Here is a 60,948-nt window from a genome sequence, read left to right as displayed (position 1 = left end):
TAGGACAGTAACTTGCATTAAAAGTAAAAATGTTTCTGCCTTCATTTGTTTGTTTGACAGTGACAACATGCAGCTTTGTTTTCATCATAAACGTTTAAAAAAAATGTTTCCTGATCGGAGCTCTCTGGGGGTTAGGAAATATTATTACTAATGACATTCAAATTACAGTTTTCCCCGGAAGTGCACTACATGACACTTAATTCTTTTAAAAAAATATTGCCTTGTTTAAATGTTCAAGCACATTTACTACCATTAACGAAAGATCCACTTAGTCAGGAAGACTGAAATCTACTGTTCTGTTGACTATTTTGTAGACGCTGGCTTGTTATATGGACATTAGGTCTATTAAACCATTTCTTTGAGATGCCAGAAGAGAGGACGTTGCATTCATTTGTTTACAGTGATCGTGGCAGGGTGATCGCTTATGTTGTTCTAAAACCACTGTATGAAAAACTGTAGTTTTTTTTTCCTTTTTAAAGTGATGAATGTGAAACGAAGTGAATTGGACTCTAGACGAGTGTGCTGTTCATCGTAGCCACAAAAAAGTGGATCAGGCTGGTGAAAATCAGTGGTTACTCCCACAGACCAAGACACAGAACGTGACCTATACAATATTGCTGTATGCATATATCTTTGAAAGACAAACACGGATCTAAAGGCCATTGAGTTCTATTGGACACATCTCTAGTCCCTTGTCCATTACTACTAGGACGATGTAAAGGAAGTGACAAAGTTGGATACCAGACACACTAAACTGCTCCGACAACAAATACCACAGAAAGTTGCTAGATTCAGGTGCAAGGAAAGAAAAAAACATCAATAACAACAACAAAAGGAAGCACACTGATGGTCCTTACAAGTTAAATTACTGTACAAAGGAAAGATAAAAATGTTACAAAACTACTAGAGCAGGCTGATTTGTTAGTTAACTCCTAATTGCCATTAATACATCTTGACATACATTAGTGTGTTAGCAAGGCCACAAGAAAGAAACCAATAAACTGGTGTAATAAAGCTCTCTACTTTTGGTGTACAAGAGGCCATGACTGCCAACACACATACACAAACAAAAACAACTATGTATCACAATATCTTTGGGTATGTTCATGTGAGAGAAAATCATTTCCATCATTTAAAGTCTGACAACATACAGAAGTTAAGGGTGTCAAGTCAATGTAAAACTGCTCTGTTGTACAAAAAAAACTGGAAAAAATTCAAAACGAACAATACAAGGCTGAGCTTAAGAGCTCATAGTTCACAGGCCACGTTCTTAAGGCGTGAACTGCACTCTAACTATGTTGTTACAGTAAGGCCACGTCTAATGAAGGATATGACTTAATCCAGTATAATAATCCAGTCAGTTTCATAACAAAACACTGGATGTATTGATAACAAAAACCAAAGTGTAGGAAGACAAAAAGGAATTTAAGTGTTTGTTTTTTTTTAAATGCCGCAATTTTGATTATGAAAGCACAAAAAAGGTTTAGACATGACTTATGACACTTCCATGGTAACAAATCCAGTAACACTTTACTGTAAGGGAGTGTTCATAAGGCTACATAGGCTACTCCTATGTAAGCCCTTCATGACTACTGACAAACATTTATGCAGGCTTACTTCAACAGGCATCTGCCATAACCTACTGATGTTAGCTGATGTTGATGTTTTGTAAACTTGGCAACAAATCAACAAATGACACCTACTGGAAAACACTGGACTATGTCAGTTATCATAAAGGGCTTAAGTAGGTATAATGCAGCTTTAGGAACATTTCACTACAGTGAAATGTTACCAAAAATCCAAATGCAGCAACGCTGCTTCAGATCGCAGATATGTGACAGACATACACTCTTTGTGCGCTAGAACTGTACACTACTCTATGGCTACTGTTTTGAGTCAACAAGTGGATACAATGATGTAAAACCGACTTTAGGCCTCTGTATTGCGAATGGTGCTTTCTGGATTCTTTCTGGATCACTGAATTTAAACAGGAAGAGGAGAAGAGAGATTACACTTCCTCCTGTATGACCAAGACACACACATGATACAAAATCCTTAAAGGAAGCATATTCACATCATATTGCAGGCAAGGCAGAGGCGTCGCTTAAAGCTTTTTTGTTCTTTCCAAAGACTTTGTAAAAAACAACAATAAAAAATAGACCCTCTGAGTTTCTTCCCAAAGAAAAATTCAAATTAAAAACAAGAAACAAAGAAAGGAAAAAAGTCCCATTTTAAAAATCGAGAAGTATCAAAAACGAAGTCTGAGCAAACAGGTGAAAAGCAACTGTTTGCTAAAGAGATGAAAGAAGCTTTATACAGAAGCCAGGCAACAACACCCTGCTACACCCTCATCCTAAAAAAATCATCAAAAAACTCAGAAAGTAACAACAAAATGTAAAAAGTGTAAAAGCTCAGAATAGGAACAGAATCTATTTGGTAACAAAAGCATACTATATGTTTTGATAAAAAAAAAAAAAGTATGGAGAAAAATGTACCATTACTAAAGCTTATACAATAACCTTGGTCCATAAAACTATATGTAACTCTTACAATTTGAATGTGACCCTCCTCTAACGAGTCCAGATCCACCCACAAGCAATGACACATCGTGCTCCTTCACAAAAACACACAAACTAGGGAAGAGGGAGAGAAAGGAAGAAGTTAAAATAAAAGGGGGAGGAGAATAGAACTTCTATCTCAACATATATTTTTGTACACGGCAGATGTCTCATTGCTGGGGCTCCTTCTTCTCGTTTTCTGTGTCCTGCCGATCGGTGCGGGCGTGTTCTGCCTTTCTGGCTTTTGTGTCCGTCACACACAGCACCACACAGACACTTGTGTTCCTTACAGAAGAGTGCAGAGAGTTGAACATCCCAAGACTGCATCTTCTTCTTCTTTTTTTTTTTCCAACTTTGAATCTCCACTCTAAGAATTCCTCAATTCTGTCTTCTGGATTTGAAATCAATATGCAGCAATTTTTAAGAAGTCTTGTCTTTTTTTGTTTGTTGTTAATTTTCTTTTTTTCCACGCAAAGAGTTCAAGTATTCCTGTGTACGTTATGACACCACGGCGGCTGTGGCGTTGGAGGACGATGCTGTGACTGAGTTTGGTGTGCTGTTGGTGCCGTAGGCTGCTGTGTCTGCGTTTCCCCCTGTGCTGCTCCCACTGGTGGTCAGCAGGCCGCTGCTGCCAGACCGCAGGATGGCACCAGCTGCACTGCAGTGAGGCCTGGGCCCAGGCTCTGGTGTATATGTAAAGGTCAGTGTGGTGGAGTAAATGATGCCATCGTTCCGCACCAGCGTCACCGGAACCTGCACGGGTTGCCTTACCCACCGCCACCCCTCGCGAAACGCTGAAATGTCCGGAACTACACACAGCATGCTCTCTCCACACCTGCAGCACAAACAGGTATATAGTTAAAAGAAATAATTCAGTGAAAAATCTCACATGTAACTTTTTTCTATTTGGTCAGCTGATCTGAAATCTGTTTCTTTAGTTTTGCTTTGGAGCTATGAGGCTAACAGAACTAGGAAAAGAGCAAAGACAACTGAGGCATGCATTTATACAGTACTAACTGATGGGATATAAGCTTCCAATCCTTGCTAGCTACATTAGCCTGGTAGATACAGTGTGAAAAGTACAGGCACAAAACATGTCTTGATGTAATTAAGAAGAAAACTTTTATTTAAAATTTCAGTTAACAGTAATGGCAATGAGCTAAACTAAAGATGTAAATTTGATAATAGACTGGGCTGATGATCATCAAGTTTTTAAATAGAAAAATTAATTGAGGCAATGAATATTATGTTCCAGACACATGGTTTTAGTGCCATATATCTAAGATACCTAAAGGCAACATAGAAGAGGGCTTTGGTATTTAATACAGTGATACAGTGTTCCTGTACTGTAGTGCTATCACACATTAAAAACCTATTTTTTTCAGTCACAGATACACTTTCATTCAGTTTTTAAACCCATCTCCCATTTGAGCACTGTAATAAAGTAGGTGAAACACCAGGGTGGCCCCACTACACTGTCTTTGCCAGTCATTGTCACTAGCTCTTAAGTGAGCCCAAAGGAAGCCATTATCCTAACATTTCACTAACACCAGTACCAAACAGGTTTTAAAGGCTTCATCTGTAAACAGTTCAGGAGTTGGTATACTGGGAATTGGAGTTCTAGCACATTAATAGCACGCAAGAAGCCATTTGGAAGCATGTGTGTTGTATGTGATTCCTCGAAATATTCAAAAAAAAACAAAACCCTACCTGTACATGGTTTCTGCTTCCACATCTCCAAACCACACACGCAGGTTTGGAGCAAAGTTCTGTCCTGTTAGCTCCAACATCGCTACGTCCCCTCCACCGTTCAGCTGCATACACACATGTACAGACACAGAGAAAATGTTGTAATTTCTGAATGTCTCACTCCTTTCACATACTTTAAGTCTGACACAAAAAATGGCTATTTCTACCATGTTATCTAACCCTTTCCCTCTCCATGAGGTGAGGTGGGAGATGAGTATATAGGGCTCATGGCCTAGTATGACTTTCTGTGTGTACCTGTAAGCTCTCGACCACAGGCACAGGTGTGACAGATGACTGGACAGGACCCATTCCCTCATAAAAGGTGTATTCTGCTTTATCCGTGCTAATGATTGTCCAAGAGGCGCCATCATTGATCATTTCTTTATTTGGTTCCTTCGGGCATGGAGTGGCCTGAGGAGCAAAACACACGCAAACAGAGCTGACCATTCCTAAGGATTTAATAAAAATGTACACCGAGTTGCAGTTTAGTACACCAGCTTTGTAGTTTCAATCATTGTCAATTTTATCCAGTACATCTACCATACAGATGTACTCTGTATACAGGTGTATAAGGCCCAGTAGTATTGCTGGATTTTTTAAATTATTGATTCAGCTTTAGAATCATTACAAAACAGTAACTGTGACAAGGAAAATAGACTAACACTGAAAATTAGTGCTGGAATGTTATCTTGACCCACATGTTGTGCTCCTGTGAACAGCTGAGACAGATATCCTGGTCATCATGCATTGTTACATGACCATTTACCTACTGATATAAATATGTTCTCCCTGGCTGCCCTGTATTTTGCCTCATTGAAAAAACTGAAAGACACGTACAGGTGGCGCTAAACTGCTGTAGCCTTTAAGAGGTAGATATATGTTAGAGGTTTCCTATGACATGGACACTTTAAGAGATACAATCAAGGAGAGAATTGGTTGTATGAGCCCAAATTCTACTCAGTGTAATATCAGAGCACTCCCACATTGTTTGAGTACATCAGAGTACCAAGCTCTCCTCTGCATCCCCAACAGGTGGGCCTATTTAGTAAGCAGACTATGCGTAATGTTGGCAGAATCCAATACACTCAGTTTGTAATTTTGAATTGAACAAGCTGTGTTTTATGACCAAAGCCTCACAAAATATATGCCACTCTGTGTAAAAGAGGCTCAGAGGTCTGATGTCCAGGTTATCTTGCATTGCTGGAAGTTTTAAACACTGACTGGACACTTTACTAAATACACCTACCAAGTTAATACACCTTGCATGTACAGTTACAGATGATAGACAGTTTGTGTTTGCCATCATCTAGCTATTAATTAGTGGTTAGTTTTACACCACAGCACCACTCTTGGCTGGATATTTTTGGTTGCTGGACTATTCTGAACTCTGGTACACTCATACCAGTGCAGCACACACTACCTTGCCACTACCATGTTGGTGTCACTGCTGTGCTTAGAACAGTCCACCACCCAAAACAACATCCTGAGAATCAGCAGTGGTGCTCTTTTCTATTTTGGACAGGGTAGATATTGGCTGATAAATCATAGTCACAAATAGCTACAGTCAGTAACTGTAAAACCTACAAAGAGCTACATGCTAGGCCTAATAAAAATGAATGCAGGTACAAAGTATTTGACAAACTGTCAACTCAGTGTATATCAATTATATAGGTGCTTAGAGAAAATTATAACCATGGAGGATTGGAGAACTGACTCAGAAAACAATTAGTGAGCTATTATCTTCCATCAAAGTGCAGCATCATGCTGCCACTGCAAGCATGTATGTGTGTATGAGTGAGAAAGAGAGTGGGCTCTCACTTGAAATTGGATGATCCTTTCTTGGGAAAGGCACAGGTACATCCTCTCCGTGTCCTTTAGGTAGAAGGCACACTTATGCAGCTGAGACACGGGGTCATCTGCATCCAACAAGGCTGTCTGCTTATCCACCTTACGGATGATCTACAGGGAAATACATGCGTGAGTGCATCACTTGCAGAGGGAGGTTGGGAAAAACATACAGCAAGTTGATAAAGTACGGTTATAAAGAGATCATCAGAAGAGAGATCTAACAAGAGGTACTCACAGGGCTTTCTCATAAAACAAGATTTCTTACTCAGGCAGCTAACTTTAAACTTAGCTCAATCTATCCCTGGATTTCTACGTCATGACAGTGGATCAAGTTTTGCTGGGTTACATCATCATAACAACTTAAGATAAGTTCAGGATTTCAGATCACGAACAGATCAGGGTGAGCCTCTTACCAATCAGGGGCTGACAGAGGTTGACCCCTCCAACCCACTATTTTTTTTCTTCATAACATTTGCGGTGTCAAACGTGATGAATTTCTTCATTGGCAGAGAAAGCAAATCATATTCCACAGATGTTAGTATATAAATAATTATTACTCCAGTAAGCACTAATGCAGTAGCAGTGGCACCTGTATTGCCTTTTCATGGTGAAAAATGCTTAATTTTTTTTTTTTCCATTTCCTCTTCCTTCTTTAAAATAAAAATAATTTGTTCAGCTCCTCATATTTGTCGACTGGCTGTTGGTTGTAAACGTCACACTTTTAAGTGCAACATACAGGGATTAATCATAGCTTCAGTATCTAAACCAGAGTTGTTGGTTCTTTTGTTAGTTTTCTGGCATTTAGTCAAGACCTCTGCCTAAGCTGAGCTCTCCCTGGTAATTGAGCTGAATCAGGTATGAGGACGGCAATCACCATACTGTGACTACTACCTCTGATCTAAGAGCTAATAAAATAGACAGTAGGCCTGAGATTTTTGGGGAAAGCACCTAACTTTTCTGATGAATACTGTGAATGCAGACTAAACTGTATGTATCATTGTGTGTATTATTTGTTATTTTGTCCAAGAAGACCACCATGTCAATTTTTTGCGACTGCCAGTTAGGTGGGATTGTGATGTCATGTTCATGAGTAGTTTCTTCTGTTTGGTTGGACTCATTTACAGGCCGTTCACAAGCTCTGAGATAATAGGTTGAATTTCCATACTTATAACTTAAGACAAATACTACTGATAAAATAGACTATAATTAAAATTGTAATTTTGTGAAAATTGCACTCTTTCACACTGTAACAGAAATGCAATCAGCATGTACCAGTCGAGGCAGGGCCATTCCTGTGACAGAGCAGACGAGTTTGACGGTTTGGCCATAGTGAATATAACCATCACGCACAGTGAACTCTTCTCCCTCTGACTCCTCATCATCCACTGTACAACACAAAGAAACCACAAAATCAGAACATGCATATAAATGTCTTTTAAATGTTTTTGTAATGCCTTACTTGAACCCTGCTGCATAACACAGACATAACCATGTCATAAACATGTCATAGCAGGCATCATATATCAAGATTTTGTTCAACAATATAAGTGTCATGTTGCCATTACCATTAGTTTGTGTGAAAAGATTTGTGTGAAAAAATATTATGACAACTGTTATAACAATTGCAATTGTTCAGTTATATTACTGGACATAATCTCATGACACCATAAACATGTCATGGCAGATATTATGTCAATGTTACATAGCAGGTTCAAGTAAAGAGCTACCAATATTATTTTTGTTTACTTGCAGTCTGTATGATTAAAATGTTTACGTTCCTGTGCATTTGTTTGTCTGAGTGTGACTCAGTCTGATGCATTTGGTGTTGTAATAGGTAATCTAGCAGGCAAAGAAATCATACATGAAGGTGTTTCTAATGTGTCTTCGCGTGACTTTATACGTATGTACTTTTAAACCTGCATTTACTATTGGCAACCACTAACAGATTGATCTAAATGCTCGAGTGAGCAGCTACACTTAATATTAATGCACTAAGGCTGTGTGTTGGTGTGTGAAACTTACACAGGTGAATATAGAACGCTCCCCACTGTTGCGAGCTGGCATGAAAGTTCCCTCCCTCCACATGTAGGTAGCGTGTACTGACCGTCTGAGAGCGCAGTCTGTTAAACAGTGCCACTTTCGTTCCTGATGCTATACACACTACACATACCCAAACACAGACAGAGATAAGCAAGGGAGTCATAAAAGGTTAGTGTGGCGTTTTTGGACTCCAAAGTGGAGATATATTTGGAAGATAAAAAAGCACTACAACACTCGCTCCAAGTTTCAAGCTGAATTCACATGGAAGGGCCCATCACCTTCATTTTTTACCCATATTTCTTCTGTTTAAGTGGGATTATGCACCAGTCATAATGAATTTTTACCTGAGCATTTATCTCCTTTTAATATTCCTTTTAAAATAAATAAATAGGCTGTTTTTGTTACTGTGCCCTTAAAATGTCTATCAATGCTGTCCAAAGTAAAATCTCCAAAATAGTAACTTTACAGAAGAAAGCTAATTTTTTTAATGTACATTAATGTAAAGAGCTTTCTTTCCACGTGATTTTGGAGCCTTTCTATTGGTCCATTCATCACAAACTGTAAAGGACAGCTTAAAAAATTACAAATGTAGAAACTGGAAAATAAGTTTTTTTGGACAGCGATAATATGTAAATGGCCTCAGTTCTGATTAGTTGCACTGTGCTATGCTTCATTCTAAAAGCAGTCCAGGTGAAAACAATCCTTATAATTTCAGGGTGAATGAGTGGAGCTAATCTGTTGTATGTTAAATATGTGGTAAATGAATTGGTTTAGTCAATGTCTCCCCCCTGTGGTAGCTTGAAAGGTTGGCAAATGACCTAGTTACATACAGTTTAAAGCTGGGCGTACACTATACAACTTATAAACCCAAGAGATTGTGAAAACATCACATTCATGTCAGCCTTACAACTACAGAATGTATTATTTTTTGTTGTGAGTTTGTGCAAGTTAGATGATTAGGCAGAGGGTGTCACACACATACTAAGTTTCGGCTATGAATAAGTGCTCAAAATATATAATACATCACCTCTTTATCTTTTTCTCCACTGTCAAAAAAAAAAAGACATTTTTGCGCACCAAGGTACAATGAAAATGTAGCTCTCTCATTGGCTAATGCTGGAATGTTGTTCAGTGACTCATTCATTTCCACTCAGAACTGACCACCTCCCACTACAGGGTTTGTGTTGACTACAGGGTCAAGCAAGTTTCAAAAGGAAGACCACTGGACCCTCCGGATAAGAAGGCTAGAGACTGCCTCATTTCCATTCACCTTATCAGATCATCTTTGCCATCTGTTGTTTCTGATCAAAGTCCCGATCAAGGTCCCTGGAAAAGTGCTTCTTATTGTAAAAATTCATCAGAAGGGGCAAACCGGAGGCAAAAACGGGTTAAAAACTGTGGAGTGTATGCCCAGCTTAAGGCTTTAAAGCAACAGCTGCCTACGGTAAAAAGATGCTGGAAAGATTTTTCTCCCCTTGCTTTCAAATGTCGGTGTGCTGTTGAATTTCCTAATTGCTTTATATACTTCTCAACATTATAGCACGAAGACAACTCAAACTGAAAGTCTCGTACAAAACACCTGCACAATTCAAACCTGTAAACTAGCCCAAAAAAGCAGTGTCTGTTTGTGTGTATATTATTCTGAGAAGTGTCTCCACTCACAGTCAGCATTCTTGAGGGACTGCTTCTTTTTGGAAGGCTTGGAGATGACCTTGATGCGTTTGCTGAGGAAGACTCCAATGTTGGCGCTGTTACCATACAGCATCCGCACTGACAACATGAAATGTTTGCGCTTGTCCGAGTCAGATATGTACAATGTTTTGGCTGTGCAGTAGTTCTGTGGGAGATGATGCAGAGTTACATATTTATAATTATAAAAAATACAAGAACATACAGCACAATGTTAACTACACTGGCATGGTTCCAGCACAACCCTTTAGCAACAAACATGCCTTGGCCAATCTGGGCTAAACTGTGTACAAAACTACTGCTTTAGTCTGTTGTTCTACGTGACATTTCTTATTAAGAAGAATGTCCATGTGAGCATTAATCAGGATTTTGTCAGTCTGCTGGCCCAAAAACAAACACTACAAGACCAAATACTTTAACATGCTGCAACAGGAACAGTCCATGTGCAATCAGTGACACATAATCGCAGCCTCAGACCCTCCACCCATAGCTGATATACACAGATCAAGCGTAACATTATGAATATATATATACATACACACACACACACATACATACACACACACACACACACACACACACACACACACACATATATATATATATATATATATATATATATATATATATATATATATATATATATATATATATATACATACATACACACACACACACACTTGTTTCAATGCTCATTGTCTATTTGATCAGCTCCACTTACTGTATAGGTGCACTTTGTAGTTCTACAATTACAGACTGTAGTCCATCTGTTTCTCTGAATACTATGTTAGCCCCCTTTTACCCTGTTCTTCAGTGGTCAGGACCCCCATGGACCCTCACAAAGCAGGTACTATTTGGGTAGTGGGTCATTCTTAGCACTGCAGTAACACTGGCGTGGTGGTGGTGTGTTAGTGTGTGTTGTGCTGGTACGAGTGGATCAGACACAGCAGTGTTCCATGGGGGTCCTGACCACTGAAGAACAGGGTAAAAGGGGGCCAACAAAGTATATAGTACCTATATAGTAAGTGCAGCTGAGAAAATGGACAATGAGCATAGTAAAAAGGAGGTGGTCATAATGTCATGCCTGATTGGTGTATATTATACAAAAGTGATTAAAAACTGAAATTTTGACAGTTACAATCTGATTTGTTTTTTTGGTTAATTTTACTGATAGTTTTGTTTCTGAGTTTTTAAACTTTTTCATAAAGGGCATTACAAGAGGGCATTCAACTGCTCTACTGGTAAACTGATTTGGAATGACAGATTGCAGCATAGTGATCCAAATAGAGACTTCCAGATGTTTAGGGCCATACTGCCTGTTACTTACAAGTCTATTATTCAGTATGAAGGGCATTCTTATTTCTAAACAATAATTTGTTTTCTTTTTCCTTTACTAACTATTGTTAGGAGCACATACTGAAAATTATCTCCAATATGTGAGGTATGATATTCCCAAAGTAGTACATTTGCACAGATTTAACAAAAATAACACAAATGTAGTCCAGGAGTGTTAGTGACTTCAGCAGTACCTGACACTCTAGAATACTCACTTGTGTTTTAGTTATATGTAGTGTTTCTCCATCATCAGCTATTATGTGTATATATATATATATATATATATATATATATATATATATATATATATATATATATATATATATATGTGTGTGTGTGTGTGTGTGTGTGTGTGTGTGCGCGCATGTGTACATGCTCTACCTTCCCCTCCAGGTTGAGCTGCTGCATCTCCTGGTCACTGTTGCCAATTCCAATGAAGGCGCATGGCTGAGATTCCTGCTCTGAGCAGCCATCTCTCTCCATCTGTTCCCGCTTCTTCTTCCAGCCACAGCCCATCAGATACACGCACGGAGGAGGGCAGAAGAACCTACACAGACACACACATACACAGAACAGATTTACATATTTTCGTTTGTTTAAAAGGACTTAAAAAGGATTTAAAAAGAACATAAAAGGTCTGAGACATATAGCAACTCAACTTTTAGTACAGACAATATATAAATCACACAATTACATAGTACCAAAAAAGGTACTTTTTTTTCTTCTTAAACACATGTTTAAAGGTTTAAAATGAGGATGCATTGCAATGACATGGGAATCATATTTGTATTCACAAGTAATATGAAAATATCTATCATGACCTGCTGATATTTCAAACCGGTATTTCAAGAAGCATTTATTATAATCTGAAAGCAGAGCATTTATTCTATTCTAAAATCTTATTTCTCAGTGTATTGTTAATCCAGACAGATGTAATTCCAATTTCCTCATTTTATAAATGTGTATCAGAATAGCCAGATATAAATATATCAAACACCAGCACTGGCCCACAACTCTCATATCTGTGCAACCTTAATTTAAGAGGTTTGCATGCACCTATTTAAGATGCCTGCTTGTACGTACTGTGTAGTATGTATGTAGTAATGGCCTTATTAGGACCTATTTCACATTCCATTTACTTCACGTATCCAGTAGATGGCAGCACATACCATCATATGATTGCACCGTCAAAACGCACCACATCCTAGTCAAACTGAAGAGCTGAGTCCAAAATACACAAAGACAAATAGTCCACCATCAATCATTCTGCCTCGATTCTGTCAGCATCTCTAATCCAACAGCATCAAAGGCCAGTGAGGCACATGTAGTGGAGACAGTGATGAGATATTCCTAAAAAGTGGAAACTGCTATTCTGTGATTAAAATCAGATGCTAATACAGCCATCACATGACTGGAAATTGACTGTATTTCTGTACGTTGACTTGAGGAGGGGGAATCTAAACACACACACACACACACACACACAAAAAATCACCCTTGTTCATCAAAAAAAGGGGGAAAAAAACCCACACGCAGCTCAGTCAGTCTGAAACCCTCTTCATACACAGAAAAGGGAAAAAAGGTAAACAAATCATTAATGAGTCATAATGTCTGAGTCTATGACAGAGGAGCTTATTCAAACACATTTTAGACTTTTTTGGCGAAAAAGGAAACGACCCGTTCTGGAAGCTGCTGCGTAGTGTGCTGTTAAGTGTCTGGTTTCACATCCTACTAGTAGCGTAATGCACCAAAGCAAGGCTGTTGGGCTTGATACGGATGGAAGGCTTCATCTGGGATATAACTAAATAGACTGAAGAACAATTTTTAATCTTTTCAACAAACTCTGCCTGGCAGAAAAGGTCCAAGTTATACAACAAACCCAATTCCACTCAATTTAAGACAGTAGGTAAAATGCAAATAAAAGCATAATGCAGTGATTGTGAAATGTTCAAAAAACGTCTTAAGCAGGTGATGCAATCATGCTTGTATATAAAAGGAGCATCCAGGAAAGGTCAAGTCCTTTACACGCAAGGATGAGACTCACGCATCTGCAAAAAATCCAAGAGTTTAGGAATAAGGTTCCTTAGCAAGTAATAACAAGGATTTTAGGTATTCTATCCTCTACAGTACATAAAATAAACAAAATATTTAGGGAACTTGAAGGAAAAAAAAAAGTCTAAATACCACAACAGAATGCTAGTGACCTCTGCACTGCAATAAAAACAGGCATGCTTCTGTGATCACCACACGGGCTCAGGAGTACAAACCATTGTCAAATACTGCTCATCACTGCATCCACAAATGCAAGTTATGACTGTACTATGCACAATGGAAGTCATATGTCAACAGCTAAACACATTTTGGAGCAACATATGCTGCCGTTTAGGCACTTTCTTTGCCAGGGATAGCCTTGCTTATTTCAACATGACAACAGCGAGCCACATATTGCATGTGTTATAACAGCACAGCTCCACATTCAAAGAGTGCTGGTGCTAGAAGGGCCTGCCTGTAGTCCAGATCTGTCTCCCATTGAAAATGTGTGTCTTATTAAGCTCAAAATACAACAATTAAGACCTCATACGGTTGCACAGCAGAAGGCTTGTATAACAGAAGGGGGGGCCAAAAAAAACAACTGGTGTCTTCAGTCCCCAAATGATTATTTTACTGACCAGTAAAGGAAAATCATGAAGTTATTGGCAAATATCTTTTTTTTTGTATTCTAATATTTTATACTAATGCTGTTTCCTATCAGGTGTTGACCAGAGGAGGATGGGTTCCCCTTTTGAGTCTTGGTTCCTCTCAAGGTTTCTTCCTTTTGTTCTTAGGGAGTTTTCCTTTCCACTGTTGCCACTGGCGACGCTCATGGGGGCTTAGACCCAGATTTTTCTGTAAAGCTGCTTGGTGACAACGTCTGCTGTAAAAAGTGCTATATAAATAAACTTTGACCTGACAAATTTTTACAACTGTTTAATGAAATATTTATAAATGTTTTCTATTTTTATTCAAACAGAGCATTTTGCCATTACATTTTCTGTAGGACAATTTCCATATGTCTCCACAGGGGGCAACAAAGTCATAAAGCCTTTTCACACTAAAGAAAAAAAAATTAGGAACACTAAAGAAAAAAACTCAAAAAGAAATCAGAAATAAATTAACACTAATGCAGTCTTTCACATCAGACCTCATGGTTGCTTTTGTAGTATTTTAAATGTCAGCTTCTGTGATTCAGAGGAACCCCTCATGCTGTTACCCTAGGATTCACGCCAGCTAAGTAAATAAATAAATAAATAAATAGAAATGAAAAATAATAAAGAGGTATTACTACTCCATTCTTTCTCTCCGACTGAAAAAATCGCATTGGACCTGATGTGACGGTTTCAGTGTGTTAAATATGTAAACAATGGAAAGTGCTGTGGAAGGGCCATGATGACTAAATCCACTGTGTGCCAGCACACTAGAGTGACGCCAACTGCTGCACATGTAAAATAATTAAAAAGCAGAACCTGGTTAATGGACCAGCGAGCAGAACACTTATGCACTTTATATGAAAAGAGAAAAAAACATCAATCAACATGAAACCTCAATTTCATGGCCATTGTCAATAACAAGTAATAAACCGGTAATTAGTCCAAGCACTAAAAAGCACCATTTTCTGAACTGCAAATTAGGCTTAAGGCATTCAAATTGCTCTTCAAGTTGTCAAGATTCTACGCATAACCACACACGCACACACACACACACAAAAACACATACACGCATGAGCTGAGCACACACTGACCTAAACTTCCCTTACTATTCACATCACTAAGACGGTCAAAAGGTCAAGTAAAGGAGAGGAAGTCAAGTGAAACTGCACTCACTTTCAGTAGTTACTTTACTAACCATTCAGGCTCTACAAAACTCCCTGTGAGTTCAACTAATTTCATGGATCACATTTGAAGGAAGGTTTAATGGTTTGGTCTGTCTCCTTTCTGTTCTCTCTTTCATTCAGCTGTTTCTTGGGTCTGGCTGTGAAGTCTGGATTAACACTGAGACACTTCTGGTGTGATCACAAGGGAAACACATTTGCAGCCAAGAGAAGCCAGCCAAGAACGAACCACAACATGCGCTCCCCAGACACTAACTCCTCTCTGATCAATCTCTCCACACCTTCTCCTCCCCCTCCAAACATTTCCTTTCTTTCTCCTACGCTCCCTTGCTCCATTCTCCCTCCTCTCTTCTTACTCAGGCCTCTCCGTTTCTATTTCTCTGAATGTCCCCGCAGGCAAAGAAAACCTCATTTTCTCCGCTTCCTCATAGGACAGGCTGAGAGCACGAGAGGTCAAAAAAGCGAACCATCCTGACTGAAATTCACACTCACACCTCTTCCAGCTTGGATCTGTCACAGCTAGCTGCGGGTTTACCTTTTCTCATTGCCGTATGATTTCTGTGCAACTTTAGCGTGCAGGATCAGAACGGTTTGGTCTCCTCGCTCCTTCAGATAGTTCCGCATTGCTTCTCTGGAAGAAAAGACGCAGGGGAAAAAAAAGAAAGAGAAACACAGAATGTCAGTGGACCTTTCATGGAAGATCAAACTACAGCATAAAAAACACTGGCAAGTGAGTGGTCAGAGAGTGATAAACTGATGATAAAGGCAATACTTTCCATCCTTTGAAGTCATAATTATTGCTGGTGATAACAAAAGCATTGAGTATGTTCGATATTAATTCCAAATCATAACACATAACCAATGAAAAAACAAAACAACAGATTTTTTTTAAAAAAACAAAAAAAAAACAAAACAAACGTTCTAACCATACTAGTTTTATGTTTGTAAGCAGAAGATATTTTATTAACAAAACAAAGAAAACCTATGGAAATGCAGACTGGAACAGAATGGCTGAATTCACCGCTTGAAAATGAATCGACAAGCTTGTAACACTCAACATGGTCTCTGTTCACAAGGAAAGCCCCACCCTTCAGTGAAAAAGACTGAATTGGACAAGAATCATTAAAATCATAAAAAACCATCATTAGTAGGAGGGTAACAATACAACTGTCAATTTAATACGCACAGGTATTGAAGAACTAAGGCTCAACTATTTGGGTAAAATATCTAATTGTTTTATCTAATTATCTAATTTTCAGACCAATATAGCGACTGATTTAAATGCTGAACACAGAGGTGAATGTAGTTGCCCCAAACTGCCACTTAGTTGTTATGCTCTTATGCACACAGCTCACTTTCAAACTGCATTTTTAATATAAAACTATACGTTTCAGCATTATGAATAACACCTTCGACAGACTGGAGCAAATAAAGTACGCATTTTAATATTAATTATATTGCATGAAGTATAATAATCACTCAAGTAAGTCCACAATGAGGCCAGACCCCCATGCTCTATAAATATTGCTTCCTTTTTACCTCAGAATCAAAAGCAAGGAGGAAAAGCACCCTCCTCTCAAGTGTATATTAGTTCAGGGCAAACATATATTGTGAAGCACATGATTATAAAATAATATTGTGCTTCTATTATTTTGGACGCTCTAATAGACTGCAAAAGGAAACATTAACGTAAGCTGCCTTGCAGTATTGGAGAATGTATTGAATCAAGACACCACTGTATTATATGAATGCTGTGAATTTTGAGCTTTAGATCAGTTCATTTGTATGACAGCATGTAAGATGTATAGTCTTGTGCTGTCCAGTGTGTCTGTTTAAAGAGAAAGCCTGCAGAAAGGCTCGATGTGATAGCCCAAACCTCAAGAGCTTGACTCGAAACACAGGCCCAGTTTTGATTAGCCAATTCTCTGGTGAGCAAAAGTATGTGTTGCTTGCAGAGAGCATATGAACACCATGGCCAAGAACCTCAACCTCAACAGCTGGGGGTCTTTAAGAAAAAAGCAGAAAAAAAAGTGTGTGTGCGCGCTTGTGTGTGGGGTGGTGGGGGGGGGGGGGGTAATGAAGAGGGCAAAAGGACAGAAACAGCACTGCTGTGTATATGTGTGTGAGAGAGCAAATGAAGGGGGAGAGGAAGAGAAAGAGAGAGAATCCAAAACCTCTTAGCTCATAACCCAAGAATTCTGATTTCGTGTCAAATGTTACAAGATCAGTGTTCCAATTACTTCAGTTGACTAACTAAAAACAGCCCTGCATAAATACGCTTAATAATCTCTCTCAACGCAAAAGCTCGGCACAAACGTTATTACACAGTGTTTTTGTATAATAATACATTGTGTTTATGTATTTCCAGTGGTGGACAGTAATGAAGTAAATGTAATTCGTTACTGTACTTAAGTAGTTTTTTTTATGTATCTGTACTTTACTGAAGGTTTTCCATTTTTGGCTACTTTTTACTTTCACTCCACTACATTTCAAAGTCAAATATCTGACTTTTTACTCCACTACACTAAAAGGAATCTGTCGTTCCTTTTGGATCATGTGTGTATAAAAACGTAACATGTCAAAACGAAAGAAGCGTGAAGCACATCAATCAGGGCACAGTGTGAACTTTGTTTAGAGCTTGTTTTGACTTGTTGGACCTACTGACCCAGTGCAAGCACGCGGTTCATCAGTGAAGCTGTGTAAAATTATGGGAGTGTCTATTAAACATAAAATGATGGAACTAACTTCACTCTGTGTAAATACACAACAATATGTACACATATGCAGTCGTGACTGGAATGTGTCTTTCTTCTGAATTTCTTTTTATAGATTAATAATTTCTTTATATACATTTGTTTTGGCTAGTTTATGCACAGAGAACTACAGATGCAATATAGTCAAAGAAAACGTATTTGTGAACATGTGTTTAAAGCAAGTTTTTATTAAACTTAAACTTGTAACTAAGTTCCATTAAGTTAATTTTTTTGTACTTTTACTTTCGATACTTAAGTACATTTGAAGGCAAATAATATTTTACCTTGGGTATCTCTACTTTAACTCAAGTACATGATTTGTGTACTTCATCCACAGCTGTGTATATCAATATGTTTGTTTAACCCTTTCCTATCCTCTCCTCAAGGAAGTTTGGCATTATTTGTAGTCATCTAATACTTGGTCTGACAAATCAATCCTTCATTAAAGGGTCTGCATCTTACCCTTTTCTTGCTTTTTATTTTTCTATGGTCCACTTAGAACGTTTGCATGGTTTTATGAACCAAAAAGTCATAATTCATTTTTATATGACCATGTTCCAAATGATCCAACTGATGTCTCTTCTGATTGGGCTGAAATAAGCATTACTACAGCATGAAACCTGTTGTTAGTTGAAGAGGCAGATATATGCAGATTAGTTGATTTTTGCAATGTCATAATAACAATGAATTAAAAACGGGCTGTTTTCATAGAGGACTGTATGGACTGGGGAGCAGTACAATTGGAAACTAACACACGTCATCAAACTCTTTTATTGAAAGAAAAAAGTTTTCCATGCTATGGACTCTTTACAATAAATCAAGTCCATTGATGATGGAATTTAATAAAATCTATGCAATGGCTGGGGGCATCAAGGAGACATCTGGAACCAAATCTTGTTGTTTCGATTAGTTCACATTATCTCAACTACTTTTTTGAAAACAAGTTACGTTTTTACTGTTTTTATGTAAGCATTTGCCTTCATTCCAGTGATACAACGTGTTTCTTTCCATGCAAAAACAAACACTTTGTCTATATAATTGGTTTTAAACAATGTGCTTAGGTGTCTGAGACTTTTGAAAAGTACAGTACATGAAGCCTTTGACAAACAAAAGTAACTGCTGCAATACAACACTGAGCCACTGTCTGCACTCTGAATGGAAATTAAAAATGCTGAAACACTGCAGAATGATTGATGTTCTTCACAAGAAGAAGGAAAGACACAAGATGCACAGTCTGCTAAATATGCTCAAGTATGCACACACATAAAACGCTCCATTTGCACAGATGTCAGTGACACCTGACACGCCAGAGTGCTCGAAGGGACACAGAGACAGAGCAGTGGTGGGGGCAGGTCACACGCACACAGTCAGTCTGCTTCCCCTTGCCTCACAAACGCCCTCCGCACGCTCGAGTTAGACAGTCCTTTGTTATGGAAAGCATGGGGGCCCCCTGAGACATGGAAGCGAGCAGGAGGGAGGGAGAGAGGGATGGAGAGTGGGAGGGGGTGAGATAGAGAGGTGCAAGAGTCACAGCACAACAGTAACCCTTACTGGACTGGCCTAGAGCGACAATGCACAAAGCCAACAAAACTGAACTACTACACCACAACCCACACTAAAAACAGATCTATTAATAAACTAATCAGATTTTTAGAGCAGTGTTTGAAGCAGTAAACTACTCTATACAGGCACACTTATGACCACCTCACAACAATTGAATTCTGCGTTAATGCTTCAATTGTGCTTCAATTCTTCTAGTGGAAAGGTGTAATTGCATGTAACATGCAGATGAACAATCTGTATCATCCACAGTGCTTCAGACCCCCTCCTGAGTGGATCAATCTGATGCCTGCAAGCGTACTGAAAGATTGGCCTATTCAAAGAGAACTCAGTCAAAACTTGAAGAGCAACATGTCTTCTAAGGATGCAAGTGAGTTATCTACACAGTTCATCATATCTTCATCAGTTTAAAAGTAATTTCGCATTTGCGACCTCAACATTGAGCTGGACCTTCTTTTTGAGCCTGTGCATTAATACGTAAAGACATATGATGTGGTTCAAAAACCCTCTTTACAGGGTGACTCACAGCATTGCACAGACACCATATTTTAGAGAGTTTTTTCTATTGACTCAGGAATTCTACTTCAGTCAATTTTAACAAACAAAATCTTGCATAGTGTAGCTTTAAACTGAGGGGTTGACAACTTACAGTCTTAACAACTTGACAAAGATGGCAGGCTAAACGGGCTTATAGATAATCAGCCAATTTGAATAGTAAGGCTTTAGGCTTTTACTTGAATTATTTTGTTCATTATATGCAAATATTAATCAATTCATAATTGTGACAGGCCTACTATAAATGTATGTGTTTTTAATTAGATCTGCTTTAGGTAGCATTAAACCCACTGTGGGAAATAAATGCATGGCACATTTAGCTTGATGCCAACACAATACAGTAAATCACACTTAGTGCCTGCAGAAATTAGCATTGTGTTGGTAATCTGCTGAATAAAACTTAAGGTGAACGTTTCAGTATTAAACAATGAAAAAATGTATTTTATCATGTTATGTATAAATGCAATAAGCCACTTAAGGTCATCCGTTACAGCAATTTTACCGTGGGGTAAAGTGGTTTTAGGCACTCCGCTTCATGTTCAACCTGAGAACATCCCTTACTGTTAATAAACTCAAAGTAATGCAAATCCTCTCGTGACTTATTGTTTAAATCTTCACTTCAAGACAGACAACATTGGAATCAAGATGGTCTCTGACTTTTACAGGTCTGTGATTTTAACATGAGTAACATGTGTAGCAACGCACTGCATTTTAAAATATGTCCCATATTATAATTTGAATTACCCGTTTCCTCACTATCTTATGAGATAACAACCTCTGTAATAGGCCAAATAGTGAACTCTGAGGAACACCACCCAGCCTCATGAGAAAGATAGCTCTGATCAATTCCTGTAGAAAAATGATGTCATCCTCCTGCAGCTAATGTTATTGGATATCTCTGTTACACTGTATGACCTGTCCTGTGTGGACGAGTGGTGCGTGCATTTAAGAAAATATACTGCTGCGAGAGAAAACATCTTTGGGTGTCTGAGTGCCTTTCTTAATGCTTTGAATAGTTCATCTCCCAATGTTGGCAGCCCTCATTCCAATTTTAATCACCTCTCAAACATAGCTGTCCTAGCAAGCACAGAGAAGCCAGGCTTGCTTTTGGGCTTCATCAGGTTACAAGTGATTATTCATCACCTAGTCATTTATTACATTTGCACCAATTTACAATGTTAAAACTTCACTGCATGATTTCACAAGCAAAGTAAGGAGCAGTAAATCTCACCTCATATTTAATTTGCAGTCACTGATTTCACCATAACATAGCTAGATGCATTTCTAAAAAGCCTCCACGGTCCTCAAATTCAAGTTTAACGTTACTTTTAGTCCAAGCTATAGAGTTGCCTGGATTTTGAGGCTAGGAAAATAAAAGCTGGAAGACAAGTTGTACTGTGATAAGCTGTGCTGATTTTCCAAAATAGCACAAAATTTGAACATGGCCTTTATTAGCATTTATTGTACAGTTTATCCAGAGGAGAGATTGAGAACTTCTCAAAGAACTTCAAATCAAAATGTACTTGCAGAAATTTCTTGTAGACATATGTTGGATGCACCCTTTACAACTGTTTTTTGCAACAGTTAAAAAAAAAACATTTAAAAAGTGCAACAATTGTATTTATCATCTAAGCCTATGAGTGAAGCTTCACTGCTACTCCTTCAAAATTAACATCTCTAGAGCATGACGATGCCAACACTGACGAAATAAACTGCCCAAATTTGTTTTGGCTTTTTATGGTCGCACTTCATGCCATATACCAGAGCCGGAAGTGCTGGTAAGTTGCGCTAATGTGCATGACTGGATGCACCAGATCACGAACATGGCACCCAGCCAAGTACAGAAATTTGACTGGCTTCAAAACGCAACTTCCAAGCACCACTGAGAATGCATGGTAGTCACTTTCTGAAATCTTTTCATTAGTAAGTCTTTTGGCAAAACCATGTGATCCCATGCAAGTGGTCTATCGCTCCTAGGATCAGCTCTGTGGCTTTGCCCCTGCACACACACTGCTCGCATGCAAAGGGGAAGCCGCGGGAGCATGTGACTTCATATGCTGTAGACGAAAACCACACGCACTGGGCTCAGTTAACTGCTCCCTCACGGAAAAGACACAGAGGGCCAGAGCTGCCTGCCTACACACACACACACACACACACACACACACACATCTTATAAATTCCTTCTGTTCTTAGAACAAATCTTTCACTTCTGCTCAATTTGTGCAGCTAAATAAAAATGGTAAACAAGAAAATACAAGTAAACACACTTCAAAAAGTACATATGAAATTAAACATAGTGAAAGGATGAACCAGTAACCAGTAGGACAAATAAAAAAACCTCCATTCTCTCTGTAGCCAAATCACGATTACAAAAAAGTACATTTAAAAACAGTTGGGTAGGGGGGGACACTAAACTGTACACTGGTCAAATTTCTTGTTAATTCTCTAAATAGAAATAAGTACGCATTCATTCATTCACCTGTCTGAACATTTTAACCGTAATATTTGCTGGTTCTCTGTAGAGGAAGTGTTACCTTATTTTCACTCAGAAAACCAACAAAACACACAATTTGACCAGGTGTGTTTTGTTTACGACTATAAGCTGGGTATCATCAGTGATTAAAAACACTGACCAGCTGTGGGGTTCTTTAGAGTTTACATGAGGCTTTCAAGGATTCACACTACTGTTATGACATTTTGAGGCCAAGAAAACAATGTGTATGAGAAATAATGTACAAATCACTGTTTGCTTTTATAGCACTACGTCTATTTAAGATGATCAAACTTCAGAAATTTAAAACATTGTGATACATATAACAAAAACATTGTGATGTTGTAATTTTCCTCTATCACCCACTCCCTAACGGAGAGAACATCCACACAAGATTCATTCATATGCAGACACGTGCAAGCATGCACACAATGGAAGAAGTAGGGGATACTTCATGAGTCAAAATTTTCAACAGGACAGGGCAGATACAAGCATTTCAACAAGCAGAGATTGAAACTGTGCTCTGCCTCTGACTCATTACAAACATCTTTAGTTCTGGGCAAAAAACAACACTTCCAATAACATTATTACTTGACTCAAATACCTTTTTCAAATTTATATAAAACAAAAATGATTACATTTAATTCAGATTTTCAAATATTTAAAGATCAATAGATTAATATTACTTAACTTAATAACCAAGATATATAACCCTAACCCTCCTCAAAGTATCCAACTAGAGCTTTGATTACCAGTACACAGATACAAAGTCTACTAGATGTTTATATTTCACTACACAATTTTTTTTTTATAATGGCCTACAGGTCAGTTCACATTTGTGAACACATTTTTTAACAAACTTTTTAACAAATCATCTGAAAACTATGAGGTTACATAGTAACTTCACATTTGACACAAAGATTCTCCTATTAAAACAGTGGCACAATATGAATATGTTCCAACACTTGTAGCGTTAGTGCCGTCATTCTATTCATCAGCGGACAGCTTAATCTGTTTCAACAGTGAAAAGCCCTGGATATTATTGCTTATTCATGGCCAGTGATCAATTGGGAGTGAACAGAAGAGAGGCATGGAGGATGACTCAGACGGACACAGTAGGGGTTCAGAGGCACTAGCGAGGGAGGTTATTTGATGATTAGATTCTACAGATGCAGGATACATATGTATAAGTGGGGCATATGTTCTGGAGCATCTGGTGCCGCACGCCACAACACACACATAATCGCACCATTTTGTAAAGTCCATCCAGACACAAACATACACATGTTCACCCACTGAGAGCACACTGTGATCATCATCATCGTTATCACAGCTTTATCTTGTGTCCAGCATATTTGAATGAAACATGTGTAAGTTGTACACTATTGTTTCTCTGTCCTACAACTCTCTGTAAATACATAACTGCAAGGCTTTAAAGTGACAGTTTGAGCAAAAATCCTAATTTACACAACTAAAACTTTCCCTTAACTCAAATGTAGCCAAGCAAGACATATTTAGTGCCTTTTGGCCTGGAGCTATAACGATAATGTTAACAAATAATGGAAACTTTTACTCCACTAACGGGCTCTGCACAAACTGTATGCATAAATCACAACGTATATGTATATATGTACGTATGTATGCATACCGGACCCCCATCACTGCCAATTAATGAAGGAGGTACATTTTAATCAGTGACTTTTTTTAGTTCAATCAATCAATCTTTTTTTAGATTTCATATAAAACTACAACATCAGCATTAACAAGCCCACCTGTTGAGCTAGAAGCCACGGAGAGAGCCTATGAGGGAGTAATTATGAAGCGGCTTTCATGTATGCCCTCCACGCTCACGCTTTGAGTCAACCACCGGGTGGCCGCACTCTCTCAGCCATCAGCGCCAGATTCATCTCTCCTCCTTGTCCTCCTCCTCCTCTGTCATTTTCCATCTCTCTCTCTTCGCTCCTCTACTCCAGAGGCCCAAACATGAGCCAAACACTGGACACACTTCATAGAAAGCAGCCTCTGAAAATGGTTCTTGTTCTTTTTTTTCTTTTTTTTTTGAAAAATGCTCAACCTCTCATTTCCTCTCTGAGGAAGAAGAGAGAGAGAATAGAAAAGAAAGAAAAAAAGAGACAGAAAGAGAAAGGAGGAGACAGCAAAGAGAGCAAAAAATGAAAAAGCGAGAGAGAGAGAGAGAGAGAGAGAGAGAGAGAGAGAGAGAGAGAGAGAGAGAGAGAGAGAGGGGGGGGGCAGAGAGAGAGAGAGAGAGAGAGAGAGAGAGAGAGAGAGAGAGAGAGAGAGAGAGAGAGAGAGAGAGGCAGAGAGACAAAGAGAGAGAGAGGCAGAGAGACAAAGAGAGAGAGAGGCAGAGAGGCAGAGACAGACAGACAGACAGGCAGAGAGGCAGAGACAGACAGACAGACAGACAGACAGACACAGAGAGAGAGAGAGAGAGAGAGAGAGAGAGAGAGAGAGAGAGAGAGAGAGAGAGAGAGAGAGAGAGAGAGAGGCAGAGAGAGGCAGAGAGAGAGAGGCAGAGAGAGAGGCAGAGAGAGAGGCAGAGAGAGAGGCAGAGAGAGAGGCAGAGAGAGAGGCAGAGAGAGAGGCAGAGAGAGAGGCAGAGAGAGGCAGAGAGAGACTACTGCATTGATTTCGTGAGCCTACAACCAAACCTCAGCGGAGGCTTAAAGGCTTTGAACCAGAAGCACTTTTATTTTCAGACTGGTCATAAGGAAACTGCACACATGACCACAAACTCAGACATATTATTCACAAGTATCCATGATCAACTTGCAATTTATTTTAAGAATTACATACCACAGAGAAATGTCACAGAATACAACAGCACTACATGGAACACCTGTGTGCAGCCCATCTCCCACTGCTTCATAGGGTCAATGTATATGCGTTAGTGCTGCTGTTCGATTCGTTGTCTATACCAGTACACCAATACTGATGTCTCACAAAAATACTGATTTTAGGGGCATGGAGAAAAACTTTCAAAGTAACTTTGCATTACGTTTAACTTTGAACTTTGACATGTAAATTCATATCTTCAACTACCAGTGGTGCTGCTTTAGCTTTGTTGGCCCCTGAGGAGCCGGCTCCTGCACACAGCAGCACTGAGCACGGAGAAAACACTAATATATCCAGTGTCTAAACAGAAACCTTTTAATACTTCTGTCTGATCCGCAGTATGGCTGAAAGATTTGGAGAAAACATTAACTGCAATTTTTCTGTCTAATAATATGATATTCTTCTTCTTCTTCTATCGGCTGCTCCCCTTAGGGGTCGACACAGCGGATCATCTGCCTCCATCTTGCCCTAACCACTGCCTCCTCTACTTTTACACCAACCATCTCCATGGCCACCTTCACTACATCCATAAACCTTCTCTGAGGTCTACCTCTTCTCCTTCTACCCGGAAGCTCCATCTCCAACATTCTTTTCCCAATATATCCACTGTTCCTCCTCAACACATGTCCAAACCATCTCAACCTGGCCTCTCTGGCTTTATCTCCAAACTGCTCCACCTTCACTGTCCCTCTGATCTGCTGATTTCTAATCTTGTCCATCCTTGTCACTCCCAACGAAAATCTCAGCATCTTCATCTACGCCACCTCCAACTCAGCCTCCTGTCTTTTAGACAGAGCCACAGTCTCCAAACCATACATCATAGCAGGACGCACTACTGTCTTGTAAACCTTCCCTTTCACTCCTGCTGCTATCCTTCTGTCACACATCAGCCCTGACACCCGTCTCCACCCACTCCATCCTGCCTGCACCCTCTTCTTCACCTCTTTTCTACATTGTCCATTGCTCTGGATGGTTGATCCAAGATATTTGAAGTCATGTTTTCTATAAATCAAGGTCCAGTGCCTGTTTGCGTAAAACATCTTAAATATTTATTTTCCGTTAAATGCTCAAAGCATAAATTCAAAGCTTTAAAAAAATAATAATTTTCTAAATATCAAAAACTAAAAATGCTGAAACTTAAAACTTTTGGTCTGAATCTCAATTTACAAATTAATGTTTTTCCTCTGTCAATCTTCTGGACCGGCCTTGGTCACGTCCATTTTGCAATGTCAAGTGAAAGGCAAAAGACCACTGTGACTGCAGTTGCTCTTTAAAACCCCAGGTTTAAGATGCAGAGTTAAAAATCATATCCTCTGAAACTTCTGGGGAAAAAAGAAAAAAAAAAATCTCATCTTGATCATCATCATTGACACCCAGCATTATTCTTCAGTTGTTAGCATGAGTGCCAGAGTCTGAGGGCTTTTGTATTTGTTTGTTTACAAGATGAATATTGTCTGCTTACCTCGTCAGGCGCTGTGGTTGAGGGCGCTCCCCAAACTTCCTGTAATGAGAGGGCAGTGGAGAGAGACAGAGAGACAGAGAGAGACAGAGAGAGACAGAGAGAGAGACAGAGAGAGAGAGAGAGAGAGAGAGAGAGAGAGAGAGAGAGAGAGAGAGAGAGAGAGAGAGAGAGAGAGAGAGAGAGAGAGAAAAAAAAACACATGAGCATGAGAAAGACTCACAGACAACTAACCACACCACGAACACAAACATTGTGCAAGTGCATGCACACAAAACACCTGAAAACCACCCGAGCACTCTGAATTACAGTTACAGAGTGCATTCACACACACAAACATATATACACCCACACAACACAAATAAACCAAAACTGTTTATCTTCCATAATTCATGGTAACTGACAAACTCTTGCTCTCAAACATTCCTCACAGTGAACAGCAAACACACATACAGAGCGGCAGCTGCTATAGTGACCTTGGGACTGTTTAGTCACATGACTGTGTGTACAAACACTTAACAGGTGGCTCTGACCACTCTATCTTCCCATCACTCTTCAGTAGCACTGCAGACCTAACCACACTCACCACATTCGAGGACCCAATCACAACCTGGCAAACAAAGCTCAATTGGCCACCAACAGTCCACCACTTCGACGCTTCCAGTTGTTAGTCTGGTAAAAACCCCAAAGTGAGGTCAGACATCTGTATTTGGAGGGTATTTCTGAGAGACCAGGGATTTTCATGTTTACTGAAATCTTTGGGACTGGACTGTGTAGGAAAGGCAAATCCTAACGGACATGTCCCAGACACTGAAAGACCCTGGAGGATGAGTTCAGACCTTTGAGTTTACTTGTGATGGACATCTCATGCAAATTTCTGATCGACATAAAAATGTCCTTAAAAAATTTTAAATGAACGGTCTGTCTGCACTTGCACCTCATGCTAAGTGACTGTCAGTTTGCATGTAAGTCAGAAGACACTGTTAAAGCAGACGGTTGTTGTCTGTGTTAACTGACAAAACTTACCAAACCCTACATCAACAGAAAAGATATAGCCAAGTAACACTACTATAACAAAGATTCCGATTAAATATTTATTGGGAATTTTTCCCTATGTGGTCTGAGGCATATCAACTGCCAAATTTGGAGAAGCACTTATTAGCAGGTGGTTACATAACAAGTGCTCAGTTAGAATTATTTTAAATTCTCTGCTTACAGGACGACACACAAACGCTCATGAATAACATTTTCTATTCTTTGATCCTGTTAAAGCAAGTGGTTACTGAATTTTATGCCCTAAATATTATATTGGTTGAGAGTGTTATGGTGATCAAACGAGCAACGTTGTGAAGATCAGACATGGAAAACCCCGAGACACTGAGTCAACTTTCCCCCCACACAACCGCGATACTTCATGTCGGCCAACTTTGGCCCAGATAAAATTAAGGCTTCTTTCTTCTGAGCATGTGACTAAATCCTGGAACCACAGATCGCCAAAGTACAGTAATTTGTAGGAAACTGATGGGTTTTCTTTTAAGGCTACAACATCTTTTAGGTGATTAATTGCTGATGTAAGTTCACTCATATCATAACCAGACCACTCATGACATCATCTACTTGAATGCATCATGCAGAGAATTTGAAGGGTGCCCTTTGTTAACATGTATCAGGCTGAGGTGTTGCTTTTTGTACGGCTTGCGGTAAACTCACAGCGCTGGATTTAACTACTGCACAAAGCCCCAAAGAGTTCGTATTAGGCATTACAGCATCCTTTGATGTTTAAGCCATTGATTTTAGGGTGAATGTTACTGCAGCTGAACTGCACTGGCTGGATCAGACAGCTGAGGATGAGAGCATCACCATGGTGAGATCCTTGCTGACTGGATCTCAGCACAAGCGCGCCTTTTAGTCACTCATATTAAACTATATTTTGACAAAAAAAGTAATAGTACGCTTCTGTAAAATGTATAGTAAAATCGCTGCTGTAAAATCGTTACAGCAGCTTCAAGTAGTGTTGCTTGGTCTTAAAACAGGGAGAAACTTTCAATTATACAACATTTTCAAAATTTATCAGGGTATTGATTTTATCTTTTTCTTGCTACTATATGATAAACATGTCTTGCAAACCAGAAACAGTTAGTTTTCATTACACCGTTTTGCTGTTTTCTATCTAAAAAGTTATACTAACACACAGTGTTACACAGTACTGTAAATGACACACACAAGATCTCCAGAAAGGAAACATGCTAATTATTTTTTATGTCGTTCATAAAAGCTCTCGGTAAATGCCATGCAGGGCAATGAACTGTCACATCCTTGATATCATATCATATGTAAAGTGAACAAACCTGCATTTAAAAAAAAAAAACTAAACCCAAACTACACGGCTACAGGGATGCCACTATTTTATGGAATAGGATACAATCATGGAAATCACTATGTATCACTAAAACTGAAAACTGGCATATATCACTATGTTGTGTACCAATCCTGGTATACAGATACTCATAATACAAGCAACAATCATTACAGACGCAAAATAAAAATCATTATGTAAAATCAGGTTTGGTGTTATTGCTGCAGGTTAACCTCGTGATGCACCTCATACAGGAGCGCACTCTCCTGAAGCGCCTAGTGAATGCACAGCAACCATTCTGTTAGCCTATTAGACGGCAGGTCTGTAGACAGGAGGAGGCTGTGGAGGGTTTAAAATAGAAGAGGAGAGAAAAATCGATGGCTGGGTCTTCGAGCTGCAGCCCCGCTGGGCCGCAGGGAGTTAGGGCAGGATCTCCAAGGCAGAGTCACGCTGGCCCTGCCACGAGATCGGAGCAGCCTACAGCCGGCCGTGAGCACAGCCAGCAATGAATGTGAGAGTCAAGAGCCACCCTGTCATCTACAATAATGTAAATAACCTGTACACATAATTCACATACTATGAATATGTACCGTCTGTACATTCATAATGAAATAAATGTACAGTTTATAATGAAACTGCTCAGAAGCTGTTTGTATCTGAGGCAAATACACACATCTTGGACTGCTAAACACTAAGCAGAAGTTATGTGTATAGGGCAAGACAATATGGACATAAAAAGCAGTGTTAGATAAAGCTGTTGATTATTACGACAATATGAGAAGTATAAATTAGATAAATTTATATAAATTATTCTGAAATTCTTTAATAATATATAGATTACTTAATAATATTATTAAAAGATTATTAAAGCATGCCTCAGACTTGATGTGACAGAAGCACAGACTTCTTTTTGCTGTGTAAATGTAACTAACCTCTTTTAGCCAATGGCAAAAAAAGCAAAAGACAAAAGCCAGACAAAAGCCTTCACTACTGTGTAAAATAAAAATAATGAAAAACTAACAGCCAGTAGCTGCTACCAGGACTCCAAACACATGTTTCTTTACTGTAAGGCTGAAAAAGGACACGTCACTGATGTACATAGTTTATTTCAGAATTATGTTTAGGAGTTGTGCAAGCAGTTGACTGTAATCGGCTGTTTAGCCGAATGGTTAAGTAACTTGCTCTCCACATGGCACAGGAAAATATAAGCCCAATGCACAGAAGCACTTGTGAGGCTTCTAATGCCATGGTCCTGCCAATTTTGGCTATGTGCAGGTAATGTAAGCTGTTCTGCCATTGCAGCCCTTAATGTGTTTATTGTGGAAACCCATATGATGGAAATATGATTTATCATAAAGCCCTAGTTTTATACTACAGTGAGCTGCCCTTCATACTTTTCCAACATCTGAATGCATGTCCCTAAACATTATTTATCTATAGACTATTCAGATGACTGAACAATCATAATAAAATAAAATAAATAATAATAATTTAAAAAAACAACACATAAAAATTTACTTAACTGAACGTATAGCCCTGCAAATATTCTAAAACACCATACTGGAAAAAGATAAACTGGAAGTGTGTAAAAAGCATAATTGTCCCATCAGCCAATGTAGGCATTGACCATGTACATATGTGTTGATGCCAATATACACTCACTGAACACTTTCTAAGTAACACCTGTATACATACTCATTCATGCAACTGTCTACAGCAGCAGACAAATGGCAGCAGTGCAGTGCAAAAAATCATGTAGATACAGGCCTGCAGCTTCAGGTAATGTTCATGTCAATCATCATAATGGGGAATAAAAAGTGATCTCATTGACTTTGGCCATGTCATGTTTGTTGGCACCAGACAGGCTGATTTGTGTATTTCTATAACTACAGATTTTCAAACACAACAGTTTTAGAGAGTTTACTCAGTACAGTGCAATACAGATAAAACATCCAGTGAGGTCGTTCTGCAGATGGAAATGCCTTGTTGATTAGAAAGGTCAGAGGAGAATGGCCACACAAGCTGACAGAAAGCCTAAGGTAACTCAGATAGGTACTCTGTACAGTGGTGGTGAACAGAAAAAAAAAATCTCAGAATGCATGTCACGTTGAACGTTGAGGAGGATGAGCTACAACAGCAAAAGACCATGTCAGGTTCTTCTTCCGTCAGACAAGAACAGAAAGGTGATGGTCCAGTGGGCACAGGGTCACCAAATTGGACAGCTGAAGACTCGAAAAATGTAGCCTGGTTTCTGCTGAAGCACAAAAATGGTAAGATTAGAATTTGGTTCCAACAGCATAAATCCATGGACTCTGCCTTGTCAACAGTCCAGGCTGGTGGAGGTGGTGCAAAGGTTTGGGGAGTGTTTTCTTGGCATAGCTTGGGCCCATTAATACCAATTAATCATCACTTACATTTACATTTACAGCATTTAGCAGACGCTCTTATCCAGAGCGACTTACAAGAAGTGCTTTGTTAATCTAGATCTTTGCTAGTTACCAATATCTTAGAGAAAAAGAAAGTCCTGAGCTCAGATACTGCTAGAAACAAATATGTCACTGCAGACACCAAGAGAAAAAGAAACAGAGTTGAACGTGGAACTCTGTGCCATCACTTCAATGCCACAGCCTACTTGAATATTACTACTGCTGTGCACACCTTCATAGTCACAATTGACCATCTTTCCATGAATCCACTTGGTAGTCTAGTGAAAAGAATAGTTATTTTCAGAGAATTACAAATTCAGTAAAATGAAATAAATGTTGACATTTTTGCACATGTAGCCCGGCATCACCTAAAAAAAATTATTTAAATTACTGGGGAAACCTGACTGAAATTTAAGTGCCAGAAAGGGTTCTTTGAGCAATGCAACAGAAGAACCATTTTAGTTCCCTAAAGAACCATGTTTGTAGATGCAGTGTGTGAGTGTGAAGAACCTTTTAAATGTACAAAGAACCTTTACCAGTTTAAGGTAAAAAAAAAAAACTCTTTTAAAAAAACTTTTAAAAAAACTCAACTTTATATGTAGGTTGCTAAAACTTAAAGACGTTCTTCACACATACACTCCCTTTTCAACAATCGTTCTCCACAGGACTGTCCTCTGAAAGGCTCTTTAGGGAACTAACAATGGTTCTTCTATGGCATCGTACAAAAAATATGCACAAACAAATTTTTGAAGAGTGTAAGCACCAGCTTGATGCTGACATGATTCCAGTACCACTTTACATCCCTAAAGATCACCCTAATTCATGTTTTATTTATTTAGTAGTTCAATTCTCTGCTTCCACAAGTATTAATCCAACTAAGAAATTTCTCAGGCGTGTGAGCTTACCAATAATGTGAGTCGCTGATTCTGAGAAAAGTCCCTTAGTCAGAGTAAATTTCTTGAAAACCTAAAATGTGTGGAACTTGATAACAGTATAATTATGACAAACATCATAAATGTCCTGAACTGCCATTGTGCCCATAACCTGCAAAACTAAATAATTTTACATCTTCGTGTATGCAGTGCCAAATGTTGTATAATGACTACATTTCTTATCAATTATTTTTAATACTTAAATGTGTTTCGTCAAAAATAGACTTTTTGAGGGTCATGAAGAAGAGCTGCATATAAAAGGGACAAAGACTCAAGTAGAAGAGGATCAGGCACGTGTGGAGGAGAAAAGGGGAAAGATAAGAGGGACAAAGAGGCGATTAGAGGGAAAGAACAGGGAGAAAGGAGAATAAAGCAAGGCTGAGGGGGGAAAAGCTACAGACGAAATCAGAGAGAAGAAAGAGCGTGAGAGAGACTGAGAAAACGAGAGAGAGACAGAAAGAGAGCGAGAGGACGTGTGTGAGAGGGTGTGTAAGTAGAATAATTATAGAGCTAGAGATCAATAAGGTTCCCACAGTGAAACGCTGATGTTTGAGTGGATAATGGATTCCAGCCTGTTCCTGGCAGCTCTGGCACATGCTTCTGCTGTAAAGCCTTCATTCAGAGGTCTGTCTGGGGAGACACCACCCGCCAACAACCTCCCCCTACCCCAAAATCACTACATCATTATCAACACCAACCAACACTGCATGTGACATTTGTCATTTAAATATATGCTCACAAGACAAAAGTTATTATACAGCCACAACTTAAACTTTAATCAGAAGCAAGAACAATCTATGCTGAGAAGTGTAAAATCTGATCCAAGGATCAGAAAGACACATAATCGATAGGCCTGTCATAATCATGAAATGTCAGCTGATGATTAATGGATATACAAATTACTGCGATTAAAAATTTGATCATCTACTACAGTACAAGCTTAAAATATCCAAATCAGTCTATTAGATAACTTGCTTCATAGCTGTCGATACTTTAAAATAAGCTCAAATAAACAAACATCACTCTAGCACCAGTCAGAATGTAGAAATTTACTGTTTTCGTTCAACCCATGATGTGTCTTGATAAACGTTTTCTTCTTTTTGTTATTTACAGGAATATGCCTCAAATGAAAGAATGAAAATCAGCCAAATTGTAAATAAATGATTGTGAAAGCTAACAACTGTAGACAATAATTGCAACCAGCCTAAATATTTACAAACAGCTCAATTAAATGTGATGAGGCAATTATAATATAATTATAACAGGCCTAATTATCAAATAAATAAACAAATTACAAAAGAGGGAGTGACCCATTATGTATTCTATGAGAAAACACATGGCATGCAAGTCCGAATAAGCTACACCAGAAATTCACAACTGATCAATCTAACATTTAGTTTCATTCAACTAGTCTATGCAGTAGGCTAGGTATGGGAATTCAATACTTTTAACGATACCAGGTCATTTAAACTCTACGAAATATAGAAAAAGCCCATGTCATTCAACACCAAATTTCAAAACCCAAGTAATGTCTATTACTAGCATTCGTGAGCCAATAAGCCTGCTCGTTCCAAAATCTAGACTGCTGATTGGCCTCTAAATTACAGTCTAGATGCAGGTTATTAACGTCAACACTACATTGCAACCCAAAGCCAGTAAATGTATCATGTTCCAGCATCTCAGCCCTATTTGAATTTCAAATAGCAGAGGTCCAAGATAAAAGACCACAAATATCAACACTGAGCTGTAAATTTTCTGAGCAACATGAAGCAACTAAGTGGGTATAAATCCCCTGTGCCCAAAACTGTGTCACAAAATCTGTAAAAACAAATGCCAAACATGGACAAACTGCACTGGCAAGAATAATAGCAGGTACAAAACTAAATTCAAAAATTACAAAAGAACTGAATTAGCACCTCTGACTCAGAATAACTCTACATTTGTGAGCTTTATTAAATTAGATTTTTGTTAGAAACTGGCCAACGCTGACACTCTGGTGTAAATTCTAAAATCTGGACCCCTAAGCACTAGACAAAGCTGTAGATGACAATGAGTTGTTCTTCACCCTTTTCCTACACTGTGTGTATTTAGGTTTGAAGAAACGCAAATGATGCCTTCACAGACAGTTTCTATCATCTGGTAAACACAGAGATGGGGAGGGAGAAGATTTGACCACTTACAGTCTGCATCAGACAGACTGCATCACTTCTTTTTAAAATGGTCATGGTATGATTATATTGGGGGAATGCAGTGGTCTGTGTCTTCCTGAGAATCAAGACAGAAGCAAATTCTCTTCATCACCACTGTTAGCATTTAATTGGGTGAAAACCACTAACCAAATGAAACCAATTTCCACTACATGCAAAGGTGTTAGCATCTTTTAAAAAGGGTGTTATTAGTAATAATGTGTGAAGAAAAAGTGTAAAAGAGGTGGGACATGGCTTCTTTCCAGGCAAAGATGAAACTAAGAGTCTCTGAGAATTGTGCTCCTGTTAACACATCAAGAGACATATCATGTAATTATAAAACTTTGCACTTTGGTGTCCTTTTTTGTTGTGTTGCCCAATTTTATTATACAATAAACTAAAATAAACATACACACTAGGAAGAAATACATATCTTTTTTTTGCTGCCTCTGGAGAAACTTTTTCTTACTTACATTGAAGTTAGTCTTAACTTCACTTGAGGTGATACAGACAAACAATCCTCCTTTAGCCCTGTTCTTGTCTCCAACTTTCTCACCCACACATATACATAAAGGTGCTTATCATAAAGTGAAAAAAGATGACAGCTGACACTATTTCCTGTTTGTTCAGTGAGGTCAGAGGGGTCTACCTCCGTCTCCACTCGATTCGGTCCCACACAACATACAACCGTCCGTTCAGGGAAAGTCTTTCAGTTAAGAGCTTCACATAAACATCATGGAGAAAGCAGCTTGAGCATGATGCTGGGTGACTAGCTTCCCCAAGGATGTCGCATCTCAGAGGGGAGAACGGTAGTGAGAGAATTCATTCACTCTCTCTCCCTACATAGACACTTCCGCAGCCATGAACGTAATGCAAGGAAAGTTGAGACGGGAGGGGAAAAAAACAAAGCTTTTAAGGCTACAGACAAATGGCAACCGGCAACATTTCCCTCCCTTGAACACTTCTGAGAGGAGCTCAATAGAGGAAAGGGAAGTTCTGTCGGAACTGTGTTTTAATCTGTTTTTCTGCACATTATCCATTTTTACTTCCTTCCCTCTGTTTTTCCTCCCACTCCAACCCAGAGCAGCAAGAGGGTAAAGTTCCAGTCACTCAGGGGAACTGAGATGTAGAAGCAGAGGCAAATCAATGAATATTTTAAGGTTCCAAATCCTACATCTTTCTTGTATTTTTTTATTTGTTCATGTCCATTTATAACATTTGTTCTGTGCTACCAATGTATGCAAATGTTTTGTTAAATCACCTTTTGTTAATTTCTAATTGAAAACAAGTTGACACATCCTCTACAGAGAACACACTTCTGCACATTTATGAATTTAATATAACGACCAAAAAAACAAACAAAACATGGCTTGTGAAAAAAAAGTCTTTAGAATTGTAAACTTTAGTCAATAGACAGAGAATACAGTGTGCAGTAAAACTTGCAGAAAAATATCTTAAGTGTGTTCTCTGTAGAGGATGTGTTAACTTGTTTTCAATACAAAACATAAATTGACCAGGGCTGGTTGAACCTTTGCTTACTTATATACATATTTAACACTAATTATTTTTACATGATCATTTACAATCTCTGTCCCTTTTTAAACAGGTTGTGTCTTTAAGAGTTATAAATCTAAAGGACCTCTCTTCTGTGTTTTTTTTTTTAACACTACAAAACTTTACCAGCCTTTTGTTGCCTTGTGCCAACTTTTTTGAAACATGTTGCTGGCATCAATTTCAAAATTTCCACAACAATTTCCAAAACAATAACATTTCTCAGTTCCAACAATGTTGTCTTTGTTCTATTTTCTATTAAATCTAGAGTTTAAATCATGGTTGTATTTATTTTTTATATACACACACGCACACACACACACAAACACAAAGTTCAAAACAACTAACTGAATTAACCAATGGAGAATAATGTTCTGTAATTTGTAAACGATTATCTTTGTCCAATATATGATGGTGTTAAGCTCATACAGCTACATATTCATTCCTGCCACAATGGAGAGGATATCTAACCCGAGGTCATTAAACTGGTGCATGTCTGAGTGTCGTTATGGGTGTTGACTAGCAGCGTATCTATATTAAGTGATAATAGGGGAAACACTCTCTCTTTTCCAAAAGGAAGTAAGAATGATGTAATAATTTCACAAGCCAAAACTCTGGCAGGATGAGCATTTCCTATATCAATACTGAGTTCACATCAGTCCTCAGCGGAATTGTTTTATTGCGTTAATGACTGAGGTAACGACTATTAAGTGGAAAATGTTGGGTAGGACCGGGATTTTAAGAAAATGACAAAACAGTTCCACATAAGCACTGAATTAAACAGAGTTATTTCAGATATGATGTGTCAGTAGCTCCACTTAGCAATTTTATCATCTACTACGTAATTTCAAGTAGGTTACTTGCAAATGAGGCTAAACAAATCAGTCTGAATGTAATTACATCTATTATTGTACTTAACAAAGCAAGTCAAGTCAATTAATACATCAGAATCAAACAAGTGACAACAATTAATTCAAAACCGCAGAGAAGGATGCAAAAGGTAGTCAAAACAAAAGAATTATGAAACTACAGAACAATTTCTGAGCACACACACCTGTCCGAATAGCTTATTTTTATGGGCATCTTCACATTACACCTTACTCTCAGACATGATCAAAAGAGAGCAAAGGCCAACAGCTCACAGAGACAGCACGTGAATAAATTTGGGCTACTCTGCAAAGCCTGAGTAAAGCAAGAGAAATAGAAGAAGTGAACATACAGCTGATTCCTTTACCATGGGGCCAAGTTGAGACCTGAGTTATGAGTCACTGGGTCAAGTCATTTTCTACACTTTTGTGAGCAAGTCTCAGCTCAGCCAAATTGAGACTCAGCTCTTACTTACGTCACCCACACCCACTACTGCAGACTATATCGGCAACAGTGTCAAGTGCCGTCAAACATCCGATCTAGGAAACAAACTGTTCCTGTGCAAAAAAACAGCCCAACAAGGCAATGTATTGGTGAAACCTTTAGAAGGCACTGGCTGACTTTCACACCAACAGTTTTAGGAGCTACTTTTATCAATTGACATTTGTTAACATAGTTAAAAAAGTAGACCCAGTCTGACTTCAAATTTTGGCAAGCCAGTCAGAATCCAAGGACGTTCTGCTTCACAGGGGTCTAGACACAGCATAATTTGATTAAACTGTGATTCGGGGTGCCGATTCTCAATGGACCTCAAAGCATCTAGATCAGGGGTGCACAACTTTGGTTCTGGTGGACGGATGTCCAGCAAAGTTTGTTGATTTACTCAAGACATGATTACACTTGTACAGCTGTTAATCGTCAGGTTTAGTGGGTGTGTTTCAGTGGGGCAACCTCCAAAGAGTGTTGGACACTGGGCTTCCAGAATCAAGATTTTATTTCTATAGCCTACATTATTAATTTTTTTCCTGTATTTGTGTGGTTAGCTTATTAAATTCGAATGTACCTTAAACTCTGAGCATTTAAGTCTGCATTTTCATAGCTCTTTTTGTTCGTGTTACATATAGTTTACAGTGTAGCTCAATGTTTTTTCAATATTTCATTAAAACACTAGTATGTACTGCAAAGTTACACTAAAACAGATGCCCACAATATTTATTTCATTTTTGTTATATTATCAAGCTGACATAGTCATATATAGTATTATAACATTAATACAGTATTACAGTGAAGCTTTTAACATTTAACACACACACATATACATACATACATATATTTTATATATATATATATATATATATATATATATATATATATATATATATATATATATATATATATATATATATATATATATATATATACACACATACATACACACACACACACACACACATACATGTACACACAAACAAACATACACACACACACAGTGTGCACAATTATTAGGCAAGTCTTATTTTTGAGGATTATTTTTTATTAATGACCAACTACAGTGCTCTCGGTTAATCCAAAATGTTAATAAACCTCAAACATGAATGTTTAAGAAAGTAAAAGTGAATTTTTGTTTTTCTTAGGAGAATATCTATATGTGAACTTTTATTGGGCAACTATAATGGTGCAGAATTATTACGCAGCTACATGAAAAACCCACATTATCCCATCTCACTTTTATATTTTCATCTGTTCAAGTGAGAATTATAAACAAACAACTCAAAACTTTCCAATGAACATTTCTGAGGAAAAAATAACAACAATCAATAACAGTGATAAACCTTCCATTCATGGAGTCGGTCAGTTTCTTGATCTGTTGACGATCAACTTTTTGTGCAGCATCAACCGCAGCCTCCCAGACCCTGTTCAGAGAGCTGTACCGTTTTCCTTCGCTGTAAATCTCCCGTTTAAGAATTGCACACAAGTTCTCAATTGGGTTCAGGTCAGGTGAGGAAGGGGGTCATGTCAAGTTTTTCATCTTTAAAGCCTTTACTGGCGAGCCATGCAGAGGAGTACTTGGATGCATGTGATGGAGCATGTCCTGCATAAAAATCATTTTCTTTTTGAAAGATGCAGATTCTTCCTGTACCACTGCTTAAAGAAAGTGTCTTCTAAAAACTTTCAGTAGGCTTGGGAGTTGATTTTGTGCCCATCTTCAACCCAAAAAGGTCCAACCAGCTCATCTTTAATAATACCAGCCCATACCAGTACCCCACCTCCACCTTGCTGGCGTCTGACTGAAGTGGAGCTCTGTCCCGTTACTGATCCAGCCACGGGCCCATCCATCTGGTCCATCAAGAGTCACTCTCATTTCATCAGTCTATAAAACCTTTGAAAAATCTGTCTTCAGATTGTTCTTGGACCAGTCTAGACACTTCAGCTTATGTGTCTTGTTCATTGGTGGTCAGGTTTCAGCCTTCTTTACCTTGGCCATGTCTCTGAGCGCGGAACATCTTGTACTTCTTGATACTCCAGCTAGGTTGCAGTTCTGGAATATGACAGAACTGGAAGATAATGGGTTCCTGGTAGCTTCACGCTTGATTCTTCTCAACTCCTTGGCAGTTATTTTGCATCTTTTTTTCTCAGCACGTTTCTTGCGACCCTGTTGACTATTTGCAACAAAACATTTGATGGTTCTGTGATCACGCCCCAATATCTTAGCAATTTCAAGAGGTTCTGCATCCCGCTGAGAGACATTTGGTAATTTTTAACTTTTCAGAGTCAGTTCAATCTCCTTTTTGGCCCATTTTGCCTGAAGAAAAAAGCTGCCTAATAATTATGCCCACCTTGGCCTCCTTAGGCCACACCCTCCCTCATTACACAGATACACATCACCTGCTATGCTTAAATCCATTAAGCATTCAAGTTTATCCAGCTTGGAGTTAGAAAATATGCCTAAAAATGATAATATGGTCAAAATACTCACTTGCCTAATAGTTGTGCACACAGTGTGTATATATTCATTCGTTCATTAATGGCATTTTGCTGACGCTCTTATCCAGAGCGACTTACAATTTGATCATTTTACACAGGGAGGCCAAGGTGGTGTTAGGAGTCTTGCCCAAGGACTCTTATTGGTATAGTGTAGGGCGCTTGAACCCCAGTCTACAGCGTAGAAGGCAAAGGTGTTAACCACTACACTATCCAACCACCCATACACACACACACACACACACACACACACACACACACACACACACACAGTTTAACTAATTGCTAACCCTTAAACTTCAAATTACTAGATTGGATTGTCAGAAATTCATTAGCAATTCTCCCAAAGTGGTTGGTGAACAAAGCCACATTGTCCCATAAGGTTGTGTTTACCATCATTTTGCGTCTCTTATTTCTCATATGTGAAAATTTGTCCAATGTGTACATTAACGGGATCCTGCATTTGTCTTCCTCCTTCAAGCCAGGCTATCCTACAGTACCCTACTTTACAATGTCGTTGTACACATTAGTTTTTTTTGAGAAGGGGAAGCACAAAGTCTATTTAAACTATATATATTCATATTTTTCAATCAGACTGCAAATTTAGATCTAGAATTTATCAATCGATTCAAGAGAGAATAACAATGCATTTAAGAATTTGTCACTTCTATATCTTACTCACTGATAGTACATACAATCAAATAACTTTTGGTTCTCTTCAAATCTTGGTTCTATAATAAATTTGCTTTTAATCCAGATATCATTATGGTTCTTAAGGTATTAGCAACAGATGGTCATTTATTCTAAAACATGGCTAAAACAGCTAGTAACAGCCACGCTTATCCTTGCCCACAAGACTCAATGACTGTAACATGACTCATTGCAAAGATTCAGAACCAACATTTAAGTTAAATAATATAAACAACACAAAACTTTTTTGATCATATTTTTAATGTGACGCATTACTAAACAAAAAGGGAACTGAGAATCCTTGACCAACTAAAATCTGTAAGCAGAGGAATGTGTAAAACTGACTAACACACACACCCATACCACAAAACGCTCCAACAAACTCAAAAACAAGACTCGTACTTTAAAAGTGGCATTTTGATGCCTTACACAGACACACAGTTCTGAGAAATGCAAAGGATGTAGTCAGTGTTATCAAGTAATCTGACCCAGCCTGGCATTCTCCTTCGTTTGTCCATTTCATCACTCCTTGCAGAATGAATCCTTCAATGAAAATTGCCAGGTCAAATTTCAAATACGCAGCAATAGACTGACCTTTCTTGAATTTACATTGTCATTTTAAAATGTTAAGAGGAGGCACTAGAGAAAAGCCTATATGGTATTTCAGGGGACTCGTTATGGCCTTACATCCTCGGAACGCAGCTCTACCACAGCTCTCTCCATTCCCCTACCCAAAATATGTACAGTGTTACAAATGTATTTATAATAAGCAGGTATGGTTTAAAATGTAATTCAATTGGATTATAATGTCAGATTTCAGCAGGGCTCTAACTGCCTCATCACTATGTCCTCCGTCTCCCTTCTCTTGGCACAATGCTCTATGGTATCCTGTTGCTTTCATCCATGTTGATGACAAACTACTTTGTGCTCTTCAGTGAGTCAGAGGTGAAAACTGTACGTAAGGAAAAAGACATCTGCAGTTTCTCTTACACGTCTACACATCTTTCGACATTGCTATTGCAAAATAGGCAATGCAGATCACACAGGGGCTTAAGTCAGTGTCAGTATCAAAAACAGACAGCAGTGGATTAGAAGTATGGATAGAATTTCAGAGCCTTGGGGGGTTCTCTTCACTGCCTCAACAACTGTGATTACTGCCACTGGATGATTCAGAGAATGGATACATAGTTTGAGGGTAAAGAGAAAAGCTCACTGAGGGCAAAGAAAAGTAGCTTGTGTGTACAGCCAAGAGTGAATTTAGTGTACAAGTGTGAATGACATTGTGGTGGGCAGTATTACGTTAGAAGCACATTGTGTCTGTCAGGTGCCGGCAGGCAAAAGGATACATTTCTGAGAGCTGCGACGACTACATTTACAGTGGTGGCTTATTGAGAAATACCATCTTCCTGATGTCACACGACAACACAAGCACACCAGAAGCACTTTATATGGTGTTAAGAACTTGATCATGAATAAAAGCGTATGGGGCCAGGCTGCTGCTTTTGCATTATATGGCAATTCGCTTCAGTGCCTCAGCGATTATTAAGCCAACTGTATAACACTGATGGTCTAAAACAAGTTTTATATAAAACAAAATATACTATCAATTCTATAAGTAATCACGAATAACCATTCGTTTTGAGAAAGGCAAAGGCCAAAAGGCTAAACAACAAAAACAGGTTTTATGTGAAATCACATATGGCCTTTCAAAGAATTAAAAAATACTTTACTAGATGAAGATAAAAAAGGAAGACTGCAAAAAAATGAACAGTGAAAAGGCTGGGAAAAAAAACCTTGCTTTTCTCCATTAGGCTCTATTTCTTATTCTGAAGGAGACCACAAAAATAATCTAAAATAAGGACTATCATCATGTAAACTACTAGCCTAGATGGTAGTAGATGGTAGTAGATGGTAGTAGATGATTTTTAAATCACGTTTAACTGAGTAATCCTGATATCCTTATTAGAGTCTTTTGGACTCCAAAGCTTAGTTTCAAAAGAGAACGGTCCATAAGAAAAGGTCAGTTTGTTCCTGGTGGACTGTTTCTGCTGTTGGGCTAAAAGTGGGTGAGCACTCTGACCATAGTCCCCCAACAGTGTTTGCACGCTTCATGCATGCATGCTTCAAAAGGTAAAAATGAACCACTTCTATGTAACCCATATACTGAAATACTGCGCAGAAAGTGTGGTTTGGCTCCACTGTGACAACATGTGCCAGTCAGTGTGCCAACCATCATACCGCTGAGGGTAAGCAACTCATTTAGGGTTTAAACATGCCCGTTTGCCAGCCTCCAGGGAAACCTGGATTACATGAAGAGGAGAAACAAAATCAGAGGAACAATGCGCACAAGAGGAAGACAATGTTAAACACATGATCTGGTATGTCTCCTCTTGGGCTTGTCACATGCATTTTTAGAAACAGGTCTAGCTTAAACCATGTGAATGAGACTGGGTTGCTTTGCGTTGTCTGGATGCTCTGACATTTTCTGTCTCATGGCCTGTCTAGAATAATTGCACAGTGATGGAATGAACACATATGTAATATACTGAACCTTTAAAAAGGTGTGTGTGGAAAAAAAAAACATTTCACCAGTTAAAGAATCATTTACTTTCACTGTTGCCTTTTTAAAAGAACCCTTGAAGAACTAACTTTATCAAGGGTGCAGAAAAACAATTTTCAATTATTAATGACACCTCAGATCACTTCAATGAAGGTTACCTTTTAGATCATGTCAGACTACCACGAAAGCCTCTAGGAAGTGTATATGTAGGACTATTTTATAAGTAAAAACACACTGCTCTATTCTGGGGAGCTAAAGGCTTACTGAGACGTGGTTTTAATTTCTGCCCTTAAATGCCCCCCCCACCACTGCAGCAATGGCAGAAGGGTGGGGCACACTGGAAAAAGGATAGGCTTGGGTGGTTCCGTTCTGCCTGTTAGGCTGGGTCGACTTGGGCTGCCAGGCTAGGCACATATGGTTGGGCCCACAACACCAGCTCCTTGTTTGTCAAGGGGATATTTTAATGACAGGGAAAAGTCAAAGAAAACTTTCTCTTTCCCTCTCCCTCTCTCTGACCACTTCCAACATCAAGCACATAGAAGCTCCATATGGGCCTTTCTGGAGAGCCGTTTTGCTGTTGGCTGCTCGCCTAAAACAATCATGCATGCATATGCACACACTCATCCCAATGTGCATGCTTTCAGCCTGTCCAGACACACAGCCTTTAAAAAAAAAAGGCATCCTTTTAGATGTTTGGCAGCGTGACCAGAGATGGTCTATTTACTTGTTTGCCTCGTGCCTCAGGTACAAAAAAAAGAAAGACTTATCCTCTTGGTTTTGGGGTGTTATGTACACACACCTTAAACATACACTGGGCTCACTTCAGCTGGCCATCATCTGCAGACTTCCTCTTTCAGGAAGTGAGCCAGTTTTTTTGGCCCAGACACAATGAGATACAACATTAGAACATGGTGAGGGGGAGTACCAATGTTTCTGATGCATCACCTTTCAGTTACAGTGGTTACAATGAGACAAACTGGGCTGAACTAGACTGAATCATTTAATTTTAATGTGCTAGATCTAATGTGCTGGGCAAGAAAGAAATAATACAAATATTTGCTTACCCAGTCTCTCAAAAATGAACATGACAGAGTCCAAAGTTGCTTCTGGCAAATTTCTTCAACTATTATTTCAGAAGAACAGTGCAGTTCAGTAACACCACATACATGTAAAGTTCACCAAAATACATTCAAAATGCACACAACTCCAGAGACAATTTCACAGAAAGATGCACCAACATTGGCGACACTAGACTTGAAAATCTTTTTCAGACAGCAATGAGACTTCCTGTGTGAAAAATGTGAGGTTTTAAACAATAACTCTCAGTTGAAGAAGGATGATACTGGTAGTAGATTTAGAAATTTCTTGCTGGCTAAACTAACTGAGAAAAGCAAAAAAATAGCATACTAAAAGCTCTGAAGCATTACATGATGTTGACAAACACACAATTCTCATCTAAATATTAGTTCACATATTTCTAATAAGTCAAAAAGTACTATATCTTGGTATTTCTGGGAAAACGCAGAGACGGTGAAAATCCGCTTTGCTCGTGATGGTGAATTGAAAGCTCTTTACTCTTTTGTTACTCTTGCTTTTCTCTTGATTCCCTAAACCTCCTACAAAAAACTTGAACATTTTTGTCATATAATTATGAACATTATTTCACTGTTTAGTTTACTGCATATTTGGTTTAGCTTAAACATGGATATTTGAAGCCTGTAATATTCAAACAAAACTGCAACATTACTTGTACAACTGTATGTTGCGGTTTTACTGTGTTACACGTCACTGTCAGCTCCTGAAATAAAGTGCTGTTCTTTTTCACGCAGACGTGAAAAGAACAAGCATGTTGCCCAGCAGTTTAAGTCTTTGCGGAGTGTTCGAGCGCAAATTTTCACAGGATATGTGAGATAATGGTCAGCTGTCGAGAGGTGATCATCAGTCAGGCTTAGCTTTGCATCTTCTTCGTTGTGTCGCTGTGTCTGGACTGTAAAAGATCTGATTCAATTGATAAAACTTCAGTATCTGTTTAGGCCATGGTAAATTATGACCTCAATAAACCTGAATTAACTTGCTGAAATACAGCCTATTTTAAAATGCTGATAACCTTCCAATTACATAAAATACTTTTTATTACAGCACAAGCTCTTACCTTGGAAAATTATGGGGGACGTCTTTGCAAATCCCAATTCTACTACTGACCACTAGCTCACCAGACTGTCATTGTAAGGATGGCCTTCACTAAAGATGAATAACTTGTCCAGACTCTTCAGTTAAAAATAAAAAGAAGAAATAGTGATTGACATTGAGTAACTATGACTGAGTACTTAAAGACAAAAAAGAAGAGAAACATAACTCCAAAATTCTAAATGATCAGTTTAACATGCATGAAATTCATCAATATCTATAAATCTACAAAAACAGGTCTTCCTTTTCTTTGTTTTATGGCAAATGACATATGTTGGACACAGACAAGTGAACAAGACCCTATACTAAAATAAATACCTTCATTTTTGTTTATAAAGCTAAGTATTAACTGGTTGCCTGATCTGCTCACAGTGAAAACAGTGGGCTTTTCATGGAGAGATATAGACAGTGGACTGCAAAAATGTCAATCACCAGCTCCTACACTTTATCCAAGATGTTACACAATGAGTAAATTTCACATAGTATTTGACTAGACGAGTAGCTGGTTCCATAACAGGCACTTTATTAGTTTATTACCCATTTTAATCCATCATTAAAAAAATGTTAAAAAAAGTTAAAACTATGCTATCAATCTTAATGAAGGTTTCAAAGGAGCACTACAGATTCAAAGGTAGTGGACAGAGATCTTCTATGCATAAACTGGCCTCTCAGAAGACTACTACAGGGCCTTGCACCCGCAATGACCCATCTCTTCTCTTTCTCCAGCTGAAGTGAAATGATGACTCATACACACTAGAGGAAAAGGCTAGAACGAAACAGCAAAGTGTGTGGGGTCAGGCATTGTGTGGACACTGTCAACCCCATCATGTTAGGGCCACAGGACTTCCAAGCTCTAAATGGGTCATTGGTCATCTCCTATCCTTCTGTTGTGCAACAGTCAAGCCATGACTTTGTTCATAAAGAAGACTGTTAAAAAGGCACTGGCTATGTTAGAGTATCAGAGGAAGAGAAGTGGAAGGGAGATGCGAGAGACAGAAAGTGTTACCGATGCACTGTCTGTGTCATATCAGTGCTGCCTTCTGGTTTTTACGTATTGCTGCAAAAAGAGAAAAAAAAGCATCGCTTTCATTTCTGCTCCTCTTTCAACTTTATGCTTACAGGCTTTCTTTCCTCTGTGTTCCATCCCTCTGCTGATGTTAGGGGAAGACAAACTGGGAGGGGAAACCCCATCTGTGTCTTTCAGTCTGACGCTCCTTAAAGAACTCGCCTTCCTCTCTGACGTCTGGGGCTCACCTGGATCTGTGGCACATCTCGACTCGTGGGGCCAGACATGATCTCATTATAAGAATGCACAGCACCCTTGTGACAGTTAAACAGGAGGCATCTTATAAAGCTCCAAAATCCCTCTAGCCTGTGCTCTTCTACCATCCAGAGTAACATCAATAACACAAGCAAAACAAGCTAGCTAGCCAAATGCTATGGCACAATCGGTTTTTCCCTTACAAAAGATAACGTTTAATTTTACCACATGTAATGAGTTTTCTGGGGGCCTTTTCATACCAGCCATACCAACCACAGTCATCCCCTGACATTCTCAAAACGAGATCAGGTCTGGCCCTGAGAGATTACGGCACATCATGAACTTGGATCTGTGGCGCCTGCCTAACATCACAGCGATTCAATTTTGATCATTTTGGTTTGATTCTTTATATTGGAATGATTTGCTATGTCACATACATGCACATGCACAATGACTATACAAATGTGACTGGAGGGACAGGTCATGCACTTACGGAATACAGCTAAATAAAAATAAAATAAAAAACCTCAAATTCTAAATGATCAGTCATGTTTAAATTTGAAAGTAGCCCAAGAATTAGGGCATTTTCAAGATAGACACACTGTTAAGGGCCGCAATCACAGAATGGATCAAATTAAGTTTCACGTGTACAGCGAGAGTACGTCAATATACGTGTCCAATACTGTTTGAATAAATCTCAAGACACTCTAGCCCCCACAAATGGGAGTACCTACTCAGAAAGTCAGGAAAGTGTCTGCATTAGACATCACATCAGTGTGGCCTCTCACCATCAACAGTAATAACATAGTACTTTTAACTTTGAAATCACATTACAAAAAGTATTTGCTTCCAATTGAACCTAGCAGATGGAAAATCTACAATATGACCATAAAGTGTGTTGTTTTTGAGAAAGTAAATACATCATGAATATATTTTCACTCTGTTGGTAGTGTTGCTTCGCCATGGGTAATGTCTAATGCAGTGGCTCCAAGTTGAAATTCTCATCCTGTCAGTAAGACTTTTGAATACTGCTGTATAAAGATGCTGATGAAAACAGATATCACCCCACTTAATTCTGAGGCAAATCAAGACATTTTTGTGGAACTAAAAGGAGACTACATTTCCCCTATGATAGCAGGAGATGAAACATGTTGGAGCTGTTTAGAGAACTTTAATTTCTCGTATCAGTTTTCAGCTGAACTGTTAAGGTTACTGGTCTGGTTATTTTTGCGTTCAACAATGGGACAGACAAGCAATCGAAGTTTCAGACACATCTTATCAAAATGGGGTAAAATGACCCACATGTAAATAGCTTACTTCCTCCAAAAATCTGCACACTATGCAACTTAGCATTCTTCCTTACTTTGAAGAAATGACAGCTTTCTCTGTCTGGCCACGTTCCGTAGACGCAAATCTATAATCACCAGCTACAGTACATTTGTAACAGGAAAAGAAGCTTGATGTAATCTAAAGCAAAGGAGCAATGTGAGTAATGAAATGGAGTCAAACAAAGAGGAATTCATTTTGATAGAGGTGCTCTTATGTTAACCTACAATATGTACAAATTGTACAAAGCAAGTATGACTTTAAATTTAAACAAGCTTGTAATTTAAACAAAATGTTGTAATAAGGGTCTTACAAGACATTATGGCTTTTCTCTTTCCTGTGCATATGCATACAAAAACAGCTTGAACTGTAGAAACTGTGTCAGTGTTTTCATTTACTATGTGAATCCGCATAAACAGCTATGGAGAAAAAAAAAAAAAAAAGACAGTCAAATTCTCCATCCCCTTGAGAGCACATGCTGTCAGTCATAGTCACTCCACAACACCAAATCCCTTGTCTCCAGCCAAAACAAACAATTCATCAACCAGGGACCGTTTTCCTGTCCCGGAGAATTACAGAACGAGCGTGTTTCTTGTCGAGCTTTTTTGTTTTTCACTGGGGAAGATGTGTCTTATAGGCTCTAATACATTTACCTTTATAGATAAACTGATAAATTCAAGCATTTTAACTCATTAAAACAATAATAAAGAAAATGGGTTATGCAACAGCCTGTGTGATTAACATCTCAAAAAAAGAAGTAATAATAAATCAGAGATTAAAAATCAGTTCTAAGGCTGAACTTGGTGGAAATAATCAAGGACCAGACAAGGGTAATCACTTCATGTTTTCTGAATGAAACATTCAGGATGTAAAAAAATTAAAAATAAATAAATAAATAAATTTTAGAACTGCTTAGACTGAAGAAAGAAGGTTCCCTTGACTGTGCTGTAATCATAACCAACAGACTGGTGCGAGAAAGAGGAAACTGAAATAAAAGAGCATGGCAAACAGTGCTCTTCTCTCGGTTTTTTTTTCCTCCTAAGCCAAGCCAAGGCAAACACGATGGAGGAATTGGGATTTCTGTCCAGTCGCCCCAACATTTCATAAAACTGCACCAGCCTTTTTCCCCCTCATCTTAATTCCGTTTTTGGCTCCAAGTGATAATGGCAATCTGATACCCCAAGATAAAGCTAAGACCATTCAAAACATACCAAGCTCACATAAGTAAATAATGTGTCTCGCTTCCTTGGCGTGAACGCAAACCCCACATTTGGCAAAGACACGGGTCACTTTCAGATGGAGGTTAGTCAAACATCAATAAGTCAAGCAACAAATCAAATAGGTACAGGCCTTTCCAGTAGTCTAAAACATGTTCACATCTAAAGCCTAACTGACAGACATCCTCTTGTACCACCACTAAGCCTACTACTGTTCCTGCTCAAAGTATGCGCACACATACTTCAGCTGACAAATACAACTTGCATGTGGCAAGGGACCAAACTTTATGTTGAGTGCCAAGCTAAGGCCGAGCCAAGCTAAATCATGAAGAAATTTGCCATGTCATACAGTGAATTTTCTTGGGTGTTTGGCAACAGTCACAAAAAAGGTCTAATCGCCACAAGCATGACCTGAAAGGGGAATTCAATTGTTTTTCCCTTTAAATACACAGGCCTAAACCACGAATCTCCATCAACACATTTCAGGAGAAGGAAATGCACTGTAATCTGTCAATCCGAGACACAACAGCACCTTCACACTGAAACCTTGAGTATCGGCAAATAAGATCAGTGGCTATTTCTTCAAAAATCCATGCATCCATCCACTTTCTAAGCCACTTCTCCGTCAGGGTCGCGGGGGGATGCTGGAGCCTATCCCAGCAGTCTTCGGGCGGAAGGCAGGATACACCCTGGACAGGTCGCCAGTCCATCGCAGGTTTCTTCAAAAATGCTGAGCTTTAAAGAGAACCATTTTTAATCTACTCAGACACTCTACTAGCCCACATATAGAAATACTGAGCCAACACCACATCACAATTTGTTTTCACCATTTCAAACTAGATCTGTTGCAGGATTGGATCAGAATCACTCTTTTTTTTTTTTTCCAATCCTGCATATTCTACTAATATTGGCCCAACAACAGTACTTGTCGATATTGATTTTCCATTTCCACTTCATTCTTTTCATTTCAGATCATGGTCCACTCATTATGAAACATTCAAACACCTGGTGTTTTGAAATGTAAAGAAAATATAAACCAGAAGAAAAAAAAATGGAGATGGAAGGTTTTTATCTGACAATGATCTCTTATAGTCAAAAACAAGACACAGCTGATGCAACTTGCAGCTTGGTTACAGTAGGCGGCTAGCTTCCTTTTTTTCGTTCTTCGTCACTTCATCAACCTCTTTGCCACTGCTCAAAGTGTTGAGGTGAGACACCAATTTGTCAATGAAGTGCCAAACCAGTAGCCTTTAATAGCCAACCTTTCCTCAGGTAGCTGCAAATAGGGGGGAAGGGCAGGGTAGGGGTCAGATGGGCACACACACCAGCCTTTAAACTCTACACCAGCTCCTTCTCTCTTTAGTCTGCTCGCCGATTCCACATCTGTTCTCTCTTTTCTCGCTCTCTCTCTCAGACCTTCACCTTGATAATAGGCATTAGGGAAGGCTAGAGGCCCCATGGGAATGTTTCTCTTTTGACGCAGTTCACCGCTTTTTCGCAGGGGCAGGCCTCAGCCATAAACACACACACCTCACTGTCCCTTGCTGGCAGCTTTAATAGCGCCTTTGTACAAGACTGAGTGTGGTGTGTTTCTTTCCAGGGAACAGCACACACACCGATAGAAGAAGAAAACAAAAATGAAAAAGAAAACAGCTATGATACGATAACTCAAATCTCATTCCCTACGGGCATATCATGTTGAAACAGGTGATTAATGCGCTCATCATTTCAGATGATTCAGAGATTACTGCCCAGACACAGATGGTTTTCCTGATCCGGCTACATCTTTTGCAGTAAAATACACAATGAGTTGGAAGGATTCAAGCTCATCTTTGGTTTATTCTTTCCGAAAAAGAAAACATTCAGTGCTGTACTCCAGAGATGTGCGGAAACTCTTTAAGAAGGTTCAGTTACCTTGCGCAACTCATAACATTAGCAATGACTACATTTGTTTTACAGTACCAACTAGATGCGTTTTTGTGAACATCCATAAAAAAACAAACAGATTTGAGCTCATTTTACTGACTGATGTTATCATAACTAAAAAAATTTATTTTGCTGTAGAATGAAAACCTGTTCACAGCTATATTTCATTATATTTCATATTTCAAAGCTTATTCGTGGAATTCTGACAACTGTCATTTCTGAGAAGGTGCACCAAAAGAGACCACTCTTCATTTCTTTAAACCTCAGTCAATTAAATACGATTTTTTTTTTTTTTTTTGGGGGGGGGGGTATTTCTGAGGGGACACATTTAGGAGGATATCGCTGTTGTTGAAACAAAACCTTGTATCTCCAGAATGGTAACTTTACAGGAGAAGGAAAAAACTTCTTTACTTTTAATGTAACTCAATGGAACCAGACTTATTTCCAAGTCATTTTGGGCTGTTTATTCTGGTCCACTCATCATGTAATTTACACACAATGTAAAGAACAACAGGAATTTTCAGATTATGTCCAACACTGAAAAACATCAAAAATGGAGATACAAGGTTTTGTTCCGACTGCAGCGATATGCTAATCTACTTGCATAAAGAAGGGGATGTCAAAGGAAAATAAGTGGACAACAGGAGTTTCCAACAACTGAACAGAGAAAAAAATGGAAGTTCTTACACCCATGCAAGACCTGGTACCACCAAAACTGTCACCATCACATAAACAGTGCCTTCATCTTTGAGAGTGAGGAGAAAATCCAGCTCCACTCTTACTTCAGATCCATCCTCCATCCTTCTACTGTGAGAAGACAACTCAACACTATGTGTCTGAAAGGAAGTGTAGCTGTACATAAGCCATTACTGAGAAAAGAAAATGGATAAAAAAAGAAGAACCTCTGCAAATCAAGCTTCTGTTGGTGTTCTCAGAGCAACTGATTGTCCACCTCAGAGTCCAGACCTGGACATTACTGAATGTTTATGGGATTACTTGAACTGTGAGAAGCAGAATACCAAAGCAACTAATAAGACTCAACATTGAAGGCATGGAAAAAATATCACTGCCTTTTTTTTTTTTTTAAACAAAAGCAAATAGCTTAAAAAAAAAGAATGGAATTGTTTTATAAGCAAATGATGGACACACTAAATACTGAAAATATATTTAGTTGTTGCCGTTTTGACTAGAAATTAAATAAATGAGGGGTGGTCTCTGACTTTTGCACCATTCTGTATGACACATGGTAGAGCCATCAACTGCACTGCTTTACCCACTGCCCACAACCTACTAACACACCAACAGGAAAAAAGGTCAGAGAGCAGGTTTAGCATGATACTTCATAAAAATGCACATAATATAAACATTTAAGGTTTCTTGCCTAAAAATGGAGAACAATTTTTCCATTGCTTGTGAGTTGAATTGCAAATGCACTGCACTGATGCATAAACATTAACTGATATATTGATAGGCCCCATAAGCAAGCCAGTCCGTTGTAGACTTAAAAAGAAAGAGGGGAAAAAAAACAAGCTGGAGTCACCCCTTCTCCCATGGGCATTCTCGACCAGTAAAACAGTTGGGGGAACTACTGGCCCCCACTCCAGACCACAAGCTCAACTGCAATGGGGCAGCAGGGCAACCTTCACTCAAACCTTCAGCCGTTGACACAGCAATACCATTTTTCATGCTAATGAAGTCTCCTTATGGCACTTTAATTGCATTTTTTGCCTTTTTTTCTTTCCCTCACCAAAAAAAAAAAAACAACAGACTCCATCTCCCCTCCTTCCAGTTAGAGGAGGTCAGCTTCGGTCGATGAAATCAGATGGACAGGTGGCCATTCAGCCAGTTGTTGGCTTCTCTAATGACAAACCAGAGGCAGTTCAGGTCTGCTGGAAACCCCCCAAATGAACACAGCCTGCCGGCCCCCTCTACCCTTCTTTACACACAAATCCACTGTCTGTCACCTACTGAGCAGCCTACAGGATTACGGTAGCACAGCACAAAATGAGCCTTTTACGCTAAAAACATTCTACCCTCTACAAGTACACATATATCCTGGAGCTTTAAGAGAAGGAGACTGTATAATAAAAAAAATCTAAATTTATAGCCATATAAATCACTATAATTACTACAGCTGTGTTCATGGTTGCCTATAAAAAACCTGTTCCATTAACAACGTTTGTAAGCTAATGGTCAATGACAGGAGACCTAATAAAAACATGTAAAAAGGAACTGGAAACTGCTCCTTAAATGGCCTGGCTGCGTCTGTAGTGTCTATTAGACAGCTCTCTGTTGGCTCTCCTGTAATCCGGTACCCGCCGACCACAGGGCGCTTGCAAAACACATTTCGCATTTTGTTCAGCTTTGTCTGGGAGAAGTGGTAACATTGCGCTATCGCTAACCAAAGCGTTGACGAGGCGAAGAAAAAGCCACACTGCCGCCTCTGAAACAGCGTTCAAAGCAAATCTCAGACTCGGGGCGTTTTTCAGTTCCACAGAGTCCGAGCTCTAGTTGGGGGAGTAGCGGAGCTTTAATGTCCTCACATGCACTCGCCATTAAATAATCATCGGTCTGCAGTGGCGAGGGCGACGGGGGAAGCCAGCAGGGCTAACTTGGTAAACAACACTCAACCCAGGAGCGCACGCACATGTAGACACAAGCGACAAAGAGGGTTTCTTCTCACGTCTGTACGAGAGTCCAAATTTAACGGTCTAAGTAGCCCACTGGAGCCAGACATAGACCGAAAAACAGACAGACAGCCGTCCGAAGCAGAGCTACAACTCCAGTGATACACAGAGGAGCACAGGCTCTCCCAAACAAAAGCCACTGTACAGCTACAAATCTCATTTCAGTAACGTTAGGTTAGCAACGGTCCTGCATGTGTAGCCTATTTTTATATAAAAACAAATCACCCTGCACCGCTGTGCTGGCGACATGTTTTCAGTCATGAGTTTTTAAGGTTGTGTTTTTGTTCTAAGTTACTGGTAAGGGATAAAAACACCATGAAGCTGAAGTTAGCTTTTTCGAATTTTCCATTCCACCTTAAGTCGCTCAGCAGCCACATTCTGGCGCCCGTACAGCGCCACAATGTACGTGCTGCACGATTTAAGGTGGAACGAATAAACATCGAAAAAGAAGCTGGCGGATAGGAAGACAACTTCAGTCTCGTCCAAACCGTGGTGTTTTGAAGCTAGCTACGTGTTAGCTGGATAGCCCTCAGCTCCCACACAGGCGTAGCCTACAGCGATGGGTTCAGCGCAAAAACCACACAACAACAGAGCGCAGGGTGGCAACAGTCACCAGAGAGGAGCAGCTCCTCAAATGGGAAAAACACACGCACCGAAACATCCACACAGCGCCCTCAAACAAGCCAAGCAACAGTACAGTAAACGACCACGGGGGAAGCTGGACTGCGAGACATGAGCGGAGCTGAAAGCAGCCCACTTCTAAAGTGAGTGAGCGCGGCGAGCAGCGGCTGTGCTGAATCTCAGACTTACCCTGTCACAACAGGCGCCATCTTCCACAAACTCTCACCAAAACTCCAACACTCGCGAGATCCCCTCTCCCAGACCAGCTCACCGCCGAGACAACAGAAGCAGACTGGAGATGAAGGGGCGAGGGAGAAGGAGAGAAAGGGGGCGGGTGGGTGACGAGGACGGAGGAAAGAGAGGGGTGGATGGAGGGGGGGCGTGGTGGGGGGAGGTGGTGGTAGTGGTAGTGGCGGTAGTGGTGGAGGCGGAGGAGGTGGAGGCGGAGGCGGGGGAAGCAAGGGAGAGTGAGAGAAAAGGGCAGACGCCACAACAACAGGCGTGGGAAACTTCTCACATCTCGCGAGAGTCGGAAAACTCTCACCATAGAACAGAGAGGAGTTGAGCGCCAAACATCGCGAGAGCGGCATCGAGTGCACCGCATGCTTGTGTTACACGGCGCTGAAGCAGTAAAGCTGTTCCCACACAGCGTTCGTGTTTCTGGCACGAAACGTCGCCAAATAGCTAGAGGAACACCGAAATAGCCCCGAGTTTCACTGGATACATTATTGTGTAAAGATATCTTTGTGCTAGATTAAAGTAGACAAGACTGAAGTGGATTTCAGGACTGAAATAGTGTGCAAGACAAGCAGACCGTCTTTTTAATGACGTATTTAGTTTTCAGCTGCTCCTAACTTCAGATACAACAGCATTTCAGTATTTACCTGCTGTTAAAAGATATACGATTCTGAAACGTCTGATAACTGATCCAGTCCACAGTTTTGGAGTCTTGAAGGTATTGTTCATCTTAAGGAAATAAGCTATATTAATACTAATATTATATATCTAGTGTAGTACATTCAGACAATTACTGTAAGTTACTAGAGGATATACTAGATCTACTAGAAGTACCGTAGATTTTAAGATTATATGGCAGTACCACAGAAATATACTGAGGAGAAAAATACTGTATAAGTATTGTACATCAGTATAGATATTTCACTATTTCATATAGATTCATGATAGATCATTTTTTTGTATGAATAAAGCCAAATAAAAAGTCCCTATATCACGTTTCATAATCTTTCTCCAAGCACTATTGCTAAACCAGCTGCCACTGCAACTGAGCTCTATAGTGTTCATTTGGCATTCATCACTCAGCTGTGTGATACAGTTTGGAAGATGAACTGGCAACCTGACTCTGTAGATTTTCTACAGTCCTGCTCCTGACACCCACAGCACTGCGGTGCAGATGTGACGGAACCAGGAGCATCAGGCATAAATCCTCATGTCTCCAATCTGGAGCTGCATTATTCATTTTTTATTACTGCTCTATAAGTCTGCCAGAGTGAGGGAGAGAGCAAGGCAGGGAATGCTGGAGGGGAGGGGAGGGTGAGAGAGAGATGGGGTGGGGTGAGAGAGAGTGAAAGTGAGTGCTACAGGGAATGGCAGAGTGTGATGGTGGGCGAAGAGGACTGGAACTGGACAAAGGGTCGGTGACCTCAAAGTCTGGAAGATGAAAAATAGAAGAACCTCAACCCCTCGAAACCATTTTTCCGCTCCTTTTTTTACGATCTGAGGAAGACCTCCAGTTACTTGCAGTTTTATAGGAAGCATAAAATTTCCCAAATCTTTTACAGATGAAACTAGTAAAAGACTACGCAAGTACATATGCTAAAGCCCCCCTCCCCGCAAAAAAGAAGCTCGACCACAGCACAGTATGTACAATTTTGAAATGGGTCTGAGTTCCAAAGTTTGACTGTTGTATTTAATCTTTGACCTTAGATTGTTGTAAAACTAATAACAATTTTTATGGAAACTCAGAGACATGATTTAAAGTTTCCTCCCCAGTTCCTTCTTAACTCCCCTCATCTTCCTGCACGCACCATGGGGTATTCAACATGCCTGCAAGTATTTTGGAAAGTGTTGGAGATTTAGCCAAACAACCACCTCAGTAACAACCATCAAGGTTCATGCCATAAATTGTAGACTTTTTATGTTTTTCTCAAATGTGAAGTATTTCAGAATGCATGCTCCTGCTATTTCCTTTGGTGCTATGTATTATCCCTCTTTCATTCCCTTTGACTGACTTTTTACCTGTTTTTTTCTCTCTCTTGCTCTCTTTTTTATTCTCTTGTCCCTCTCTCAGGTATAAAACAATTATTTTTAATGGAGGAGCCCCATCCCTGGAGCTCAATAAAGGTAACTTGCAGCGCCAATTCAAGCAATCATGACTAAGCTGCGAGTGTGTCGCCTGTAAATCCACTGCCTGTGTATTTGGCCAAGAGAAAGATTGGGCTCAGTTCACCAGTTCTAGTGCTGTGTGCCAACCAGATGTGATTTTGTCACTCCTACCCACCAATGCGGGCGGTAAGCTAGTAGCTTGCAGCTTATGATATGCTGGCTGCCTGTCATGGCTTTTTAATAAGGCTGTTCACTTCATTTATTACATATTTATCGTAATGGAAACAGGCCTCTGGATAGTCAATGAAAATGGAGAAATATGGAGAAGTGAGGAAGAAAAAAAGAAGGAAAAACAGTTCTGTCCCAAAGAGAGTAACACAGAAAGTCACACTGAAGCAATTCCCTTAATGAGGAAGGAACTTCTCATTAGCACACTGAGGAGATTTAAAGTTATAGTATTGTGTTGGGAGATTAAATAAATCTTCCATAAGTAGGGATTTTTATCTGCACTGAGTGTCTTACCCTCTCTGAGGGTGTTAAAATAATAAAAACAGCAAGAAAAACCCACCTCGGGGCAGTCGAACATTTCCTGTGCAGTGCTGAAGGGGTTTTAAATGAATTTTCAAGATGAAACACATCCAAAGCAAAGCTTTGATGGATCAACTGACCCTTTGCAAAATTCTAACAAGTCTTGCCTCCCTTGGTTACCGTTGCTATGTCTGTCAAACTTCCTGCTCAGGCCTCCTGGTAGTGTCTGTAGCACTTTGCTAACAGACTTAGCACAAAAGAATACTTTTACAACATTTTTTGTCCAGATGTACAGTGTTTTCCAGGTTGGGCACCTAGGAAAAATATTTATCTGGATGATAAATGTTTATTAAACACTAACATTAGTATAAATATAATAATATTAATGTAAAAAATACTGTTTTTATGTATATGTTTGTTTCACCATTTCCTCACATCTCACATCTATTCTAATACATGGTGTATTCCCAAGAAAAACACATTTATTGTTAAGATCAATAGTTTGAAAAAATGTGTTCAGGTGCTAAGACTTCTGCACAGTACTGTACATGCTTGAGAACTAAAAAAAAGTGAATGTAGGTCAATGCAAAGCAAAAAAAAGTCTCTAAACCATGTTGACATTAATCACACCTGGGAAACATGTTATCAAATTAGCATTAGACAGCAGGTTTTCATGTTTGATAATGAGAAGGCTTGAGTAAGAGAAGCTACCCCTTAGGGTGAGCTCATGCTAAAGCTAACACTGGAGCTAGTCAGTGCAACAGTGGATAGGCGCTGAGGAGGACCCGTCTCTTGTACACAAGATCTTTTAGCAAATGAAACAATATAAATGATGGCACCCGAGTGCGTTTCATAAGTTATCTTTGCACATAATGTTTTTGATCATAAATGTGAGCACTATATAGTACTGTTGTTGTTCCTATTGGGTTTTTCCTTCAGCAGATTTAGGTTGTGTTGTGACTGGCTGAAAGGAGTATCATTCATTATTCTGCAAACAGTCAATAGACCTATCCATGCACTTTCAAAGCCACTGTGGCTAGGACAAGCTTAAGAGAACATTTGCTGCAATATTGAGCCGGTGTTGTAGCTAATTGAAACGGTCTTTTTCCACTTGAAAAGAATTTGCAACCATGCTAATGTTAGCTTGATTGATCAAAAAATCTCATCTATTTTAACAGTATGATGTTTCAAACATGTGAAATAAACCTTTTTAATTAATGGTGCACTATAAACTGAAGTAATATCACAAACAGTTTTTGTGATAAACTCTTTAGAGTATTTTACCAGCATTCTGTAAAGCTTGTCCAACAATCACTACAAAAGACCCCAAAACAACAAACAAATGTGAACAGACATATTTTATGCCTAGAGCAAGAGGGCCCAAAGATCAGATAGTGTTTTTCTTTATGAGAATTGGTGCCTCCAGGCATCACAAGATGAAACTGACATTTTGGAGGGATTGAGTCAAGAGAGCTAGACGTGGCTTTCCGTGAGTCTGAGTATGTGTGTGTGCTTTAGGGGGAAGCCCAGAGGAACAGGGGCCAGACATTTTGACTAATGTAGAGGATGTGTGGTCCTAAGGGAACACGATCAATTTTGAAAAAGGCAAAACTTCACTACACTCTTAAAAATAAAGGTTGCAGAAAAGGTTATATGCATAATGCCATAAAAGGACCACTTTTGGTTCCCTACGCTTTCAATGGATGGATTGTTCTTTAGTGAACCATTTTTGCAAATAACATGTGTAAAGGACCTTTTTGTAGTTTAAAGACCAGTAATAAGCAAAAATAAACCTCCACATAATGTAAACGTTCTAGGAACCCTTAAATTGGTGTAGAACCTTAATATTGCATGCAAAAGGTTCTTTAAGCTTTGCAAAGATTCTTCACACCAACAAATCTCTTTTTCAAACATGGTTCTTCAGGGAACTGAAAGTGATTTGTCTGCGGTCAAAGATCCCTTTATGGCACCTTTTTTCAGAGTGTAAGTCCCTACAACCAAACTTTCAGTTTTTGCTTTTAAGTCAAAATTCATCATTACACTTGTAGCCATTACACACATGATCAGGAATACAACAATTATTAGTGTTGTTGTTTTGCCTCTCTGTTCGCCTTGTCTTGTTAATGTCTTGTTTATAGCTTAAAGGGGAATTCCATCAAACTTGTGCCATTCTCGGGAAACTCCAGAATTGTTCACAGTTGTGGTGTTTAATGCCTCTAAAAGGTACCTTAAAGTTTTTTTTGCATAAACATGATGCATGAAACATTCTTTTCCAATAGTTTTGAAATACTGTATTTGACATGCTGTAAGGTAGATAGAATCCACTGGATTTATCTGGATTTATTTTACCATTATATCACATATCACATGTAAAAATACATATGTAAAGACGTATGTAGGTTCACTGGTGGTTTGGAAAGTAAATAAAATGGCTATATGTGCATTGTAGACATCACAACATCTGGTTACTATCACTATCATTGTGAAGAAACCCAAGTTGGCAAGTTTCTCTGCAGTAAATCATTGTTTACTTGACTGAAAGGTGTTTAAGTATTCTACATGAATAACATATGTTACAGAAATATCGTAATACCAAAAGCCAGTAAAAGCTGAAAGACAAAATTGTGGTTGGTAAAATGTATTTAACACATTTGAATCAAGTAAATATGGTGTATTATTAAGTAGTTTTCTGTATATACACACACATATATATAGCAGTCATTGGGTGAAAGGCAGGATATACCCTGGACAGGTCACCAGTCTATCGCAGGATAGACAGACAGACAGACAGATGCATTCACTCACACCTAGGGGCAATTTAGCGTGTCCAATCAGCCTGACTGCATGTGTTTGGACTGTGGGAGGAAACTCACACAGAGAGGGGAGAACATGCAAATTGGTGTGTGGATCAATGCAGAAAGGACCCCGGTCACCCGGCCAGGGAATCAAACCCAGGCCCTCCTTGCTGTTAGGTGACAGCATTACCCACCGAGCCACTGCCCTCTATGTACTCCACTAGTGCTTTTGAATTGATTAGATCTACCACCATCTGTAAATCCTCTAAAGTAGTATATAAAAGAAAGCTTAATTAGGTTCTGCTGTATGCCAGATGTAAGGTCAGGTTTTTGCAGTTAACACATCATATAATGTCAAAACTTGTACAAAATATGCCCATGTATCCCAAAGTGTAATACCTAAAAACCAGAGAATCTATCAAGAGAAAATGATCAGCATTTTTTTTTTCATAAAGTCTGAAGTAGTTGGTTTTTTGTCCTACTTAGAACGGATGAAACCCAACTCATGCAGAAAGGTTTTAATCATAGCAGTTTCTTTTGGAAACACCAGTCTCCAGCGCTCTATGTGGAAAACAGTTGAACAAAAATATGAGTGTGGTCTGGGCTTCTCTCCCTCTCTCTGGAGTGCAGCACCTCGGAGAGTTCAACCCTAGCCCTGGGCGCCTTCACACTGATGCAAAAAGCAGTGCTTCAGCTGAGGGGCCAAACACGAGTTCCCCAAAAATAATGTAGCAAAGGACAGA

General features: G+C 39.2%; 1 protein-coding gene across 1 annotated transcript; it reads right to left on the bottom strand.

The window, feature by feature from the left end:
* Positions 1-430: 430 nt before the first annotated feature.
* rbpjb (recombination signal binding protein for immunoglobulin kappa J region b) lies at positions 431-54,863 on the bottom strand. Its single transcript, XM_017699623.2, has 11 exons — positions 54,729-54,863; positions 26,768-26,806; positions 15,623-15,718; positions 11,601-11,766; positions 9,858-10,032; positions 8,178-8,315; positions 7,428-7,540; positions 6,126-6,266; positions 4,563-4,718; positions 4,269-4,372; positions 431-3,393 (listed from the first exon to the last, which is right to left on the bottom strand). Exons 1-11 carry the CDS (start codon positions 54,746-54,748, stop codon positions 3,057-3,059), a joined length of 1,485 nt encoding a protein of 494 aa, XP_017555112.1. The 5' UTR covers positions 54,749-54,863; the 3' UTR covers positions 431-3,056.
* Positions 54,864-60,948: the final 6,085 nt, after the last annotated feature.

The sequence above is a fragment of the Pygocentrus nattereri genome, chromosome 2 (genome assembly GCF_015220715.1).
Source record: "Pygocentrus nattereri isolate fPygNat1 chromosome 2, fPygNat1.pri, whole genome shotgun sequence".
Classification (NCBI taxonomy): domain Eukaryota; kingdom Metazoa; phylum Chordata; class Actinopteri; order Characiformes; family Serrasalmidae; genus Pygocentrus; species Pygocentrus nattereri.
The sequence above is the reverse complement of the archived record's forward strand: the minus strand, read 5'-3'. Positions and strand labels throughout refer to the sequence as shown.

Excerpts from the sequence above, each read along its gene's own strand:
- rbpjb (XM_017699623.2), bottom strand. The coding sequence starts at position 54,748 with ATGGCGCCTGTTGTGACAGG. Across the intron at positions 26,807-54,728 it reads ATGGCGCCTGTTGTGACAGG|GAAGTTTGGGGAGCGCCCTC; the intron begins GTAAGTCTGAGA and ends CTCTCATTACAG. Across the intron at positions 11,767-15,622 it reads TCATACGGCAATGAGAAAAG|GTTCTTCTGCCCTCCTCCGT; the intron begins GTAAACCCGCAG and ends GTGTCTGTGTAG.